Source organism: Thamnophis sirtalis, unplaced genomic scaffold, assembly GCF_051295495.1.
Source record: "Thamnophis sirtalis isolate CommonGarterSnake01/CBP01778 unplaced genomic scaffold, rThaSir2_p1.2 scaffold_8, whole genome shotgun sequence".
Taxonomy (NCBI): Eukaryota; Metazoa; Chordata; class Lepidosauria; order Squamata; family Natricidae; genus Thamnophis; species Thamnophis sirtalis.
In genome coordinates, this window is record NW_028261388.1 from 9,724,171 (window position 1) to 9,791,706 (window position 67,536).

A 67,536-nucleotide genomic window follows, 5' to 3' on the forward strand; every position below is an offset into this window, starting at 1 on the left:
TAAACAAAATACAGAATTCAATAACAAACATAACTCCTCTTTAACAGCCAATTAAAACCCTATATTATTTTCTTTTTTATCACTTTATTTTGCACCATGCTGGAGTCTTCCTGGATCTAATTGAGATATAGTGGAACAAGAGCCTCTATGGGGTTGAAACGCCATTATCTTTTGTGTATGCATTGAACATGTAACATCCCATGGTTGCTTAAGTTGCATACACAATGCATGCAAAAAGAGGTGGGGCTTCAATTGGATGATCACAGCTGCCATCTTGACTTTTTTCCCCAGCCCAACCTGAGAGGGGACCTGTTCTATATGTGCCAGTTAAATACGGGATTTTACTGACCCTGGAAGGATGGAAAGCTGAGTCAACTTGGAGCCCCATCAGGATCGAACTCCAGGCTGTGGGAAGAGTATGCTTGCAATACTGCACTTCAACCATTGTACCATCAGGGAATATACACCATAGTGTACATTAAACACAGCATTCTGTTGACTACCTCAACAGTGCTCTGATAAGCATGCATTTAAGGGTCAATGTGTTCTATGAAGAATTGAAATACAAGGCCAGGAACGTATCTAGGAAATGTATGTGGAATCAACACCAATTTGATGGCACAAGTCAATCCATCCATCCATCAACAAAAAGTGTTCCATGATCACAGCTTCCTTGGAAATTCAACAGGAAGGTAGAGAGAAAGACCCAGCCCGCACATCATAACTCAAAAATTAAAAGAACTGATGAAGAAGAAGCCAACTTGATTTGACCTTCCCTCCCCCCAAGGATGCCTTTCTTAATGGCATTCATTCTAGTTAAGCTTCATTTATTGCGATTTTAAATAACTTTCAGGTATTATGAAAAAATTGCTCTCATTCATTCATTCATTCATTCATTCATTCATTCGTTGGTTGGTTTGTTGATTGATTCATTGATTGATTCATTCAATGTTTATAGATACCCATCTGTTCTGACCACCTCCTCCGTCCACTAATGAATGCCGTGACAAGCTTAACTGGAATGTCCTTTAATAGCAAGACACCAAAACCTCGGTGGCCGAAAGCCAAGCAAAACAAACAAATAAGGACCTTGGCAGCAACTCAGGGAAACTCAGGCAGCAATAAACACAGATAAGGCTTGGCAGCAATCCAGCCTGCTAAACTCCCAGTACTGTTCTCCGACATTCAATCCTGCGTTGACCTCTGCAAAGAGGGCCGTGTGCACAAGTAGCTTTTTATAGTCTGGCGAGGAGACTAATGACCACCAGCTGAGTACAATCACTTCCTGTAATTGCGTAATTGTTCCTGACGCCTAGTAGCTCTTCGAAGGCGTGCATCCAGGAACAACTCACTACTGGCCTCCGGCTCACTCTCCCTTGTCTCCTCCCCACTGATCCAAGGCTCAGATGCTTCCTGGTGGCCAACCAGCCTCTCTGTGCCCTGCTCGGAGTCGGAACCCTGTCCAGGGTCCTCCACATCCTCCAGAGCCGACTCAGAGGGCCCCTCGCTGTCAGAGTCTGGTGGCAGCTCCAACGGCACCTGCTGGGCCACAACACCCATCCCACATTTGTATAACCACATCAGTAGGACGACATTGCAGATTTGCCACCTGCTGAACTTAAAAGCTATTCTGATGAAGAAGAGTGGGTGGAGAATGGAGAATAATAATAGAATCATGGTGCTGAAAGAGACCTTGGATGTCTTCTAATCCAACCCCCTGCCCAAGGGAGAAGACCTTACCAGACAAATGACCGTCCAATCTTTTCTTGAATATCTCCAGCAGAGGTGGGTTCCTACCAGTTCGGCCAAGTAAGTAGTAACTCAGCCTGCCACGCCCCCGAACCGGTTCTATCGGCGGCGGCTTCTTCTTGATTTTCTGTTCTGTGCATGCAAGCCCAGTTGCCCAAAATTTTAACTAATGCCGACAGCAACCCACCCCTGATCTCCAGCAATAGAGCACCTCACAATTCTAGCAGAAAATTCCCTTTTGAATGATTATAACCTGTACATATCTGCATTTGACTCCACCCCAAACAGCTGGCTGAGAATGGAGAACAGAAGAATCAGGGAGAAGACAGACTTCTCAGCGGGGCCATGCCGCTGGGTGACGCTTGTGAATGGCCCAGCGCCCCTGAGTTTCCCCTCCCTCTGTGTCAGTTTGCCGCGCAGCGTGCACCGCACCATCCCCCCTCCTCACGTTCTAATGTAATGCAGGGCTATCTTACGATTCCCCTTCCTCCCCCTCCTGCCGCTCTGCAATGATGTCCCACCTCCTCCTTGTTATGGCAAGCAGCCACATAGCGATGTCCCACCTCCTCTGGTACAGTGATCCAATGGTAGGAATCACTGTGCCGTGTGTCATAGGAGGCGGGACATCATCATCACAGCGGGACATCAGCATCATGAGGTGAGTGAAGTATTTCATTGAATACACCGGTATTGTGTGATAATAATTTGTTATGCAGAGCAAATTTTTACAATGGCTACTGCATATTTAATGGGCACAGGCAGGCTGTATATGTTATTCAATGGGCAATGGCATTATTGGTATCTATTTTTATTTTTGAAATTTATCGGTAGCTGCTGCATTTCCCACCCTAGGCTTATACTCGAGTCAATAACTTTTCCAGTTTTTTGTGGTAAAATTAGGTGCCTCGGCTTATATTCGGGTCGTCCTATACTCGAGTATATACGGTAACTGCCCCGCCCTTCAACTCTGCCTTAGCTTGAGACACCTTATTGCTTCACGCTGAGAAGAGAGCCGGTTCTTCCAGCTGTAATATCAGTTGGGAAGAAAGGAAGACAGGATTCACACATGTCAGATATTGTCTACCTAGTTGTGGCTGAAGGAGCTATTTAGATCAGGGGTGTCAAACTCAATTTCATTGAGAGCTGCATCAAGGTTGTGTTTGACGAGAATGGGCATGGCCAGAGTGGGCGTGGCCAGCTCAACGTCACTTGTGTCGGGGGGGGGGGGCACCTGCGGTGGCTTGAGTGCTCTGCCAACTAAAATGGGCTCCCGAGTTCTGATTTCGGCTGCGATGGCCTCCTGCAACCCTCTGCCAGCAAAAATGGAGCTTGGGAGGCCGAATGCAGCCCAGTGATGCGTTCCTACCAGTTCAGACTGGTTCAGCTGAACCGGTAGTGGCTTGGTGGCCTGCGTCGCTGGAACGGGAAACGACTCAGGCCTGCCACGCCCCCGAACTGGTTCTCCGGGCGGCGCTATAGGCGCCATCTTGTTTTTCGCTTCTACACATGTGCAGAACAATTTTTTTGCAATTTGTTTTTATTTTTAAACATGGAAAAAAAACATAAAACACATGTCTGGACTACTACAATGCACTTGACACGGGGCTGCCTTTGAAGACTGTATGTTGGTGAATGTTTGCCAGCACCCTCTCAGTCAGAATGAGGATTAAGTATTCTAGATTCACAGCTTCCTCTTGGGAAGGTCTTTGCAGAAAGAAAGAAAGGAAGGAAGGAAGGAAGGAAGGAAGGAAGGAAGGAAGGAAGGAAGAAATGTATATATACAGACCCCTCCCCAGATGAGTAAATAGATCTAAAAGATGGAGGGGTCCATGGCTAACTAAGTGACCACTCAGATAAGGCTTTCTCACTCTCATCCAAATGCACAGCTCATCAGGAATCAAGAATTAGTTTTTCCCCCCGTTAATGAAATATTAACTGGTCCTCATTAGATTGCTAAGCAATAATCTAATCAAGGAGATAGAGCACCAACTGTAATCGTAAACAGCCTTGTAAAACAAATCCTTGAGCTTCTAGGTAAGGATAATGGTTCTGGATGTTTTGGAACAGCAGGGAGAATATTTACAAGGTCCAGAGAGCAAAGGTCATTGTTCCTTCTCTGCCGGGAAAATGAACTCATGAGGTGGGGTAAGCAGTTTCTCTGTGGTTTTTATAAAGAAATTCTTGGAATCCAGAGTTTGGGTTATATCCATCTTGACTCAAGGATTAAAACTGTTCTGACCTCTCCTTCATTGGAATAACAAGATAGCAGAGTTGGAAGGGACCTTGGGGGGGTCTTCGAGTCCAAACTCTATACTATATTTGGCAAATGGCTGTCCAATCTCTTCTTTAAAACTTCCAGTGTTGGGGCATTCCCAACTTCTGGAGTGAAGTTGTTTCACTGATTAATTGTTTTAACTGTTAGGAAATACCTCCTTACTTCTTAGTTCTCAACCAATTTCGCTGTATTTAAGTACAATGACAATAAAGATTATACTTAGTTGCTTCTCTCCTTGATTAGTTCCCACCCATTGCTTCTTGTCCTGCCCTCAGGTGCCTTGGAGAATAGCTTGACTCCCACTTCTTTGTGGCAACCCCTGAGATATTGGAAGACTGCTATTATGTCACCATTGTCCCATTCTTATATATCATTTGTTTTATTTAAAAAATCCTGCTTCTGGCTGGGGAATTTTAGAAGAAGAAATCCACACTTCTCCACGCTGCTGAGGTTATAACAAACACTGTTCTAATCTAAACTAGAGGGTCATCTGAGGGCGGTACCTTCAAAAATGGTAGAGAGAACTATTTTTGCTGCTTCTACTGGTTGATTAGTGAATTGCAACACAGGTAAGGCAGCTTCTTTCCAAAGTCCATCTTTTCGTGCAGGTAATCCTTGACCTCCGGAAAAGGCCACTGTCTCTGCGTAGGAATCAGTTGCACGTGTTTAGCTGCAATAAAGTAAAATAAAATGAAATAAAATAATAAATAAAATAGTAAAATAAAAGTAAAAATAAAATGAAATAAAATGAAATAATAAAATAAATAAAATAAATAAAATAAATAAAATAAATAAAATAAATAAAATAAATAAAATAAATAAAATAAATAAAATAAATAAAATAAATAAAATAAATAAAATAAATAAAATAAATAAAATAAATAAAATAAATAAAATAATAAATAAAATAAATAAAATAAATAAAATAAAAAAATAAAAATAAATAAATAAAATAAATAAAATAATAAAATAAAATAAAATAGTAAAGTAAAAGTAAAAATAAAATGAAATAAAATGAAATAATAAAATAAATAAAATAATAAATAAAATAAATAAAATAAAATAAAATAAATAAAATAAATAAAATAAATAAAATAAAAAATAAAAATAAATAAATAAAATAAATAAAATAAAAAAATAAAATAAAATAGTAAAGTAAAAGTAAACTAAAATAAAATAAAATAAATAAACCAATAAAGTAAAAGTAAAGTAAAAAAGTAAAGTAAACTAAAATAAATAAAATAGTAAAATAAAAGTAAAGTAAAAAGTAAACTAAATAAACTAAATTAAATAAACTAAATTAAATAAACTAAATAAACTAAATAAACTAAATAAACTAAATAAACCAAATATAAATAAACTAAATAAACTAAATAAAATAGTAAAGTAAAAGTAAAGCAAAATAAAATAAAATAAATAAAACAGTAAAATAAAAGTTAAAGTAAAGTAAAGTAAAAAGTAAAGTAAAAAGTAAAGTAAACTAAAATAAATAAAATAGTAAAGTTAAAGTAAAGTAAAAAGTTAAGTAAAATAAAGTAAAATAAAATAAATAAAATTTCGATTAGCATTAACCTTAATTCTTGGACACGGTGCTTCCTGGATGTTGATTTGCCATGGGGCAAAACCAAAACAGGGAACCCTTCAAAGACTTCAGGGTGCAAAATGAACACAATCTTGACATGATAGCCGTGTTCCAATATCTCAGGGGCTGCCACAAAGAAGAGGGAGTCAAGCTATTCTCCAAGGCACCCCAGGGCAGGACAAGAAGCAATGGGTGGAAACTAACCAAGGAGAGAAGCCACCTAGACTTAAAGGAGAAATTGCCTGACAGTCAGAACAATCCACCAATTCAATTTATTGCAGCCCTAGACCAAAGACGCTGACAGTCAGAACAGATTCATCAGTGGAACGGCTTGCCTCCAGAACTTGTGCAAACTCCAACAGTGGGACGCTTTTAAGAAGAGATCGTACAGCCATTGGCCTGGAATGGCATAGCGTTTCCTGCCTGAGCAGGGGGTTGGACTAGAACAGTGTTTCTCAACCTTGGCTACTTGAAGATGTCTGGACTTCAACTCCCAGAATTCCCCAGCCAGCATTCGCTGGCTGGGGAATTCTGGGAGTTGAAGTCCAAACATCTTCAAGTCGCCAAGGTTGAGAAACACTGGACTAGAAGACCTCCAAAGTTACTTTCCAACTCTTCCGTCCTTTTGTCACACCGCGTGGTGTTTCCTCCTTTCCAACTTCCCGACACTATTCCGATAGGGGGCAGTGTGTTGTGTTGTGTTGTACTTATGCGTGTTTTAGAGGGAGCTGGAAGTAGGTGTCCTATCTCCCGCAATCCCAGTTCACCGTCCCAGCTGGCTTTCGGAGTGTGCGCGGGGGGGAGAGATGTCCCAGTGGGCGGGGAGATGGGTGTGGGCTCCCCAGCCGGGACGGGAACCTTCCCCGTCCCTCGTCCCGCGCCAGCCGTCTGGAAAGCCGACATGGGCAGGTGGAAAGTGGTGCTTTGCAGCTGGCTGGGCGTCGCGGCGCTCCTGGCGCTGTTCCTGCTGGGTTTCTTAGTGGGTAAGAAACGCGGGGCTTTAATTCCACCGGGCGCTTATGGGGGGAAGCGGGAGGCGAGGACCGGGGCGGAGGGGGGGGGTCTGGATCGGAGCGCAGCTGCGCCGATCCAGGACGCGTCGCGCGCCGTACAGGACCTCCGACTTCGGCGTTGGCGCGCCAGCCTTCTTAGGTTTGCCCGAGCTGGATTTCCACCGGCCTTTTGCCCGGCTGCTGACCCCCAAAAGGGGTGTCCAGCTTGGGGAAAGAATAGGATCGGGGTGTGATGGGTGTGTGTTTGCGTTGGTGTTTCTTGCAGAGACGCAGGTTTTTACACTTTTTACAGATTAACAGAGTTGGAAGGGACCGTGGAGGTCATCTAGTCCAACCCCCTGCCCAAGCAGTGGGCCATACACCTTTTTCTGACAAATGACAGTCCGGTCTCTTCTTGAAAGCCTCCGGAATGAAGCTCCCACAACTTTTGCGACCTTCTGACAAGCAGAGTCAATGGGGAAGCCAGATGCACAGATAGATTAAAAGGGTTGGAAGGGATCTTGTAGGTCATCTAGTCCAACCCCCTGCTTCGCCCAAACAGGAGACCCTACACCATTTATGACAGAGGGCAGTCCAGTCTCTTCTTGAAAGCTTCCAGGGATGAAGCTCCCACAACTTCTGAAAGTAACTTCTGTTCCATTGGTTGGTTGCTCTCACTGTCAGAAAATTTCTCCTTATTTCTAAATTGAATCTCTCCTTGGTCAGTTTCCATCCATTATTCCTTGTCTGGCCTTCGGGTGCCTCGGAAAATAGCTTGACTCCTTCTTCTTTGTGGCAGCCCCTCAAATATTGGAAGACTGCTATCATGTCTCCCCTGGTCCTTCTCTTCACTAGACTAGCCATGCCCAGTTCCTGCAACCGTTCTTCGTATGTTTTAGGTTCAAAGTCCCCACTCAGCCAGAATAACTAGTTGCTTTTCTTCAGCCTAATTTATGCTCCAGTAATCAACCATCACCAGTGTTGGTGCTGAAGGATTTTAAGAAGAAATTGGACAAACAATGGAATTGGACAACTAAATAGTGTAGGAGTCTCCTGCTTGAGCAGGGGGTTGGACTAGAAGACCTCTAAGGTCTCTTCCAACTGCTATTCTGTTATCTCCCACAGCCACTGCTCTTAAATGTCCTTACAGGCAGGGCGACAGCACAATTTAAGCCTCCAAGTTTAAAGCAGGAAGTCCATAGGCTCAGAGGCCCTTTGCACATGCTCACTTGCGCTCTTTCCCTAAGGCTCAGGCCTTGCTTGATTCTGGGCCTTGCTTCAACTTCAGGCAGATGCTACATAGTCTTTAAATCAGTGGTGGGATTCATTTTTTTTAAACTACTGGTTCTGTGGGCGTGGCTTAGTGGGTGTGGTATGGCTTGATGGGCGTGGCTTCATGGGCGTGGCAGGGGAAGGATACTGCAAAATCCCCATTCCCTCCGATCAGCTGGGACTCGGGAGGCAGAGAATAAATGGGTCAGAGATGGTATTTACCGGTTCTCCGAACTACTCAAAATTTCCGCTACAGGTTCTCCACAACTGGTCAGAACCTGCTGAATACCACCTCTGCTTTAAAGGCAATTCCATATATCCCAGAATTTTACAGTCATTCCCCCCACCCCCACCCAAATCTCCCCCCCCCCACTTCATGAATTTATGGATTCAGCATCGATGAGTTTCATATGAAAAATTCTGGGCAAAGTTGTTGAACAGTGTGTAACCAGATTGTTTCAATGATTGTTCATTGTTTTATGCTCCCCCAGTTTCCTGTAATGTAATGCTAATGGTTTTTATCCCATGATCAGCTCTTAAACTTAGTTCCCGGATAATAATCAAATCCAGATTGCTTCTTGTAATCCACACCCGTGGCTTGGTTCTGAGGTTTTGCGCCTGAATGTTTTTTTTTTTAAGACTTGGTTACCATGAAGAAAATTCAAAGAGCTGTTGTTGGTGGTTTTGTGTGTGTGTGTGTGTGTATATATATATATAAAGGATGGCTTTCACTGACGACCATGGTTTTTTTTTAAAGACTTGGTTACCATGAAGAAAATTCAAAGAGCTGTTGTTGGTGGTTTTTTTTTTTTTTTTGTGTGTGTATATATATATATATATATATATATATAGGATGGCTTTCACTGACGACCAAAAGGTTTAAGTGTAATTTATTTGTTATCTGAATTTCTTCCTAGAACAATAACAATTAATGTTTAAATGCAAGCAGAACGTTTTATTCTGATTTGATATGTTTCTTTCCCAGCTGTCATTGCACAAACAAGTCAGGTGTGCAAATCCTAACGTCCCCCTAGCTTAACCAAATTTAAAATTTCCTAAACTTGCCATTGTTGAGGACAAGATAACCCCTGACGAACCAAGTTGTTCCTTTCCTCATCCTTTCCCCATTTCCCCATGGGGAGGGATGTGGAAAGATATAGCAGGGACTTCCAAACTTTGCTTCGGCCGAATGTTATGTAATCCTTCTGGGGCACCCAAAACACAAATGCATTTCAAAGCACAAAGAAAGCTTGCAAAGGGTGCACACAGAGGCAATAAAAGATGGCAACTTTGAGTCCTTAGCCAGTGGGACAGAGACATCATGTTATGCCAGTTCTCAGAGTCAATCATCCTTATTTTTTGTTTCGTTTTTTTTTTTTCCAGGCACAATTTAAATTGCTTTGGCTGTGTTTCAAGGTTTTGTGTAACTCTCCATTCACCGCATAACAGTGCTGTGGAGTGGCTGTCCCAAGGAGTTGGGTCAGCTTCGGGGACTAGAGGTGCTGTACAAATTGGGGTGGGGAGACCCGAGTAAGCAGGATGAACCGCTGGGGGGCACAGTGGTTAGAGTCCAGAACTGCAGGCTGCTTCTGCTGATCACCAGCTCCCTGCAGTTTGGCAGATCGAATCTCACCAGGCTCTGCGTTGAGTCAGCCTTCCATCCTTCCGAGGTGGGTAAAATGAGGACTCCAAATTGTTGGGGGCAAAAGGCTGACTCTGTAAACCGCTTAGAGAGGGCTGTAAAAAGCACTGCGAAGTGGTATAGAAGTCTTAAGTGCTATTGCTACGTCCTAATACCGCCTGCGTCTGATGAGCTATCCGTGTAACTGAACTCATATCCCCTATTTGCAGGACAAATTTACGACCAACACACTTAGGTAAGAAAGTTAGCACTCACCCCTCTCCTAGAAGAATGAAATATTTTGAGAAAATATTAAAAAGGCAGAATATTATACTTCTCTGGATGGGAAATGGAGAAACATCCGCTTGGAAAGCAGCCCCCACTTTCCTTAATAGCCCTCAGCAAATTTCAGCACTTGAGAGACAAGCAGGGAGGTGGACTAGAAGACCTCCAAGGCCCCTTCCAACTCTGTTATTCTGTAATAACATCTCCAGTCCAGGTTCTAGGCACTGTCCACCTTGGCTAATGTCACCTGGTCGGCAGTATAGGTTTCCTAGTTTTCCAGAGCTGTCTGGACAAATGATGCCTGACTAGCATTTTTTTTTAAAACAACCAGCAATAATCCAATATTTGTAATTTGTGCATCAAAATGCCAAATTTATCGTATGCAGGTAGTCCTCGCTTAACCATTGTCTTATTTAGTGACCATTACAACTTGAGGTTGTAGAATAAATGAAGCTACAATGGTGCTGAAAAAGTAACTTTGCAATCAGTCCTCGCCTTTATGTCCTCTGCAGTCCCCACCCCACCCCACCCCTGGTGACATGTTTGAGATTTAGACACTTTGCAACCAGTAGAGCATCCCATAATTCTGTGATTACTATTTGCATACGTCACAGCCAGGTTCTGACAGGGTCAATGAAGAGCCTGCCAGTGAAATCACAAGTCACAGCCAGAGGATATCTCACTGAACGATTGTGAGGTGATTTGCTTAATGGCTGTGGGAGAAGTGAGGCCACAAGTTAATACAATAATACAATAGCAGAGTTGGAAGGGACCTTGGAGGTCTTCTAGTCCAACCCCCTGCCTAGGCAGGAAACCCTATACCGTTCCAGACAAATGGCTATCCAACATCTTCTTAAAGACTTCCAGTGTTGGGGCCTTCACAACTTCTGAAGGCAAGCTGTTCCACTGATTAATTGTTCTATCAGGAAGTTTTCCTCAGTTCTAAGTTGCTTCTCTCCTTGATTAGTTTCCACCCATTGCTTCTTGTTCTACCCTCAGGTGCCTTGGAGAACAGTTTGACTCCCCCCTCTTTGTGGCAACCCTTGAGATATTGGAACACTGCTATCATGTCTCCCCTAGTCCTTCTTTTCATTAAACTAGACATACCCAGTTCCTGCAACCGTTTCTCATATGTTTTAGTCTCCAGTCCCCTAATCATCTTGGTTGCTCTTCTCTGCACTCTTTCTAGAGTTTCCACGTCTTTTCTACATCGTGGCAACCATGCCAAGTCCATTGCAATCATTTTTGTGTTGCATAGCAAGAAGTTGCTGGTCCTAACTATAAGCAAGGACTACCTACATGGACTGATTTTCATATATATATTCATACACACACAAACACACACACAGAGACATGTATGTATGTATGTATGTATGTATGTATGTATGTATGTATGTATGTATTTTTTATTCAACATTTTCCAAACATTAAAATCACAAATAGCATTTTCTGAGGGGCTTGTTCTGCAGTTATTATCAAAAAAAGCAAAATTGGAGAGGAGGAAGGAAGGAAGTAGAGAAGGGAGGGAGGGAGAAAAGAAAGGGAAAACAAGGTGATGTTACAAAAGGAGAGAGGGATGGTAAATAAAGCCACGCAAACTCTATATTATAACCTATTAAATGAAATAATAAATATATAAGAATGATAAATGTAAAGAAGAATAACAATTACGTGAACGTAGTATACTTAAAATGGTATGTAAGAGAATAAAAAAATCTTTGAAATCGAAAAAGCCAAATTGGCAGTCATAACAATGGAATCAAAGCAACTTTTTTTTCCATGCACAAATTATCAACATAATCAATTCCATTTTCAATATCGCATTGGGGGGTGGGGTTCTTATGATATGCTGAATAATAAACTAACCAAATCAGTCAGACTCTGCACAATGCAAGCTAAAAAAGTATGTTGGTCTGATTAGACATGGCACCACCATATATACTTTTTAAACCAATGCTTTTCAAACTTGGCAACTTTAAGACATGTGGATTTTGGCTCCCAGGATTCCCCAGCCGGCATTCTGGGAGTTGAAGTCCAGACATTTTAAAGTTGCTAAGTTTGAAAACACTGGTCTGGACAGTGGAACTCACTGCCTCAGGAACATCTGATCCCACTCTTTCCTCTTTTAGTAAGGGTTTACGTCTCCTCATAATGTGACCACTGGAATTATTTTTTTATAGGCCAATTATTATTGACCAAAGTATTTTAAATGTTTTCTTCTTAAAGAAAAAAAAAAGAAAAAAAATGATCTTGTTTCTGAGGCCATGTTAAACATTATTTTCTAATGGAAAAACATAGGCAAAACGAATACTAAATACAAGGATCAACTTATATGACTGTATTTTCACTGGCCCGTCACATTTGTGAGTCAGGATGTTCGTAACACGGGTCACCCACGAGATTGCCCCAATGTTATGACCTTTCTTATGGTGGTTATTAAGCAAATGCTGTGGTTGTTAAGCAAACACCACGGTCATTAAGTGAACCAATCACATGACTGTGGATAACCTCAAACGGCCATAAATGTGGTCACATGACCACGGGGTGGGGGTTGGGGGGGCGGCCTACAACCATCAGAACTGCAGACACGGGTTGTAAATATCCCGGAAGAGGTCCACATGATTTTGAATAGTCACTGAGCAAACCGTCATAAATGGAGGATTAGCTATATTAAAGTTTTGATCCTTTTTTCTCGAAAAGATTCAGGCAGGGACTTTCCCAGCCCCATCTAAAGGGGTCAGGAATCTCCTTTACATAAAGTGGGGCCTTTTTTAATTTTTTGGCAGGCCTGTATCGCTTCCTTGAGGCATAAACAAGGAAAGGAGAGAAAGAGCTGTCAACAAATCAATCTGCTTGAGTTTCATTTATTAAATTAAATTTAAAGTTAGAGCTGAGATGAGCAAATGTGTGCAGTTTCTCCAGAGAGTTTGCAAAGGGTTTCTTTCCTGCCAGTGTAAACTTTTTTTTCAAAGAATTTTTTATGTTTTTGTTCTCTTACTTATCATTTTAAGTATACTACATTCACATAATTGTTATTCTTCTTTACATTTATCATTCTTATAAATTTATTATTTCATTTAATAGGTTATAATATACAGTTTGAGTTGCTTTGTTTACCATCCCTTCCTCGTAACACTATCTTGTTTTCCCTTTCTTTTCTCTCTCTCCCTCCCTTCTCTACTTTCTTCCTTCCTCCTCTCCTTCCCCTTCCTTCTTCCCTTCCCTTTCTCCTCCTCCTACTCTTCCCCTTCCTACCCTTTCTCCTTCTCTTCCTCTCCCTTCCATCCTCCTCTCCTCTCCTCCTCCTTCTCCCCCCCCATCTTCCTTTCATTCTTGCCTCTTCTCTGCTAGTATAAACTTTTGTTGCCGTTTTTTAATCCCCACTAAGCTCTCTGACCGAAATAAAACCAGCAGATTAAGTCTTCCCTCCTGCAATAATTCTTGGAGGTGCCACTTCCTTGTCCTTCTTCCGTCCAAAATAAATTCTCCAGATGTTGCAATCTAATCAAGAGAAACCTGACTCCTTCATTAAGAAACCTGCCCTACAATGCTGTTATTCACTTCGCCCCGGCCAGACTCCAGTAGCAAAACAAAGGAGCAGGCTAGGCAATGATTTCTTTGATGCAATTTTATCCAGGCAGGCACGTGGATGGGATAACATCTTGGGCAATCCTGATGGCAGAAATGGAAAAGATCTGTTGCCATCCTGTTGTGACTCGGCAGAAGTTTGCTGTGAGTTGAGTCGGGATGCAGGAATAACAATGCAGCTGGGGCTTGTTAGTGTCGTCTGCTGGAGATAAAAGGACTGATGGTGACACGCCCTGGTTGCAGAAGTCAACGTTCATCGTTCGTTCGTGGGTCGTCGTTCGTGTATGGAGAATTCAGTTCCGTTCCTGTTTGAGTTTGTGAGACACTTGGATAAGTGATTTTGCTTCTTGAAAACTTGGTGCTGTAAGAGTTTTGTTTCTGCATTCTGCTGTGTAACCCTTGTTTGAAAGAGACTTTATCTAGGTTTATTTTGGGCTCGCAGCCAGCGTGAGCCAAGTCTGATAAAGTTATTTCCTTTTAAGTCTGTCTGACTGTCGTCTGTTAACGAGCAAAGAAGGGGGGGGGGTCAGAACACCAACCCATTGATAGAATTGCATTGCAATTTGCATTTGCATGTTGTTTGTTTGTTTGTATCCTGTCTTTATTGTTGTGGCAAATAACACAAGGCATGGGACATATCTAATGCTCCTTCCTCCTCCTATTTTCCTCACAACAACAACAACCCTGGGAGGTGGGTTGGGCTGAGAGAGAGTGACTGGCCCAAAGTCACCCAGCCGGCTTTCATGCCTATGGTAGGGCTAGAACTCACCATCTCCTGGTGATAGGTGTAAAGTCATGCACCTGGCTTTCATTGTTAAGGTAGGACTAGAATTCACCCTCTTATTCTAGCCTGATGCTTCAACCACTAGAACGAAGTGGCTTTCCCCCAAATTCTCTGTTAAAAGCACATACTAATCTTATGACCGTCACTGATGACAGTTGCATCATATGGTTTATACTGATTGTATTTTGGGAGTATGATCATCACATCAACTTGTTGCTTGCATGGATGCTGAGAGCTTATGCACCGGAAATAAATTCCTTGTGTGTCCAGTCACACTTGGCCAATAAAGAATTCTACTCTGCTCTGCTATGCTATGCTATGCTCTACTCTGCCCTACCCTATTCCAAGGAAGAGACTGCATTCACACTCCTGGGCTGCATCAACAGGAATAGTATTAAGATGTTCAGTGGTGTTTATTATTACTACTATTCTGTACTGGAGACAAATTCCTTGTGTGTCCAATCACACTTGGCTAATAAAGAATTCTATTCTATTCTATTCTATTCTATTCTATTCTATTCTATTCTATTCCACCCCACCCCACCCCACCCCACCCCACCCCACTCTACATTGAAGCTCCAGTCATCAAATATCCCTCTTACCGTTTCTAGACAGCAAATATTTTCTCATTTTAGTCTAAAGTAGCAGCTTTTTGCAGGATTGCCAAGAATTGCACCATGTCTCTCTAAATTTCGGAGCGCACTAACTCTAGCATGTTCTAAGGGTCTCCCCACAGCAGTCCTGTAGCGCTGATATAAAAAAAGTCCCAGGCGAGCTGAGATTGTGCCCGCTGTGGGCCATGGACCATTGAAACGACAGCCCATGTCCTGTTATATTATATCCTCCGTAATTATTCACAGACTCATTTTATAACTCACTACCTGCTATAATATCTGAGAATTTCTGATTTCTTTTATGTATAGCTGTTACTATGGGCTCAATATGATACAGTTTCTCTGAATGGAGGTAAATTCCTCTGTACTGTCTCAAAATTCAGCTGCTCATCTATGATCTCATCACTAGCAGTATAGACTACTACTACATCCTGTTCTGATTTATTCTGTCCATCCATCCATCCATCCATCCATCCATCCATCCATCCATCCATCCATCTATCTATCTATCTATCTATCTATCTATCATCTTATTTATCACATCTCTCTCTCTCTCTCTCCCTCTCTCTCTCTCTCTCGCTATCTATCTATCTATCTATCTATCTATCTATCTATCTATCTATCTATCTATCTATCTATCTATCTAATCTCTAATTTATCTGTCTATCATCTATCATCTTATTTATCACATCTATCTATCTATCTATCTATCTATCTATCTATCTATCTATCTATCTATCTATCTATCTATCTATCTATCATCTATCTATCTATCTATCTATCTATCTATCTATCTATCTATCTATCTATCATCTATCTAACTATCTATCTATCTATCTATCTATCTATCTATATATCATCTATCTATCTATCTATCTATCTATCTATCTATCAATCAATCTATCTATCATCTATCTATCTATCTATCTATCTATCATCTATCTATCTATCTATATATCTATCTATATATCATCTATCTATCTATCTATCTATCTATCTATCTATCTATCTATCTATCTATCTATATATCATCTATCTATCTATCTATCTATCTATCTATCTATCTATCAATCTATCTATCATCTATCTATCTATCTATCATCTATCTATCTATCTATCTATCTATCTATCTATCTATCTATATATCATCTATCTATCTATCTATCTATCTATCTATCTATCATCTATCTATCTATCTATCTATCTATCTATCTATCTATCATCTTATTTATCACATCTCTCTCTCTCTCCCTCTCTCTCGCTATCTATATCTATCTATCATCTATCTATCTATCTATCTATCTATCTATCTATCTATCTATCTATCTATCTATCTAATCTCTAATTTATCTGTCTATCATCTATCATCTTATTTATCACATCTATCTATCTATCTATCTATCTATCTATCTATCTATCTATCTATCTATCTATCTATCATCTATCTATCTATCATTTATCTATCTATCTATCTATCTATCTATCTATCTATCTATCTATCTATCTATCTATATATCATCTATCTATCTATCTATCTATCTATCTATCTATCATCTTATTTATCACATCTATCTATCTATCTATCTATCTATCTATCTATCTATCTATCTATCTATCTATCTATCTATCTATCATCTATCTATCTATCTATCATCTATATATCTATCTATCTATCTATATATCATCTATCTATCTATCTATCTATCTATCTATCATCTATCTATCTATCTATCTATCTATCTATCTATCTATCTATCTATCTATCTATCTATCATCTTATTTATCACATCTCTCTCTCTCCCTCTCTCTCTCTCTCGCTATCTATCTATCTATCTATCTATCTATCTATCTATCTATCTATCTAATCTCTAATTTATCTGTCTATCATCTATCATCTTATTTATCACATCTATCTATCTATCTATCTATCTATCTATCTATCTATCTATCTATCTATCTATCTATCTATCTATCTATCTATCTATCATCTATCTATCTATCTATCATCTATATATCTATCTATCTATCTATATATCATCTATCTATCTATCTATCTATCTATCTATCTATCATCTATCTATCTATCTATCTATCTATCTATCTATCTATCTATCTATCTATCTATCTATCATCTTATTTATCACATCTCTCTCTCTCCCTCTCTCTCTCTCTCGCTATCTATCTATCTATCTATCTATCTATCTATCTATCTATCTATCTATCTATCTATCTAATCTCTAATTTATCTGTCTATCATCTATCATCTTATTTATCACATCTATCTATCTATCTATCTATCTATCTATCTATCTATCTATCTATCTATCTATCATCTATCTATCTATCATCTATCTATCTATCTATCTATCTATCTATCTATCTATCTATCATCTATCTATCTATCTATCTATCTATCTATCTATCTATCTATCTATCTATCTATCTATCTATCTATCTATCTATCTATCTATCATCTTATTTATCACATCTATCTATCTATCTATCTATCTATCTATCTATCTATCTATCTATCTATCTATCTATCTATCTATCTATCTATCTATCTATCATCTATCTATCTATCTATCTATCTATCTATCTATCTATTATCTATCATCTATCATCTACCTACCTACCTACCTACCTACCTACCTACCTACCTACCTACCTACCTACCTACCTACCTATATCTAATCTATCTATCTTTTAATTTTTAATTCTGGTCTGTGACCGTAACAAAAGCTTGATTGATTGATTGCGTCACCTCCTGCCCACAGGTCACTTTTAGTTGACATGATTGATTTTCGGTTATAAGAGGGATATTTTTGCTTATTTCATTATTCAATTTTCTCCTGCTGATTTCTGCATCTTAGCTTGTTACTGAATGGTCAAGGCAAGCCCTTGCTTTTGGACAGCTGTATTCGTACTTGACTTCCATCAGGCATGGCTCAAAGTTGAGACCACAATCCATCTCAGATGACGAGCCTCCAAATGTCAATCGTTAGGTTTCTGAAATGGCATGGGGGTCTTTTGCTTGAGCAGGGGGTTGGACTAGGAGACCTCCAAGGTCCCTTCTGAGTCAGTTATTGTGTTAATTATTGGGGAGGAATAAATGAACTATCATATTGTTGTTCTTTTGACCCTGCAGGTTGGTTGGTGAAATCCTTCAACGAGCCGCATGGCACCAGCGAGGCTTTTCCAAATGTAAGAAAACAACTTTATTCGGAAATGAAGGCAGAAAATATCCAGGACTTCCTACGGTAAGTCTGCTGTTATGGCCACCTACTGCTGGGTTTCTTTTATTCTGTAGGTTTTGGAAAACAATCTGGGGTGGGCTGATCATACACACACACACACTCACACTTTGCCTGATATATGTGTGTGTGTGTGTGTGTGTGTGTGTGTGTGTAAGTGCATGTATATGTATGTGTATGCACACAGCAGTGGTGGGTTGCCAATGTTTTTACTACCGGTTCGGGCGCATTCCTGTGTGCTGCTTTGCATCTGGGCTGGTGGGCCGCCGGTGGCCGGTGGGCAGAGCCTCCTGCCACTGCTACTACCGGTTCGCCCAATCCGGCCTGAACCAGGAGCAACCCACCTCAGGTACACACATACACACACACACACACACACACACACACACACACACACACACATTATATTAACATCTATGTGAAGGACTGTCGTAAAATGGGGCAAATCTCACTTAACTACTTCGCTTAACAACAGAAAGTTTGAACTCAGTTGTAATCATAAGTCAAGGACTGTGTGTGTGTGTGTGTGTGTACATACACATACATATATGTACACATACACACGTAGTCCTCGACTTATTTTCAGGGAAATAGTGTGTGTGTGTGTGTTTGTAGATTTTCACAGATGTAGGTATGCTGGTGTTGTTGTATTCGGGTCTTTTCCCATATATGTAAGTGTTATGTCAAAGCACCCGGTGTGCCCAAATATGGGAGGGAGCATACTGCTTCCCTTTGGCCTTTCAACTCCACCCTAGGAGCCTTCCAGGCAGGAAACCATTTTTGTGTTGCATTTGTGCTGATAAATAAATAAAGGGAGACTAGTATAGATCTTTTCAAGCTATTTAGCTCTCATCAGCTAGCCATAACCTTACTGCGATTCAAACCTGGGCTGTTTTTGAATCATTTCCTTGGCTCAGCTGATAAAAAAGGAGGAGAACTTGTGGCTTAGAGGCTAATACAACTGCCTAACATGTAAAAACAGCCCAGGTTCGAATCCCAGTAAGGGTATGGCTAGCTGATGAGAGCTAAATAGCTTGAAATAGATCTATACTAGTCTCCCTTTATTTATTTATCAGCACAAATGCAGTGTGTGTGTGTGTGTGTTTGCGTGTATGTATGTACATACATACATACATACATACATACATACATACATACACACACACACACACTCACACACACACTCACACATACACACATAATTTTCTGATGCCTTATTTAAACCAGGATTTGTGTTCGTATGTATAACATCTTTTTATCAGTGTTATATACCAGTGATTGCATGACCTCTTTAGATGCTAAGTATACTAAATAAATGAAAGAAAAAACAGAAACCACCCCATTTCTGGGCTCAGCTCGGCTTCCGTCCTGAGGTGCTCTGCTTTATCTAGCTCCTTCACCAGCTTCCCACACGTGGCCGGAACAGAGCAGAACCTTCGCTTGGCCAAGCAGATCCAGAGCCAGTGGAAGGATTTTGGCTTGGATACGGCAGAACTGGTCCATTATGACGTCCTCCTTTCTTACCCAAATCAAAGCTCTCCCAACTATGTCTCCATTACCGACGAGGGCGGAAAAGAGGTATGGAAAGCAGGATGTTCCTTCTTCTGTGGGGGAGACCCCTCGGGGGGGGGGGAACGGGGGAAGATTGTCTGGGGAAAACCCACAGCAAAACCAAGGATTCCTCTAGACCAGGGGTGTCAAACTTCATTTCATTGAGGACTGCATCAGGGTTGTGTTTGATCTCCAAGGGGGTGGGGGTTGGAATGGGCATGGCCGGGGTGGCCGTGGCCAGCTTGACATCACTGAAGTGGTGGGTTGCAGGCGATTTTGCAGTAACCTTCCCCAGGAGTGGGGAGGGAATGGAGATTTTACAGTATCCTTCCCCTGCCATGCCCACCAAGCCACACCCACCAAGCCACACCCATGGAACAGGTAGTAAAATGTTTTGAATCCCACCACTGATACTTCAGCAAAAAAGGATACCAAATTTGTATATGGCAGTTATATAACCACTTGGAAATGTGATTGAATTGCAGAAGCACCTTCTGACTTCATCACTTCAGATCAGATCTCCATAATCTACATCCACAAGTTCTACGTTTCTAAGTGAAATTTGAGAATCAAAATGGGAATCTTAAAAAGAATCGTAATTTTAGGAGCCTGCCAAATCTTTAACCTAATCAGGCTGTCATTTCAGCTTTCTAATGAAACTTCTGTCTTTTCTTCTGAGTAGATTTTCAACTCATCGTTGTTTGAACCCGCTCCTGAAGGTTATGCAAATACTTCTGGAGTGCTACCTCCGTATAATGCTTTCTCAGCGCAGGGTGAGCCACAGGTAAGGACTTGAACAATTTGGCTTGTGTGAAATTGATTACAGTGGTACCTTGGCACTCCACTCCTTTGAAATTCATTAAATTTTGTCCTCAACATAGTTTGATGTGAAAGTTTTCTCCTGGTACTTGTTGTTTGTTTAGTATTTGAGGCATAAGCTGCTTTGTAATTCACTACACCAGGGGTGTCAAACTCAATTTCGTTGAGAGCCGCATCAGGGCTGTGATTGACTTTGGGGGAGTGGGGTTGGGCAAGCATGGTCAACTGGGCAGGTATAGCCAGCTTGACGCCACTCACTTGGTGTGACTGATTGGGTGGGCATGGCCAGCTTGATGCTACTCCCCAAACTGCTTGCATGTTTCCTCTTCGCATTGGTTAGACTGGGGCGAAGCCACGCTGACCCGATGTTTCCCCTTTGCATTGGGTAGACTGGGCTGAAGTGATGCAGGCCAGCCCCTTACATTTTCCAGGACAGCCCCATGGGCCTGATCCGACCACTTCACAGGCCAGATACAGCCCGCGGGCCTTGTATTTGACACCCCTGTGCAGAGGTGGGTTCCTACCAGTTCGCGCCTATTCGGTAGAATTGTCAAATCTACCAAACCAGTTAGAAGAGGTTCCACCAGTGGACCTGGAAAGCAGGCCACATCTACAGAAGGAGTTCCAAATTTTTTTTAAACCCACTACTGGTCCTTGGATATGATTATTCTACACTATCATGCTCCTATTTATAAAACTCAGTGCCTCTGCGAAAGGTAAGGAGGACTACTGCGTTTGTGGTGCAATCAGAACATTGCGTGTGTGGAAGTTGTTTTAACGCAAACCAAAGATGCCTTTTAAAAAACAAGTTTACATCATATTCTTGTGCGTGCCAGTGCTGTGTGTGAGGTAATTTAAGGTGGTTCTGACAAGTGTCGTCGGCATCTTCACATCTGGTCACATGGGCGGCAAGCCACTCCCATCCGGTCACATGGGTGGCAAGCCACTCCCACAAAGGAGACCACACCCACAGAATAGGTTCGAACAATTTTTGAAACCCACCACTGCCCCTGCACTACATTATTCCTTATGGGAAAAATTGTTTGGTACTCGCTGTTTTTGGTACTAATCGTACCTCCCGGAACCAATTAATGCTGAGTACCGAAGTATCACTGTACCTTGAGATGTGATGCCAGTTTTCAAAATGGCAACTGGTCTTTCTTTACTTTTCTTGAAGACCTTTCAGTTCTCATCTAAGAAGCTTCTTCAGTTCTAGCTCACTGCTGTGTAATAGAAAGGACTTACAGTATTTGTAGCCAGACAATCATTAGCATTCTGAAGGTCACTGAAACCATCTGGGGTTAATAAAGATAAGTCATCATCTTTCTCTGAAGATGAGTCATCTCAGGAAACCACAATACTCAACACTCCATTGTTACGTTCTAAGTATCCTGTTTTCCTAACCGGAAAATAGGATGATTTTTCAGGATGCTCGTAATATAAGACTTACCCTCAAAATAATCTCCAGTTAAGATTGTCAGCCAGATGGATACGTTTACTACCGTATTTCCCCGAAAATGAGACGTAACCAGAACATAAGCCCTAACGCATCTTTTGGAGCTAAAAAAATAATATAAGACCCAGTCTTATTTTCAGGGAAACACGGTATGTCTATGGCAGAGGTCAGCAACCTTAAATACTAAGGTCCTAACCGGAAGCCCCCTGGTCAATTCTGGAGACAACCAGAAGTCTGGTTTCTCCACCATAGAGTCTCCTCCTAGCGCGGTATCCTTTTTCCTCTCCCTACCCTAACTGAAAGCTCTATCAATTGTGGAACTGATCAGAAAACCCTTGCCATAGAGTCTCCTTTTGGCGCTCCCTGATTCCCCCTCCTCCAAACCAGAAGCTCCTCTCAAAATTGTGGTGCCAACTGGCAACAGGGAGCTACAGCAGAGGGTTGAAAGAGCCACATGCAGCTCCAGAGCCGCAGTTTGCTGAGCCCTGGTCTATGGGGCCAGCGCTTAAATTTCCTGCAAATAAAGCCGTTTGTAATATTGCCAACTTTCAATAAACCATTTCAGTTAAAAAAAAAACAAGATGGGCCTGAAGGAGGAAGCAAATGTGGGTTTATGGGGATGTTTGCAGTTGTGGGCATCGTGCTGGAGATCCTGAACATAGATAGATGTTCAGGAAACAGTTCTCGGCATAAGTGAAACAGATTCCATGTGTAGTAGTAAATTGAATAAAATTAACAGTACCAGACCAAAAAAATCTGTTTTTGTTTCCATCCTGAAAAGGCCAATCTGGTGTATGTCAATTATGGCCGCACGGAAGATTTTTTCAAGTTGGAGAGAGAAATGGGAATAAACTGTACAGGAAAGATTCTTATTGCCCGATATGGAAAAATATTCAGAGGAAACAAAGTAAGTTATCAACAGCTTTATTTTCATTCTTTCAGACCTGCTGTCTTATGGTTTCTCGGTGGCAATCAATCCTACCAAAAGAAATATTTTTAATGTCTGTGTTAGGGCTTTCTTTAAATACTGCACATATGTTTCTTTAAAAGCAACAATTAATTAATTGGATGCAGGATTTTTCAAAACTTGGGCGGTAGAAACCTCAAATACAATTCAGTCATTTGTGGTGGAATGTTTGGTGAGAGTCCAGTTGGTGTTTTGCAAACTGTGGGAGCCAAGCCTTTATGTTAAGGTTGCGAGGAGCAAATTGTTCTCGGAACCTTGGTTTAGCACAGTGTTTCTCAACCTTGGTGACTTTAAATCTGACTGGGGGACTTTAAAGCTGGCTGGGGGATTCTGGGAGTTGAAGTCCACAGGACTTAAAGTCACCAAGGTTGAGAAACACTGGTTTAGCATGTCGCCCAGAATAATGTTGTTTTGATTACCAGCTGATAATTGGGCTCCCTTTATGAATCCACCCAACCTAATCTTAATTTCTTATTTGTGGACTTCTAGTCAGCATTCCTGTCTACCAGATTTTCTTGCTACACATGCACACAAACATATAGAAGGAGAGAGAGGTAGGAAAAGAGAGGAGAGGGGAGAAGGAGAGGGGAGAAGGAGAGGGGTAGAGGGAGGGAGAAGGACAGGGACAGGGAGGGAGATGCCGAGGGAGAGACAGGGAAGGGGGGAGGGAGAAAGGAAGAGTTGAAAGTTATTGGATTTTCTATTTAATCTTTTTTAACTTTTGTCATATGTGTTTTTATGTTGTACGCCGCCCTGAGTCCTTTGGGAGAAGGGCGGCATATAAGTTCAATAAAACCAAACCAAACCAAGAGGGAGGGAGAGCTGAAGAGGGATAGGGATAGGGAGAGAGGGGTGGGAGTGAGTGAGAGAGAGTGATAGACAGACAGAGAGAAACAGAGAGAGAGACAGGTAGAAAGAGAGAGAGAGATAGAGAGTGTGAGAGAGAGAAAAACAGAGAGAGAGAGAGGTAGAAAGAGAGAGAGAAAGAGAGAGAGAGAGAAGTAGAAAGAGAGAGAGAAAGAGAGACAGAAAGAGACAGAAAGAGAAACAGAGACAGAGAGAAAGAGAGACAGAGACAGAGATTCACAGAGAGAGACAGGTAGAAAGAGAGAGAGAGAAAGAGAGAACAAGAGAGAGAGAGAGAGAGAGAAACAGAGAGAGAGGTAGAAAGAGAGAGACAGAGAAAGAGAGAATGAGAGAGAAAGAGAGAGAGAGAGAGGAACACACACAGACAGACAGACAGACAGAAAGAGAGACAGAGAGAAAGAGAGACAAAGAGAAACAGACAGAGAGAGAGACAGAGACAGAGAGACAGGTAGAAAGAGAGACAGACAGAGAAAGAGAACAAGAGAGAGAGAGACAGAGAGAGAGAGAGAAACAGAGAGAGAGAGGTAGAAAGAGATAGAGAGGTAGAAAGAGAGAGACAGAGAAAGAGAGACAGAGAAAGAGAGACAGAAAGAGAGAGACAGAGAGACACACAGAAAGAGATTGCTCTGGCCTAAGAGACCAACTATATTTAATCTCTCCTCTTAATTTTCTCTTACACCACAAGTTGGCCATTTGTGGTCCTGTTGAGCGCATTGCACTAATCCAGATTAGAAGAATGGGTACAATTAGGAAACAAAATGGATCTGCGCAAAGACCTTCCCAAGAGGAAGCTGTGAATCTAGGATACTTAATCCTCATTCTGACTGAGGGGGTGCTGGCAAACATTCACCAACATACAGTCTTCAAAGGCAGCCCCGTGTCGAGTGCATTGTAGTAGTCCAGACATGTAACCATGAAGGCAGGACTTATTTTGTTGGAGTAAATATGGGAAGGCCTCTGATACCTACCCTGTTTCCCGGATAATAAGCCCTCCCCAAAAATATTGCAACACAGCAGCAGCCATGAGGTGACCATGCTCGCCGTCCCCTGCACCTTAAAAATAATAATACCTCCCTGAAAATGAGGCCAAATGCTTATTTTGGGAGTCAAAAGAAAATAAGACCCTATCTTATTTTCGGGGAAACACAGTATATATCCAGTAACCCTTGGAGTCCATCTTAATACAATACAATAGCAGAGTTGGAAGGGACCTTGGAGGTCTTCTAGTCCAACCCGCTGCCTAGGCAGGAAACCTTATACCATTTCAGACAAATGGCTATCCAACATCTTCTTAAAGACTTCCAGTGTTGGGGCTTTCACAACTTCTGGAGGCAAGCGGTTCCACTGATTAATTGTTCTAACTGTCAGGCAATTTCTAAGTTGCTTCTCTCTTTGATACGTTTCCACCCATTGCTTCTTGTCCTGCCCTCAGATGCCTTGGAGAATAGCTTGACTCCCTCTTCTTTGTGGCAGCCCCTGAGATATTGGAACACTGCTATCATGTCTCCCCTACTCCTTCTTCCCATTAAAGTAGACATACCCAGTTCCTGCAACCGTTCTTCATATGCTTTAGTCTCCAGTCCCCTCATCATCTTTGTTGCTCTAATCTTGCTCTTAATCTTATTCCCATTAATGCTACCTCAGAAACTCAAGAGGACACAGGACTGTTTTGCTCCTTAACAGTTGATTTTTCTGCAGGTTAAAAATGCCATGTTGGCAGGAGCGAAAGGAATTATCCTTTACTCTGATCCTGCAGATTATTGTGCACCTGGGATCAAACCCTACCCAGATGGCTGGAATCTTCCTGGACAGGGGGTTCAGCGTGGAAATGTGTTAAATCTCAACGGGGCAGGAGATCCTCTCACTCCAGGCTATCCAGCCACAGGTCAGTGTCCACAAGCCCAAGACTGACCCCCTTTGGGTAGGAGAAAACATCACTTTTTGATATAATGTTTGCTTTTCATATATATTTTTTGGAGTATAAGACGCACCCTTTTCCCTCAAAAAAGAGGGTGAAAATCTGGGTGCGTCTTATACACTGAAACCCCGCACCCTTTGAAAAAAAATGCTCCTGGGGGCGACAAAAATGAGCAAAAAACAGAGCGTTTTTGCTCATTTGTGCCCCCCGCAGCCCCCAGAAGCACTCTACAAGCCTCTCAAAGCCTCTGCATGGCCCCCTTTTATTTTTTGCAAAAAACGGCCCGTTTTTGTGAAAAATTGGCTGTTTTTTGCTCATTTTTGCCCCTCCCCAGCTCCTAGGAGCATTTTGCAGGCCTCTCAAACTCTCTGCATGCCCTGTTTTTCACAAAAATAATGAGGCATGCAGAAGGTTTGGGAGGCCTGCAGTGTGCAAAACCTTTTTTAAAAAAATTACCTCTTCAAAATCATGATGCATCTTATACTCCAGTGTGTCTTATAGTCCGAAAAATATGGTAGATAGTCCTCAATTTATGATGCAATTGAGCCTAACATTTCTGTTGTTAAGTGAGACAGCAGTTAAGTGACTTTTACCATAATTTTATGATAATTCTCGCCCCAGTTGTTGAGTGAATCGTTGCCGTTGTTAAGTAACTCAGTTGTTAAGTGAATCTGGGTTCCCCATTGGCTCTGCTTGTCAGAAGGTCGCAAAAGGGGATGACATGACCCCGGGACACTGTAACCGTCATAAATATGAACCAGTTGCCATGCATCTGAATTTGACCATGTGACCATGGAGAGACTACAATGGTTGTAAGTGTGAAAAATGGCCATAAGTCACTTTTTCCAGTGGTGGTATAACTTCAAATAGTCACTAAATGAACTGTTGTAAGTTAAGGACTACCTGTAATAGCTGTCATTTACAAGTTTTGGACATTTCAGATGAAATTGGAAAATATTTACTCTAAGCTCCTCAAAAAAATATGGATACACTCTTTTTGTACAGATAAGTATATTGGGGGATGCTACCAAGGGTTGAAAAAAAACTGCAACACCAGTATGCAAATATTAATAGGCATTTTTCAGTGGCAAATTAATGTGAAGCCACAGAGCTGCAAATCAATGTTTTTACTGTTGGAAGTTTAGCAACACAATCTAAACACCTCTGCAGATCACAAAATAGACCAGAGCAGAGCAGAGCAGCAGAGCATGGAATGGAATGGAATATAGAACGTAGAATATAAAATGGAATAGATTATACACTATATTGCCAAAAGTATTCGCTCACCTGCCTTTACTCGCATATGAACTTACTGTAAGCAACATCCCATTCCTAATCCATAGGGTTCAATATGACGTCGGTCCACCCTTTGCAGCTATCACAGCTTCAACTCTTCTGGGAAGGCTGTCCACAAGGTTCAGGAGTGTGTTTATGGGGATTTTTGACCATTCTGCCAGAAGCTCATTTGTGAGGTCACACACTGATGTTGGATGAGTTTACGTGGCCTCCCACTTCGTGGCTGAGTTGCTGTCATTCCCAAACACTTCCACGTTCTTATAATACAGCTGACAGTTGACTGTGGAATATTTAGGAGTGAGGAAATTTCACGACTGGATTTGTTGCACAGGTGGTATCCTATCACAGTTCCACGCTGGAATTTACTGAGCTCCTGAGAGCGACCCATTCTTTCCCAAATGTTTGTAAAAACAGTCTGCATGCCTTGGTACTTGATTTTATACACCTGTGGCCATGGAAGTGATTGGAACACCTGATTCTGATTATTTGGATGTGTGAGCGAATACGTTTGGCAATATAGTGTAGAATATAGAATACAGAATACAGAATAAATACAGAATACAGAATAAATACAGAATATAGAATGCAGAATACAGAATGAATACAGAATACAGAATGAATGCAGAATACAGAATAAATACAGAATACAGAATAAATACAGAATACAGAATAAATACAAAATACAGAATACACAATAAATACAGAATAAATACAGAATACAGAATAAATACAGAATACAGAATAAATACAGAATACAGAATAAATACAGAATACAGAATAAATACAGAATACAGAATAAATACAGAATACAGAATAAATACAGAATATAGAATGCAGAATACAGAATGAATACAGAATACAGAATGAATGCAGAATACAGAATGAATGTAGAATACAGAATAAATACAGAATACACAATACACAATAAATACAGAATAAATACAGAATGCAGAATAAATACAGAATACAGAATACAGAATAAATACAGAATACAAAACGGAACGGAACAGAACACAACAGAATTCTTTACTGGCCATGTGTAAATGAAAACTGTACAGATAGTCCTTGACTTAAGAACCACAACTGAGACCAGAATTTCTGTTGCTAAGCAAGGCAGTTGTTATGTGAGTTACGCCTGATTTTGTGACCTTTTCTACCACGGTTGTTCAACTGAATCACTGCCGTTAAGTGAATCACATAGTGGACAAGAGAATCCAGCTTCCCCCCCACCAACTTTGCTCATCAGAATCCAGCTGGGAAGTGGATCACCTGACCCTGAACGTTGCAACCAGCTGCCAAAGCCCTGAATTTTGATCACGCGACCACGGAGATGCTGCAGCAAATTGTACATACAAGGACAGGTTCATAAGTCACTTTTTTCCCCCCAGTGCCTTTGAAACTTCGCATGGTTGTCAACGAACGGTTGCAAATCATAGAGTACGTAGTGCTAACCCTGATTCCATGTGTTCATATCCTCCTCGTCTCAGAGTTTCTTTCGTTCTTTTCAGACTACATGTTCAGACTTGAAGTTAGTGACGGAGTGGGAATCCCCACCATTCCAGTGCACCCTATTAGTTACCACGATGCTGAAGTTTTATTAAGGTATGCAGATAAATTACGTTTGGTACTTACAAGAACTGAAAAAGGGTTGCTGGTTTTTAAAAAAATCCATGCCTATTTCTTGACCGGGCTCAACTTAAAGGACTGACACCCGTCTTGAAAGCTTCCGCAACCAAGAAGTGGGTTTGGTGTAATGGTAAATGGTGCTGGACAAAGAAACCAGGAGACTGTGAGTTCTAGTCTTCCCTAAAGCGCGGAAGTGACTTTGGAAGAGTCACTCATTCTCAACAGGTTATCCTTGATTTACGACAATAATTGAGCCCCAAATTTCGATTGCTAAGTGAGACAGTTCACAGGGTTGCTTTTGTGATATAAACGATTGATTGATTGATTGATTGATTGATGGTATTGGACCTGGGTACTTGAGAGACCACCTCCTGCCAGTTACCTCCCAAAGACCCATTAGATCACACAGACTAGGCCTCCTCCGGATTCCATCTGCCGGCCAATGTCGGCTGGCGACTCCTCGGGGGAGGGCCTTCTCTGTGGCTGCTCCGGCCCTCTGGAACGATCTCCCCGTGGAGATCCGGACCCTTACTACCCTTCCGGCCTTCCGCAAAGCAGTTAAGACCTGGCTGTTCCGGCAGGCCTGGGGCTGTTGAACTATCCAGCCCCATTCGAGGTTATGGCTGTTGTAGAATTTTAAATTGTTGTTTTTATTTTATTTATTTTTTTGTATCCCCTCCCTTTTTTATTGTGAGCCGCCCTTGTCTCTCGGGAATAGGGCGGCATACAAACTCAATAAAACTGAAACTGAAACTGATTGATTGATTAGCTTTAGGAGTCACCAGACTCCAGAAAAACTCTGGGCAGCATATATTTAAAACAGAGCCAGTTTGTTCCAGGGGTTAAGGTACTAAACTAGAAAGTGGGAGACTGTGAGTTCTAGTCCAGGGCTTGTTCAAAACTGGGGCAAGGGAGAGATGGGCATCCATGCATGCATGAAGCTCCACTCATGTGAGAGGTGGAGAAGCGAGTAGAGAGTGCTTGAGTGGGGGGGGGGAGTGCAAACCTCCACGCATGCAAGTGGAGGGTGCTCTCCCTCGCACAAAGGGAGCAGTGTGTGTATGCGTGTGCCCTGCTAAGTCGCAAGCCCCCTCCTACACTGGTCCGGGCCACCAAGCTGGAAAGACTGGGGATCCCTGTTGTAGTTCCACCTTAGCTATGAAAGCCAGTAGGGTAACTACTTGGTCTCAACCTAACTCACCTCCCTTCATAAGGTGGTTGTTGTGGAGAAAATAGGAGAAGGAAGTAGTGTGGGATATGTTAATTGCCTTGTGTTGTTTGTAAAAATAATAAAGGCCATGCAGAGGTGGATTTCGCATACTTTTACCACCGGTTCTCCACACGGCTTGCATGCATGCAAGTGACTTAGAAAACATGGCTAAATAGGACGGCAGAGAGCCGGAGCGGGTGGGCAGGGGGTTGCATAAGATCGCCACTTCCGGTTCGCCCGAATCGGTCCAAACCGGCTGAATGCCACCACTGAAGGTGGGATGTCGAGAGTAAATGTTTCCCTTGTCCAGTTGTGCGTGACCCAACATAGCCCAAAGATGCTTCCCGTGATCATGTGGCCAGCATAACTATATCCCCAGAATGGTGTTACTTTCCCATGGAAGTGGTACCTATTTACTCCAGTGGTGAAATTCAAATTATTTACTACCAGTTCTGTGGGTGTGGTTTGGTAGGCGTGGTGTGGCTTGGTGGGTGTGGCAGGGGAAGGATACTGCAAAATCTCCATTCCCACCCCACTCTGGAGCCAGCCAGAAGTGGCATTTGCCGGTTCTCTGAACCACTCAAAATTTCCGCTACCGATTCTATGAACCACTCAAAATCTCCGCTACCGGTTCTCCAGAATCTGTCAGAACCTGCTGGATTTCACCCCCTGATCTACTCGCATTTGCATGCTTTTGAACTGCTCCATGGGCAGGAGCTAGAGCAAGGAACGGGAGCTCACTCTGTTGCGCGATGCTCGGGTTTCAAACTTGAGCTATCAGCTTTTTTTTTTTCAAATAGAATTTATTTTTATTTTCAAAACAAACACAACACATAAAATCTTCCTTCTTTACATACTGTAGAAAGTGTATCAGTTGGTTACAAAAAGTTTTCGTGCATCTCTTCCACAGTTATCAAGCATAATTCATATTAACTCAAGTATTTTAACTCAAATATTTATACATGTTACCCTTATACCTCCATTTTTATTTGACTATAATTATTTAAACGTCCTTCATCATAAAATATACCGAGATTTAATACATAACCACATACTGGCATTTCATTTAATATTTCTAAAATCCTCCAATAACACTGAATCCTTATGTCCCTATTCTAGCTAAACATCCATAATATTTAATAACAGACTTTTCTAATCCTCCCTTTCCAAATTGCTGTTGGCAATTTTCATCTAGTTTCCTTATATTATACTCATACATATATATAGGTTGTCATCATTATCCCTCCTTTATTTGACTATATCCTATATCATAACATTTTTCCCCTAATAATCAAAACTTAACTGTATCTAACTTAATTCTTTTTTTATTAACTTTTGAATATAATCCAAAAGAATTTCTAATCTTCCTTTCATGGGTACCATTCAATATTCATATCCAATTATTACTTATCATAACACTACACATTGTATACATTATTATCATTATCGATTATTTATTTAATTATATCTATTATTACTAAATTTCACTAAGTTTAACTAGTTTTAAGTTATGAGCTGTCATCTTTCTGTCTGACAAGCTCAGCATCTCTAACCACTGAGCCACTGCACACTCTTGAAGGCAGGTTAAAAATAAATAAATAAAAAGCAATTGAAAGAATCTTAAGTGTCTGAACAAACTGCTCCCAGCTAGTTTTTTTTTAAAGAACATTATGAGGATGGGAGGTAAAAAGTTCTCCAAAAATGTGACAAAAGAGAAAGAAGGTTTCTTTGTTTTTTTTTCAGATTCATGGGTGGTTCTGCAGCTCCAGACAAGACTTGGAAAGGAAACCTCAACGTATCCTATAATGTCGGGCCTGGATTTTTAGATCAATACTCCACAAGGTTAGTTCTAACATTTTTTTTAAAAAATCATTTTGCTTCAATTCCCATCCAAACTGCGTGAATCCACTTAAAGCTGTTTTCATTTTCTGAAAAACCATTGTCTGTCTTAGGGGCTGGATGAATACAAGCAGTCCTCAACTTACGACCAGAATGGAGCCCAAACGTTCATAAGAGCAATAGCACTTAGACTGCTTTTACAGCCCTCTCTAAGCGGTTTACAGAGTCAGCCTCTGGCCCCCAACAATCGGGGTCCTCATTTCACCCACCTCGGAAGGATGGAAGGCTGAGTCAACCTTGCGCCTGTTGAGATTCGAAAAGTGCCGAACTGCAGCTGCAGTCAGCTGAAGTAGCCTGCAGTACTGCACTCTAACCACTGCGCCACCATGGCTACATACAGAAAGTACCAGGACCAGTTGCAAGTCACTTCAAAAAGTTACTAAACATACGGTTGTAAGCAGTGGTGGGATCTAAATAATCCCTATTTAAATAATCTAGCAACCGGTTCTCTGCCCTAATGACCAGCTCGGTGGTCATGTGACGGGTGGGCGTGGCCAACTCCACTCACATCAATGGGCGCTTCGCCTTAGCTGTCACAATGGAATAAGGGTTAACCGGAGAGGCGGTTTCTGTAAGCAGGGCAATAAAGATGAGGCTAGAAACAATGCCAGAATGTTTCCTTCCTGCCTTCCTTACAGGATTAGCCCTGTAAAGTGGGGAAAAAGCAAAAGGAGATTTCTTCCAACAACCGGTTCTCCCAACTGCTTAGAAAGTTAACAACCGGTTCTCCCAAATAGGTGCAAACCGGCTGAATCCCACCACTGGTTGTATGTTAAGAATGACCAGTACTTATTGAACTTTGCTACACAAGGTTTACACGTTGCTATCAACTAGGTAGCTAAATTGGTGGCTCTAGAACATTTGCTATGCATGCAGGTCTCAGGAAATCCGCATACTTTCCAAAAGAGATAACAACTGCAGAAATTAGAGCTGGCAGGATTAAATTACCTGTATTGGTGCCAGTAATTGAGGGTTCATAGGTGAAAACGATTTGAGGTTGTTTCGTTGCTTGGATAGTCAGTTTTGATTTGAGAACTAACCACTTGAATTCTGGACAAGCACTACTTTGGAGTTACGTGAGCTACATGTTAGCTTCTAATGCCAATTGTGAATTCAGAATAAGAAGATATTGTTGTAGTGCTGAAGTGATATCTTTAGCATGCTGGTACATTGGTGCTGCTGCCAGACACGTTGCTATGTTAATAAAGATTGTGGGAACTTATATATCACCTCCATCTTTTATTGCAAGAAGGTTGATTATGCAATGTCCATTGTTCTAGCTTGTCCAATTAAGAAGGAAGCTCTTTCGTTTACTTTTTTTTAAAGCACTTCTTTTTTAAAGCTCATTTTTTCTGTTCTTTCCCTTCCTATAGTTTGCAAACCCAGAAACAACTCCTCCTCCTCCTTCTATAGCAGAATTAGAAGAGACCTTGGAGGTCTCCTAGTCCAACCCCTGCTCAGGCAGGAAACCCTATGCCATTTCAGACAAATGGCTATCCAGCATCTTCTTAAAGACTCCCAGTGTTGGGGGCATTTACAACCTCTGGAGGCATGCTGTCACTTGGTTAATTGTTCTCACTGCCAGGAAATTTCTCCTTAGTTCTAGGTTTCTCCTTCTTCTCTCTCTTCCTTCTCTTCTCTCCTCCTCTCCTCCTCTCCTCCTCCTCCTCCTCTCCTCCTCCTCCTCCTCCTCCTCCTCCTCCTCTATTTCTTCATCTCCTCCTCCTTCCACCATGATTGGTCAAACTTTCTTCCTTCCTCTTCCTCTCCTCCTCCTCCTCCTCCCTCCTCCTCCTCCCCTCTCTTCTCCTCCTCCCTCCTTCCTCTCCTCCTCCTCCTCCTCCTCCTCCTCCTCCTTCCTCTCCTCCTCCTCCTCCTCCTCCTCCTCCTCCTCCTCCTCCTCCTCCTCCTCCTCCTCCTCCTTCTACTCCTCCTCCCCCCTTCCCCTCCTTCTTCTCACCCTCTTCCTCATCCCCGCTCTTCCTCCTTTGTTACTACAATACATTTGCAACCTTCTGACAAGCAAAGTCAACGGGGAAGCCAGATTCATTTAACCAATCATGTTACAAAGCTAACAATTTCAGTGATTCACTTAACAAGGCTGCGGGTTGCATAAAATGGGGCAGAATTCCCTTAATAAATGTTTCACTTACAAAACAAAACATTGATCTCAATTGTGGTCATAAGTCAAGGAACTGCCTATATTGAAGCTTTTGAACTTTGATGCTGGAGAAGACTCTAGAGAATTGCATGGACAGCCAACCAACAAACCGATGGATTAGAGCCGAGGTGGCGCAGTGGTTAGGGTGCAGTACTGCAGGCCACTTCAGCTGACTGTTATTTGCAGTTCAGCGGTTCTAATCTCACCGGCTCAAGGTTGACTCAGCCTTCCATCCTTCCGAGGTGGGTGAAATGAGGACCCAGACTGTGGGGGTGATATGCTGACTCTGTAAACCGCTTAGAGACGGCTGAAAGCCCTATGAAGCAGTATATAAGTCTAACTGCTAACTGCTGCTATTATCCAACAAATCAGAACCAAGGCTTTTGACTTGAGGCACAAATGACCAAACTCAAATTATCCTACTTTGGTTATACTATGGAAAGAACTAACACTCTGGAAAAGGCTCTGCGAACCGGTAGTTTAAAAAAAGCTTCCAAAAATCACGCGGCTCACAGCTGATCTACGCAATCGTCGGAAGTTTTTCCTCCCCCCTTTTTAAAGCATTTTTTTCCTGCCAGTTTGGGCAAATAGGCAGGAAAAAAAATGCTTTAAAAAGTTTTTTAAAAAAGCTTCTAATGATCGTATAGATCAGCTGTGAGCCACGTGATTTTTGGAAGCTTTTTTCTTTTTTGCTTTTTAAAGGATTTTATTTCTGCCTATTTGCCCGAACCGGCAGGAAAAAAAATAATTTAAAAAGGGAAGAAAAAAATGTTCCATGACAATCAGATGTGCATGTGATCGTGGGAACGTTTCCCCCCCCCCCCCCAAGCCACTTTTTAAAGAATTTTTTTACTATTTATTCGCCTGAACCGGTAGTAGAAAAATGTTTTAAAAAGTGGGGAAAAAGATTAAGATTAAGATTTAATTTATTTGTATGCCGCCCTTCTCCGGGAGGGACTCAGGGCGGCGAACAACTCAGAAGGGGAAAAGGGGATACAAACACAATACACGTAATTAAAATACACAAGAGTCATACAGCCATACAGGTCGAGAGGGGAGGGGAACTCATCAAGCCCAGGCCTGCCGGCACAGGCAGGTTTTGACGGCTTTCCGGAAGGCCTGGAGAGGGGTGAAGTCCGAATCTCCGCGGGGAGTTCATTCCAAAGGGCCGGAGCTGCCACAGAGAAGGCCCTCCCCCGGGTAGTAGCCAGATGGCATTGGCTGGTAGACGGAACCCGGAGGAGGCCGACCCTGTGCGATCTAACGGGTCTGTGGGAGGTAATTGGTTCCCACAATCACACATCACAGCTGAACCTTATTTTTTACTGCTTAAAGCATTTTTTACTACCGCTTCGGGCGAATAGGTAGTAAAAATGCTTTAGAAATTAAAAAAAGTTGGCCATGCCCACCCAGTCACATGACATCCCCCCTCCCCCTCACCAAGCCACTCCCAGAGAACCGGTGGCAATTTTTTTTTTACATTTCACCACTGCACACAGTCAGTAACAATCCCTCAGTTACAAGGGGAAGCATAGAAATAAATGGCCTTTGCACAAGAGACAAGTACATATATACTGATTATTTTACAACGTAGCCTAGAGTAGAAATCAACCCAATGATGACTTAAATTGAAATAAATGTGGCCATAACTGTGTGGAAGAAACATAGGCTCACATATTTATTACCTATTCACACAATTTGTCCTTGCTGCAAAAAGCTGAATTCTCGAGTGGGCACAGCAACATATAGTAATACAATAAAACATGCTTAAGGATCAAAGCAGTTCCAACCCCTCTCCCCAAAATACATTAAGATACAAATCATTCACGATATTTTACCAGTTTCTCTGTTTCCTTAGGCTCTTGGGAGCAACTCAATCTTTTAACAATTGTGAAAAAGCTATAAAATGAGGATGTCAGGGTGTCTAAAATGAAGAAATATTGGAGGTACTCCAAAGCAATTTTCTTTATTGTTCCTCATTTGTAGGGGTTCTTCACCTACAGACAGAAATCTTGCCAAACTAAAACACTTGTATCAATAAAATATATACTCTAAGAACTATTAGGGAAGAGCTGTCTTCACTCTCTTAGATATCACGGGCCATCTGTCAGAGTTTATTGCAGAAAAAATCAAACCTAGAAAGCACACACAGATAACTGGATTCATTAACTTCTTTATTTACATACTAACAGATGAATAAATGTACAATACAGGGACGCAGTGGCTCAGTGGCTAAGACGCTGAGCTTGTCAATCAGTTCGGCAGTTCGAATCTCTAGCGCCGCGTAATGGAGTGAGCTCCCGTTACTTGTCCCGGCTTCTGCCAAACTAGCAGTTCGAAAGCATGTAAAAATGCAAGTAGAAAAATAGGAACCATCTTTGGTGGGAAGGTAACAGCATTCCGGGCACCTTCGGTGTTTAGTCATGCTGGCCACATGACCATGGAGACATCTTTGGATAGTGCTGGCTCTTCGGCTTTGAAACGGAGATGAGCACCGCCCCCTAGAGTCGTGAATGTCTAGCGAGGGGAACCTTTACCTTTACTTTAAATGTACAAAACCAATAGTAGATTCTTTCAACGTGGTAGAGGTTACAAGAAGAACACAAACAGGAGAACAGTTTCATTTCAGAGTTCAGAGCAGGCAGAGTCTCAAGTGTCTGTTTCAATTCTTTGCACAGACTCAGAAGGTTGCAGGCTAAACCACGCCCTGGCCCCTAGCTGTTTCAGCTCCCATTGGCTGACCTTGTTGCTATGCCTATTCATTGGATGACCTTGTTACCATGTCTCTCCCAGTCATAAATATTCTAACACTATCAAATCTCCTTTCCTTCCAAGATGCAGCAGAAATTATCCTTAGATGTTCTGAGAGATAGATCCACTTTCATTCCAGAATTTATGCATAAAACTCCCTCAACCCCCAAAGGACAGGCAGTCCTTGCCTTACGACCACAATTGCCTCTTTTAATATCCCCGAAAATATTCCAATCTAGGGGGGGGAGGGGAGGGCTTCACACAGAATCTTGGTGATTTCGTGTATGTATCCTGGCAGCAAAATTCCAATTCCTCATTGCCTTTGCCGACTTCTAAACTTGCTGTCTCTCTCTCTCCTTTGGAATGCAGCCCCTCCCTAATGGGAATCCAGAGTACATTCCACTACAGTGGGCCACCTTAGTATCAGCCATTTGTTCAACAGGATGGGCATAGTCATACATACACACACACCCAAACACAATAATGTACTGTATTTCAGTTTCCCAAACTTCTCATTGAGATCTTCTGGAATCTCTAGTCATTTTTCTGAACAAATATGTTGATTCCAGCTAGGATTTGGTTATGACCAAGATTAGATATTTGTTTCCAGAAGCGGATCATTGAGTGAAGACAGAAATAACCGAAGATTTGATCCAGGGATCCATTTGAACATACAGATACAGATTAACAGAGTTGGAAGGGACCTTGTAGGCCATCTAGTCCAACCCCCTCCCCCCTGCCAAGCAGGAGACCCTACACCATTTCTGGCAAATGGAAGTCCAGTCTCTTCTTGAAAGCCTCCAGTCCCACAACTTCTGAAGGCAACTTCTGTTCCATTTGTAAATTGTTCTCAGTATCAGAAAATTTCTCCTTATTTCCAGGTTGAATCTCTCCTTGGTCAGTTTCCATCCATTATTCCTTGTCTGGCCTTCAGGTGCTTTGGAAAATAGCTTGACCCTCTCCTCTCTGTGGCTGCCCCTCAAATATTGGAAGACTGCTATCATGTCTCCTCTGGTCCTTCTCTTCACTAGACTAGCCATGCCCAGTCCCTGCAACCGTTCATCGTATGTTTTAGTCTCCAGTCCCCTAATCATCCTGGTTGCTCTTCTCTACATGCTCCTGCCTAGCCACAAGCAAATGATTGACTTTGATACACCTGTAGCAGAATTGAGTCCTTTTGCAAAACATACAAGTTGGGAATGCTTTGAGGTACTCCTGGCAGGGTTGACCTTACTAGTGTGTCACCAAATCTTTTCTTCTTCTTCTTCTTCTTCTTCTTTCTTCTCTGGCAGAAAAGTTAAGATGCACGTTTATAGCACCAGTCAGATTACCCGGATATATAATGTGATCGGAAGCATCAAAGGAGCAGTGGAGCCTGGTGAGTTTTGAATGCCGATTGCTTTATTTAAAACAGGGAATGGGCAGGTTTTGGGTAGCTGGAAACCAAGTTAAGCATGTTTTTAAGGAAGGGAAGAATTACAATGGATGGCTTAAGAAGGACGTACCCTTGTTTGTTTGTTTTGGGGGAAGGTATTGGAATTAATAGGGACGCAGTAGCTCAGTGGCTAAGATGCTGAACTTGTCGGTCAGAAAGGTCAGCAGTTTGGCGGTTCGAATCCCTAGGGCCGCGTAACGGAGTGAACTCCTGTTACTTGTCCCAGCTTCTGCCAAGCTAGCAGTTCTAAAGCACGTAAAAATGCTTCGGAAGCTGGAAATGGGGCCATGCGTGCAGAACAATTCATATTGAACTGTGCATGCATGTGCAATGTGCGTCTGGCACGAAGCACACACACGGGTACATTGTGCGTGGGTTGCGAACTGACAGTAACGCCAGCAGCAACCCACCCCTACGTATAGGGTTTCCTGCTTAAGCAGGAGGTTGGCCTAGAAGACCTCTAATGCCCCTTCCAACTCTGTTATTCTATATTCCATACTAGCTGATAACCTGGTGTTATCAGGTACCTGGTGTATTTATTTATAGGGGGAAAATGTCCGGACCAAACATAATTTCTAATGTTGGATTTTCCCCCTTACCAGAAGAAGCCCCCTTGTGGGGAACTATGAAGCTGTTACCATGGCAACTCCACTGCACTGTACAGTAGAATCCTTTTTACAGCAGTACAGTAGAAGCCATTTTAAGGCACAACAGGCTGTATCTTAACAGAACACCCCCCCCCCCCAAGGGGTATTAGGGGTGTCTTACCCCCACAGTATTTGTTTCTAAAGTCATCTGTGTACCAAGTTTGGTTGAAATTGCTCGAGCTGTTCCTGATTTATGCTGGAGCACACACATACACACAGACACACACAGCCATTTTTAATATTATATAGATTCTATTTCTGAAATAGAAAAATCTAGCAAGTTCGTACTGAATGTTAAGAAAGTGCATTGTTCTAATGCTTCCTTTTCTTAGATAGGTATGTAATTTTTGGAGGCCACCGAGATTCTTGGGTCTTTGGGGGAATTGACCCCACCACAGGAGCTGCTGTCCTTCAAGAGGTTGCTCGCAGCTTTGGCAAGATGATGAAGAAGGGTAAGACTAATAGACGGAAAAATTGGGAACCCAAAGCAGAGATGGAATGTGCTGGGATTTAAATGTCAACATGTGTTTGAAGTAGATTCTAAGCTACCTTGATCCTTTGCTCAATAGATGTAGCAGGTAAGTAAAAGTAACAAACAAATCAAACTCCTCTTCCAAAGATAAAGGTGTCGTGGCCTGCCAGCAACCAGCAGAGCTGGTAGCAGAGTCGGACAGTGAGGAGGTTGAGGAGGAACCTGGGCCAGTCCTGGGGGTTGAGGAAAGCTCAGATGAGGGCTCTGTGTCGGAGGCAGAGAGGGAGTTAGACAGCAGTGAGGCAGAAGAACAGCTGGAGCCTATTCCCAGTGTGCGCCTGCGCAGACCTGCCAGAAGAACAACTAAAAAGCAGGGTCGCCTTGGGAGTAAAGCCACTCCTTGGAGGTGATTGGCCCCTCCCATAGGAAACAAAAGAGGAGCTAATGGGGAGGGGGCTTTTGCAGGAAACAATTCATTCATTCGGTCATGTCAAGAGTGGAAAGTTCTGTTTGTAACTATAAGAGAGACTCTGCCATGTTTTGCCTTGCCCTGCATTTGGAAACTAGTTATCTGGCAGCTCTCCAAACGAGATAAGGTTCGTGTTGATAAATATTCCTCTGAAAGACTGTTTGCTAAGCCTGCTGACTGTGAATGAAAGGAGTTCACAGTCATGTAAATAAAAGGGGTTTTGCCAGGAGTAAGACTCTGCTTCTTGATTTTTAAGGAAGCCTGGATCGGAACAAAAGGAAAGCACAAAATATATTTCATATTGAGCAGCTTAAACCTCCTTTGTCATGCTAAATATTATTCATTTGCTTCCTTTTTAAACTCACTCAAGCTGATTTATCCATAGACATTGATAGGTTTGCATCTTCAGCCATCGACGGGGTAAAGAATCAAGTTTTTCCTGTGATCTTAATTTCATTTTGTGTAGGTTGGAGACCAAGAAGAACAATCATTTTTGCCAGCTGGGATGCAGAAGAATTTGGATTATTGGGCTCCACAGAGTGGGCAGAGGTGAGTGAAGGACTCTGTAAAATTGTATTATTTACCCACAGGTTGTCCTCGACTTATGACCACTGAAAAAAGTGGGTTATGGCTGGTACTCACAGAATAGAATAGAGGAGAGTGGAGTGGAGTGGCATGGAATGGAATGGGGTAGGGGAGGGGAGGATAGGGGAGGGGAGAAGGGAAGGGAAGAGAAGACAGAGTAGAGTATAGTTGAGTTGTGTTGAGTTTATTTGGCCAAGAGAGATTAGAAACCCAAGCAATTTATCTCTGATGCATAAGCTCTCTGTATATGCAAAGCAACGGAATAATGGCAATCATAATAATATTGATGTCAATAAGAGAGGGGAGTAAGAAGGATAATAAGAAGGATAAATAGTAAGGCTACAGCCATACTGTAGTGCAGTGGTTAGAATGCAGTACTGCAGGATACTTCTGCTGATTGCTGGCTGCCAGCAATTGGGCAGTTCGATTCTCACTGGCAGAAGGCAGCCTTCCATCCTCCGAGCTCAGTAAAATGAGGACCCAGATTGCTGGCAGCAATATCTAAACCACTTAGAGAAGACTGTAAAGCACTATGAAGCAGTATATAACTCTAAGTGCTATTGCTATATGCTGCTTCACAGTGCTTTACAGCATTCTTTTAAGCAGTTTACAGAGTCAGCTTATTGCCCCCAACTCTCTGGGTCCTCATTTTACTGACCTTGGAAGGATGGAAGGCTAAGTCAACCTTGAGCACATCGGGATCGAACTCTGGACTGTGGGCAGAGTTAGCCTGCAATGCTGCATTCTAACCAGTGTGCCACCAAGGGCACAGCATCATTGGTACATCAGGGCTGAAGAGTGTTTGACCACACAGAAAATGCTGAATTTTAATTCCCGGCTTCCATTGGCGGTGGCAACGGGAGCTTCTGGGAATTATAGTTCAGCCACTTTTGGAAAGTTGCCAGTTTCCCACTTTTCATTTAGATGCTATTCATGATCGATCATAATGGGCATAATGGGGTCTTCCGGGTGGTGACGTCACTGTGCCTAGAGTGGGGTAAGGGAGCTCCTCTAACCCCTAGCTCTAATTTCTTCGTTTGGGCTCATTTTTGGAGCACTGCTGATCCCGAAGAGACCAGCAGATCAAAGGGGATATTCTGCAGACGCCGGGGTGGTAAGGCAAATCCCCCGGCAGATAGGAGAAACCCCCCTAAGCGGACGAAGAAATATCCTACCATCTGGTTAGGACTGAGCAATGGCGGCCGCATAGAAGGAAGAAACAGAAATAGAAGCAGACGAATTCATTTATTTTTTTATTTTTATGTTTTTGCAATTGCAGGAGAACAGCAAACTTCTTCAGACACGGGCTGTGGCTTACATCAACACCGATTCTTCCATTGAAGGTGAATATCTGGTAGACTAGAACTGATGACGTTATCTAGGGAGGGTAATGAAATGTCTGCAAGAAAACAATCAAACTCAGAGGGCACCAAGGATCCCTCACAGTTGTGAATATCCCTTACAGAGGTGGGTTGCTACCGGTTCGTTCCGGTTTGGGCGAACCAGTAGTGGAAATTGCAACTGGGTCGCTGAACCGGTAAGGATGGCAGGCTGGCCACGCCCTGTACAGGTTACCTGGTTTGGTCGCTGCAGCATGCTTTTTTTGGGACATTTTTAATGTTCTTTGCATGCTCAGACCTATTTACAGTCAACTGTGCATGTGCGCGGAGTGTGCACGCAAATCGCGCAAATGCTGAACCAGCGATAACACCGGCAATAACCCACAGACAGATTGACAACATCCAGACCTCAGCCCCCCACACCTTATAAGTAAGATAATAAGAACCTTGTCCTGATCTTAAATCTGAAATTTATTTATTTTTTTGACTGAAATGCCCCTCTTTTTTGGGAAGAAGGAATGCTATTGGAATCATTTCTCTTCCAGCAAAATGAGGGTTAGCAAATGTAAAACAGATTTTAAAAAATGGGCAATTCATTTTTAGCACTGTCTTGGAACAACATCCTAGCAACAGATGCTCGTTTTAAAAATAGGTTATTATTATCCATTCGAGTACAGTCTCCTTCAAGTTGAGCCCAATGTTTGGTGATTTGGTAGACTCTATCCATGCAGTTTTCTTGGCATTAGTGGGGAAAGCTATGCCTTCTTTCTCGATTTTCTAAAAAAACCTTTCTATCTATCCTCAAGTCCTTGGATTTCCTGGTAGTTTTCCATCCAGATCCCAACCAAGTGAGGCAGTGGTGGGATTCAAATTTTTTTACTACCGGGTCCATGGGTGTGGCTTGATGGGTGTGGCATGATTTGGTGAGCGTGGCTTGGTGGGCATGGCAGGGGAAGGATGCTGCAAAATCCCCATTCCCTCCCGATCAGCTGGGACTCAGGAGGCAGAGAATTGATGGGGGCGGGGCCAGTCAGAGGTGGTATTTACCGGTTCTCTGGACTACTCAAAATTTCTGCTACTGGTTCTCCACAACTGGTCAGAACCTGTTGAATACCACCTCTGAAGTGAGGTCTGACTTAACTTCTGAACTCCAACAAGATTGATTAAGTGCTGCAAGTTTCTTAAGACACTGATGTTAACAGAATGACAGAGTTGGAAGGGACCTTGGAGGTCTTCTAGTCCAACCCCTCACCCAAGCAAGAGACCCTGTATCATTTCAGACAAGTGGCTGTCCAGTTTCTTCTTAAAAACCTCCAGTGTTGGAGCATCCACAATTTCTGAAGGCAAACCCTCCACTGGTTAATTTTTCTAACTGTCAGGAAATTTGTCCTTAGTTCTAGGTTGCTTCTCTCCTTGATTAGTGTTATAATTATTATTGTTTAATGATGGTGGTATTACAAACTTAAATAGGATCATGTTTACTGTATACATCGGGGGTGTCAAACTTGATTTCATTGAGGGCCACATCAAGGTTGTGTTTGTCCTCGGTGGGGGCGGAGGGTAGCCAGGATGGGTGTGGCCAGCTCAACAGCACTCATGGGGGGGGGGCACTTCTGGTGGTCAAGTCCTAAGGCAGGATTTCCCTCAGACTCTCCTTCTCTCTCCTTATAACCTACCTTCTTTTCTTCCTTCCTCCCTCGCTCCCTTCCCTCCCTCCCTCCCTTGCTCCCTTCCTTTCTTCCCTCCCTTTCTCCCTCCTTCCCTTCCCTCCCTCCCTCCCTCCCTCCCTCCCTTCCTTCCTTCCAGTGGTGGGTTTCAAAAATTATTCAAACCTACTCTGTGGGTGTGGCCTCCTTTGTGGGAGTGGCTTGCTGCCCATGTGACCGGATGGGAGTGGCTTGCCGCCCATGTGACCGGATATGAAGATGCCGACGACACTTGTCAGAACCACCTTAAATTACCTCACACACAGCACTGGCATGCATAAGAATATGATGTAAACTTGTTTTTTAAAAGGCATCTTTGGTTTGCGTTAAAACAACTTCAACACACGCAATGTTCTGATTGCACCACAAACGCAGTAGTCATCCTTACCTTTCACAGAGGAACTGAGTTTTATAAATAGGAGCATGATAGTGTAGAATAATCATATCGAAGGACCAGTGGTGGGTTTCAAAAATTTTTGGAACCTCTTCTGTAGGTGTGGCCTGCTTTCCGGGTCCACTGGTGGAACCTCTTCTAACCGGTTCGGTAGATTTGACGAACCGGTTCTACCGAATAGGTGCGAACTGGTAGGAACCCACCTCTGCTACCATCCCTTCCCTTCCCTTCCCTCCCTCCCTCCTTCCCGAGCTCTGTTTTCACTGGCAGAGGCATCGCAACCCAGTCCTTTGCTATTTCCAGGGTGGCCTCATGGGCCAGATCTAAACACCCCATGGTCCCAATTCAGTCTGTGGGCCTTGAGTTTGACACCCCTGGTGTAGGTAGTCCTTGATTTACAACTGCTCACTTAGGAAACCTTTCAAACGTTCGACAGATCCTCTTGGGGGGTGGGTACTAACAACTTGGATTCGAAGTTCTGACAATCAGACTTCTGCACAGTCACATGACCGCACTTCAGGTGCTCAGCAACTGAGCTGCATGCATGGCCGTTTGTAGTCTCCCACAGTTACATGCTAGCAATATTGGGCCCAAACTGAACCATTGATTCACTGAACGACTGAGGAATATGCTTAGCCACCACAGCAAAAAAGTCACAAAATTACGAACTTCGTGACTTAGAACTCTAATGGGCAGGCTCCATTATAGTCATAACTCAAGGACTACCTGTACTGAAATCTTTGAAAAGATGCCTAATAATTCAATCCATAGGGTTAAAAAAAGGGGAAAAAAGTTTCCCTGTCAGTCATGCTGAATTCTAGGGCATGAGGCTCATCTCTGAGGGAGCCGGCATTGTTTGATAAGCAATTTCCATGGTCACGTGGCCAGCATGGTTATATGCCAGAGGCACGCAGAATGCTGTTTACCTTCCCACCAAAGTGGTACCTATTTATCTACTCGCATTTGCATGCTTTAAAAAAAAGTCTTTCATTGGGCACAATGAGAATCGATCTGCTGAAGAAAGCTCCACCTTGGCGACAAGAAAGGCATCCGGCCATTATAACATTCTGCTAGCTCCATTCAGTTGGCCAGACTCCACCCCTCAAGGGATTAAAAGAGCCGAGGTGGCGCAGTGGTTAAATGCAGCACTGCAGGCTACTTTAGCTGACTGCAGTTCTGCAGTTCGGCTGTTCAAATCTCACCGGCTCAAGGTTGACTCAGCCTTCCATCCTTCCGAGGTGGGTGAAATGAGGACCCAGACTGTGAGGGCGATATGCTGACTCTGTACACCGCTTAGAGAGGGCTGAAAGCCCTATGAAGCGGTATATAAGTCTGCTATTGCTATTCAAAGGAGATGATGATGATGATGATGATGATGATGATGATGATGATGATGATGATATGATTTGCATACTTTCAAACTACTAGGTGGGCAGGAGCCTGAGCAAGGAACGGGAGCTCAACCATTTAAGCGGCACTTGGGTCCTGAACCTGGCCTGTTAGCTCTTCAGCTTACAAGCTCAGGGTCTTTAACCACTGAGCCATCACACACACACCCTCTGTTGGAGCGCCTTCCCTCTGGAATGAGCTGCCCCCGGAGCTTCGTATAATTCCCGATCTCCGGTCCTTCCGACACGCCCTAAAAAGTTGGCTTTTCCAGCAAGCCAGCCTGGCCTGAACAAAACAAAACAAATTATTGATCATTGTTAATTTTAATTCAATTTTTTTTAAAAAAATGTTATTGTTAATTCTAATTGGGATTGTTTGGGATATTCTATTTAATTTTTTAAAAAAACTTTTGTATTATGTGTTTCTTTTAATGTTGTACGCCGCCCTGAGTCCTTGGGAGAAGGGCGGCATATAAATCTAATAAACCTAAACCTAAACCCTCAATCCGTAAGGAATCATTTTTATTTAGACATCTCAATGAATTTTAGAGCATATTCCAGAACTGCGTCTGTGTGAAAACTACGTTCCGGTTATCCAAGAGCAGAAATAATGTTATGGGTTGGTTTAGAAGAGAAGAGATGTTGGTATTTTCTCTTTGTGTGTGTTTGTGTGTGTCAAGGGATGTCAATTACACAGTCTCCCAGGAGTTGTTTTATGGTTGTGCATGATATGTACAGTATGTAAGTATCTTTCTGTTTACATGTAAGCTGTCAGAAGTTGTATGCCTTGACTCATCTCAAGAGGAGGGAAAATTCCCCGGAGTGCACGAAAGGAGAAAGTTTGCGCCTGTAGATAAATTCAGCTTGAAGTAGAGGAGGCTATGCTTTAATTTTTTTTTTTTAAAAAAAGGGGTGTTTTTGAGAGGGAGCTGTGAACGTTGATTCAAAACAATTTCTGTGTTTGCGTTGCAGGCAACTACACTTTGAGGGTTGATTGTACTCCTCTTCTGAACCAGTTGGTGTATAATTTGACAAAAGAGGTATAGTTGGACAATGCACAGCATGGGGAAAACATTTGGCTTTGAGCCAGGAAGGAAAGCGCCAGCAATTACAGTTCTTCTTCTATCAAATAGCCATGATTCAGCAGAACCAACATCCATAGAATTAGGTTATTCTGGCATGCAGTGGAAATCAAACTCAGGCAGGGCAAGTACAGGAAGGCCAGTTCACATTTCTGCCCTCCTCCTCCTCCCCCCTCTTCCTTCTCCTTCTCTTCTTCCTCCTCCTCTTCCTTCTCCCCTCCTCCCCCTCTTCCTCCTCCTCCAGACGTGGTATTCAGCAGGTTCTGACCAGTTCTGGAGAACTGGTAGTGGAACTTTTGAGTAATTTGGAGAACTGGTAAATACCACCTCTGGCTGGCCCCGCCCCCATCTATTTTCTGCCTCCCGAGTCCCAGCTGATCGGGAGGAAATGGGGATTTTGTAGTAACTTACCCCTGGAGTAGGGAGGGAATGGAGATTTTACAGGTTCCTTGCCCTGGAGTGGGGAGGGAATGGAGATTATATAGTATCCTTCCCCTGCCACACACACCAAGCCATGCCCATCAAGCCATCCCCACAGAACCAGTAGTAAATTTTTATGAATCTCACCACTGCTTGTTTTATCAACTTATAGTTCAGTTTGTATCTCAGAAGAATGTCTTGATTTTGCTGGGTCAGCATTCAAACCAAGTAACGAATCAACCAACTTGGATCTAGAGCCAAGAGCCAAGGTGGCGCAGTGGTTAAATGCAGCACTGCAGGCTACTGCTAGATCAGCAGTTCAGCGGTTCAAATCTCACCGGCTCAGGGTTGACTCAGCCTTCCATCCTTCCGAGGTGGGTAAAATGAGGACCCAGATTGTTGGGGGCAATATGCTGACTCTCTGTAAACCGCTTAGAGAGGGCTGAAAGCCCTATGAAGCGGTATATAAGTCTACTGCTATTGCTATTGCTATCTAGAGCATTCAAAATGCTTAAAGAAGCAGCAATATGGGTGATAGATCACATTTCCTTTCCTACACAGGTCTCAAGTCCTGATGAAGGCTATGAAGGAAAATCTCTCTATGAGAGTTGGCTTGAGAAGGATCCTTCCAGTGAAACCAACCAGCGACCCAGGTTAGATATGTTCTAATCTACATTTTATTAGCATGCCTGCCCTTTGCACACATGGTAGAACTGCTATAGCATGGGTCCTCAAATTACGGCCTGGGGGCTCGATGCGGCCAGAGAGTGATGTTCTTGATGATGATAATGATAACATGTGTGCATAGTCCTCAACTTACAATCATTCATTTAGTGACCATTTGAAGTTACAACAGCACTAAAAAAAAAGTTACTGCTTGACCAGTCCTCACACTTACAATTGTCACAGCATAGTTACATGACCAAAATTTGAGCGCTTGGAAACTGGCATGTGTTTACAATGGTTGTAGCGATCGCAACAGACTTATACAGGCTAATCCTTAAAATGTGACCACGACTGAGCCCCAAATTTCTCTTGCCAAGTGCCAAATGTTTGTGGGAATAAAACCTAGAACTGAGGAGAACTTTTGCCGAAAAGTTATGGAGGCGTAATCGCACATTCCCCTCAGAATTTTGAATTATTGTGATGCAATTTTGATCTGAAACTGTATCTTGTAAACTGGAGCCAATTAATACTGAGGACTTAATTTTCCTTTATCAGTGACCCAATTCTGGTAAAATTAAGCCTCTTTCATTTCAAAGGCTTTCTCCTTGTAGACCACTGGCTTCTGACGTTTCTTCTGACTCTGGTTATTTCTTGATATTGCTTTAAATTCATGCCACTTCCCCGGAATTCAGGTGTCCACATTTTGAAGTGGAAACCAACAACATAAAAAAAGTACTAAATGTTGCAAGAAGATTGAATCTTGAATTCTCCCCTTCCTTCTCCTATCTGGCCAGGATCAACAAGCTTGGATCGGGCAGTGATTTTGAAGCTTTCTTTCAAAGATTAGGGATTGCGTCTGGGAGAGTCCGCTACACTAAGAACTGGGTAAGATGAACTGTTCACCAACCAGCTTTTGGAAAGAGCAATCCATATATTAATTTTATTCCGTGAATCTATTTCTTAGCTGCCCGAATCACCGAAGCCACTCTAAGTGATATTCAGGGAGTAGAGATTGAAAACAGAAATGTAGTAACATAAAGCAGCAAGTGTGTCAAAAGACATTGGGGAAGAAGGATTCCATAAAACCGTAAGAACTGAGGAGAAATTTCCTGACAGAACAACTACTGTATTTTTCGGAGTGTAAGATGCACTTTTTTCCTCCTAAAATTTGGGTGCGGCTTATACTCCAAATGTAGCTTTTTCGAAACTTTTTTTCCAGCCCTAATGAGGCGCTAACAAGTGAAGCGATCTTCCATGCTTTGCCTGCTGTTCCCTCCGATGATCAGCTGTGCTTTAGAAGCTGTTTTTCAGTCCTGACGAGGCGCTAATGAGTGAAGCGATCTTCCATGCTTTGCCTGCTTTTCTCATTCCTTCTCCTCCAATGATCAGCTGTGCTTTAGAAGCTGTTTTTCAGTCCTAACGAGGCGCTAACCAGTGAAGCAATCTTCCATGCTTTGCCTGCTTTTCTCCATTCCTTCTCCCTCCAATGATCAGCTGTGCTTTAGAAGCTGTTTTTCAGTCCTGACGAGGCGCTAATGAGTGAAGCGATCTTCCATGCTTTGCCTGTTTTTCTCATTCCTTCTCCTCCGATGATCAGCTGTGCTTTAGAAGCTGTTTTTCAGTCCTGACGAGGCGCTAATGAGTGAAGCGATCTTCCATGCTTTGCCTGCTTTTCTCATTCCTTCTCCTCCAATGATCAGCTGTGCTTTAGAAGCTGTTTTTCAGTCCTAACGAGGCGCTAACCAGTGAAGCAATCTTCCATGCTTTGCCTGCTTTTCTCCATTCCTTCTCCCTCCAATGATCAGCTGTGCTTTAGAAGCTGTTTTTCAGTCCTGACGAGGCGCTAATGAGTGAAGCGATCTTCCATGCTTTGCCTGTTTTTCTCATTCCTTCTCCTCCAATGATCAGCTGTGCTTTAGAAGGTGTTTTTCAGTCCTGACGAGGCGCTAATGAGTGAAGCGATCTTCCATGCTTTGCCTGCTTTTCTCATTCCTTCTCCTCCAATGATCAGCTGTGCTTTAGAAGCTGTTTTTCAGTCCTAATGCGGCGCTAACGAGTGAAGCGATCTTCTATGCTTTGCCTGCTTTTCTCATTGCTTCTCTCTCTGACGATCAGTTGTGCTTTAGAAGCTGTTTTTTATCTCCAACCAGGGGATAAAAAGCGTGCACACGCTCAAAACCAGCAAACTTATGTGCTGAAGCTGACCAGACTAAGGACACTAGTCAGATGAATACCTTGTAGGCAGAATCCCCCCACCCCCCTAATTTCCTCCCGAAATACTAATGTGCTTCTTATACTCTGGTGCATCTTATACTCTGAAAAATACAGTAATCAGTGGAACAGCTTGCCTTCAGAAGATACTCTATCCCTGGAGTTTTTCAAGAGGAGATTGGACAGCCATTTAACAGGAATGGTATAGGGCAGGGGTGTCAAACTCAATGCCCGTGGGCCAGATTTCGCCCGCAGTGTACCTAGATCTGGCCTCAGGACAACCCTGGAAACAGTGAAGGACCAGTCTGCAGTGCTACGGAGCTCACACATGGCCCTACCAGGCTCCATTTTCACTGGCAGAGTACTGCAGGATGTCAAGCTGGCCATGCCCACCCTAGCCACGCCTATTCAGCACCCCCCTCCAAGGTTGAACAGCGTCCTGACGCGGCCCTCAATGAAATCGAGTTTGATACCCCTGGTATAGGGTTTCCTGCTTGAAGAGGGGGTTGGACTAGAAGATCTCTAAGGTCCCTTCCAACTCTGTTGTACGACAGTCACCAAAAAGGGGTTTATCAATCACCCTGACTCAGAGCTTGGCAGAACAGCCAGGCTACTTTGGTAGGAAGGTAACAGCGTTCCGTGCACCTTCGGCATTTAATCACATGACCACGGAGACATCTTCGGACAGCGCTGGCTCTTCGGCTTTGAAATGGAGCTGAGCACCACCCCCTAGAGCCGGAAATGACTAGCACACATGCCAGGGAACCTTTACCTTTTCTTACCTGGATGGAAATTTGAAACTTTGCTGACTCATTTATTTATTTTCTTTTTGACAGAAAGTGGACAAATACAGTAATTATCCTGTGTACCACACCACCTACGAGACGTTTGAACTGGTCAAGCGGTTTTACGATCCCTCTTTCCAGAAACAGCTCACTGTGGCTCAGATACGTGCAGGCTTGGTCTATGAGCTTTCAGATTCCCCAGTTCTGCCTCTCCGCTGTCAGGATTATGCAGAAGCTTTGAGACTCTACGCCAATGAAATCTATGACCAGGCCAAGAAACACCAAGGAGAACTTGATATGTACAAAGTTTCATTTGGTAAGGTTTCTCTTGAAGGTGACTCGGAATCCATACATTTATGATTGAGCTTTCCACTCACCATCATCCGGCCCCCCAAAGACAGAATCATAGATTTCTTTTCACATATTTACTTTATCAACAAAGATGGAATACAGAACAAAAAAACAGACAGAAAGACGAACATCCAACACGAACATCCAAAAGAAAAAAAAGTTGTGTACAAAATAAGGAAAAAGATTTTTTAAAAAAACAATCCCAAAATGTCAAATAAGTCTAACGTTAAAACATAAAAAATCCACCCCAGCCGGATGTTGAAAAATAAATTAAAAATGGATAGGATAGGATGGGATGGGATAGGATAACAGAGTTGGAAGGGACCTTGGAGGTCTTCTAGTCCAACCTCCTGCTTAGGCAGGAAACCCTATTATCATAGATTTTCTTTTCTTTATGTGAAGGGTCTACAAATAGTTATATACTTTCCCATCCATAATGATTAAAAAATACTATATAAAATAAACAAATATTCCAGATGTGGGAATCTAATAAGCAAATTGACCCAACATCTAATTATATTATATACAGTATATAAAAAAATAAAGAAAACAATAGGTTAACCCAAACATTACTCTAATCTTAAAAGCCCTCTGTTAACCATCTGTTTGTCAGGCCTGCAATTATATTCCTTTTAGAATTTTGGCCTGCCACACTTTCTCTTATTTCATTATGCTGTTTTTTTTTTAGTATAGTCTATGGGAGGGGGGGAATAGAAGGAGTAGGATTGTGGAATGTATTATTTTCATTCTTTACTAGAAGCCAAGTTCATCCTTTGTCTCCACACTTTCACACCTGACCGGAAGCAGCTGGGTGGAGACGCCAGCGTGGAAGAAGAAGATTGGACCATGTGATGGACTGTGGGTGTGGGGACAAGATCATGAACTTTTAACTGGGTGGGATTCTGATGTAACTTCCAGAGTTGGAATCCCACAGCACGATGCCAACATGCCTGCCTTGTTAAATTGGAACTTTAAGCATAGTTTTGCCTTCGACTCTGATTTAATTCTGCATGGTATTTGGAACGCTGACACTGTTATTGTACTTAACACATATAAAAAGTCCACAGAATCGTAGAATCTGAAGGATTTTAAAATCCCATTTAATTCATTCCTATGTTTGGCAAAGGAAATGTGATGCAAAGGTTGCTGAGTGGGGTGAAACTCCAGAAAAATATCCCCCACTCCCATGCACGCCTATAAGAGAGGATGTAGGGCAGGGACTCAATCCATTGGCAACTCCTCCATCCTAAGCCCCCTCCCTCTTCCTTCTGGGTCATGTGACCCAGAACAGAGCTAGTTTGATGGTGTTAAAATGAGAATTCCAGAAGCTGTGCAGGGCCATTTTCTCTCTCTTGTTTAAACTAAAAAAAATCACAAAGCTTGAACCTCATTGTGAAATTTTTCTGTTCGCAGATGCCCTCTTTTCTGCCGTGAATCATTTTGCATCTGTAGCAACAGTTTTTCACCACAGGCTTTCACAACTTGACATGAATAAGTAAGTTTAATATTTCTGCAAAAGTTAATGTAACTTTATTGGCGTTATTGATCATCATTCATCTGTTCATCTTTAGGAGAAAGTTTTGCTTAGAATAGAATAGAATAACAGAGTTGGAAAGGACCTTGGAGGTGGTCTAGTCCAACCCCCTGCTTAGGCATGAAACCCTACAACAATTCAGACAAATGGTTATCCAACATCTTAAAGACTTCCAGTGTTGGGGCATTCACAACTTCTGGAGGCAAGTTGTTCCATTGATTAATTGTTCTAACTGTCAGGAAATTTCTCCTCAGTTCTAAGTTGCTTCTCTCTTGAGGATCGGAGGGAGGGTGAGATGGAAGGGAGGGAGTGTATTGGGAGAGAGGAGTGATAGAGGGGGAAGGAAAGTAGGTTAGAGGGGAATGTTGGAGGGGAGAAAGGAAAGTTGGAGGGGGGGTGAAAGAAAGGGTGTATGGAGGGTTGAAGTGGTATATTGGGTTTGTATTTTGGGGAGTATTGTTGATAAGGATGGCTGTGTTTATTGCTCAATGTTATATGGCCCCGGTTATGCACAGTATATATGTGACCGTATGAAATGAAAATGAAAATGAAATAAAACATATTTACACTAAGTTGCTTCTCTCTTGATTAGTTTCCACCCATTGCTTCTTGTTCTACACTCAGGTGCCTTGGAGAAGAGTTTGACTCCCTCTTCTTTGTGGCAACCCCTGAGATATTGGAACACAGCTATGTCACCACTGGTCCTTCTTTTCATTAAACTAGACATACCCAGTTCCTGCAACCATTCTTCATATGTTTTAGCCTCCAGGCCCCTAATCATCTTTGTTGCTCTTACTTACAACACAGTTCTTCTGCACTGCCTAACAGACTTCGACTCTCACAATTCATGCATGACTGGGGAATTCTGGGAGTTGAAGTCCACCCATCTTAAAAGTTGTCAAGGTTGAGAAACACTATCCTGAATAGTACAAGGGTGTTTGATACATTCCTCGGTCTTCTCTCTTTTACAGTCCCATTGCTGTACGGAGCATGAATGATCAGCTGATGTTTCTCGAGAGAGCTTTCATTGATCCCCTTGGCTTGCCAGGCCGACCATTCTACAGGTAAAGCATCAGAGTGCAATGAGACTTTTTGACAAATATGACTTAGTAACACTTGACTTTTTTGCACTGTCACAAGTAGTCCTCAACTTACAACTGAGTGTTTTTATTGGTAAGCAAGGTGGTGATTAAGTGAGCTACACCCCATTTTGCAATCATTTTTGCCGTGGTTGTTTAGTGAATTATGAGGTCATTAAGCGAATCCAGTTTCTCCATTGACTCTCAATCTGGGGGTCCTCATTTTACTGATCTTCGAAAGCTGATTCAACCTTGAACCGGTCAGGATCGAACTCCAGGCTGTGCGCAGAGTTAGCTTGCAATACTGCATTCGTACCACTGTACCACCGCAGCTCAAACAGCGATCACACCACTAACCAAATGCCCAAATTTTAATCGGATGATTGCAGGGAAACTGCAGTGGTCATAATGTGAGAACGGGTCATAAGTCACCCTTTTTTCAGGTGGGTTTGTAATTTCAAACAGTTGTTCATTGAATAGTTGTAAGTTGAGGACTACCTATAGTAGACTGGAGAGGTTGGGAGATGAATGAAAAAAATGCGGTTAAAGAGTTCAGCTGCTCAGGTCGTCAGTATTCAAAAGTCAACCTGCCCACAACATTTCTGCTTCAAAGAAAATGGATTTTATTGGCAGAAGAATCAGTAGTAAAACAAAAATGATTTTCCACATTCAGTTGGCAAAACATTAGTAATAGCAATAGCATTTAGACTCATATATAAAGCTTCACAGCCCTTTCTAAGTGGTTTACAGAGTCCGCATATTGCCCTCAATGATTTAGGTCCTCATTTGACTGACCTCGGAAGGATGGGAGGCTGAGTCAACCTTGAGCTGGTCAGAATTGAACTCCTGGCAGTGGGCAGTTAGCCTGAAATATGCATTCTAACCACTGGGCCACCACAGCTTCAGTAAAATATAGTCCTGTGATGGCAAACTTATGGCGCATGTGCCACAGGTGGCACGCGGAGCCATCTCTGAGGGCACGTGAGGCATTGCCCTATGTCAGCTCCCAGTACACCAACTGATTTTTGGCGTTCCAGAGGGCGCGGGGAGGCCGTTTTTGCCCTATCCAGGCTTCAGGAAAGCCTCCGGAGCCTGGGGAAGGTGGAAAATGGCCCAACGGGCCTACTGGAAGTCCAGAGGCTTCATTGAGGTTTGCATGTATATGCAGGGGAGAGCATGGGAGGGGGGGGTACATGCATGCGCGAGGCGAGGCCACTGCATTATGTGTGGGCATGTACACACACACGCTATCATGCACGCGCGCACTTCACATCCAAGAAAGCTTCTTCAGTTCTGCCAAGTTTGCACAACTTTGCTAATTATTATTTTTTGCCTCTGTCTCCTTGCTCTGCAGACACGTCGTTTTTGCTCCAAGCAGCCGCAACAAATATGCAGGCATGTCATTCCCAGGGATCTACGATGCTCTGTTTGACATAGGCAGCAGGACAGATCCACACAAAGCATGGAAGGAAGTCAAGAGACAGATCTCTATCGCAGCCTTCACTGTGCAGGCTGCTGCAGGGATTCTGGAAGAGGTTTTTTAAGACGAATGCTGTAGACCAGAAGCAGCCTATTTGATGTGCGTGGCCGAAAAATTTATATTTTGCGTGCAATTTGGCAATCCCAGCACGTCATGGTTATACTGCTTCCAATTCTGGCGATTCGAACACTGATAAAGCGGGCTTGGCAGCGGTTTCCTCTCCAAGCTAGTTTCAATTTAGTTTCTGAACATCTTGTTACCAGACTAGGTAACATCATCAGGGTTTTCTTGTCCTATTCCTCTGATTCAAGTGGGAATAAAAATTTGAAATCCTCTTTTACTCCAATACGGGTAGTTCTTAGAACGACAAGGTAGCCCTTGACTGATGACTGCTATTGGGACCAGAATTTTTGCTGCAAAATGGTTCTTGAGTATGTCATGTCCAATTTTATATTTTTGGCCAGGGTTGTTAAGCAAATCATTGCAATTTCTAAGTGAATCAAAGGATAGTTAAACAAATATGGCTCCCTGCACTGCCTTGTTTGTCAGAAACTGGCTGGGAAGGCCACAAATGATTGATTGATTTAGTTTATTTGTATGCCACCCTTCTCCAGGAGGGACTCAGGGCGGCGAACAACTCAAGGGGGGGGGAAGGGGACATAAAACACAATACACGTAATTAATATACACGAGAATCACACAGCCATACAAGTCGAGAGGGGAGGGGAACTCATCGACCCCAGGCCTGCCGGCACAGCCAGGTTTTGACGGCTTTCTGGAAGGCCTGGAGAGAGGTGAGGGTGCGAATCTCCGCAGGGAGTTCATTTCAAAGGGCCGGAGCTGCTACAGAGAAGGCCCTCCCCCGGGTGGTAGCCAGGTGGCATTGGCTGGTGGACGGAACCCGGAGGAGGCCGACCCTGTGTGATCTAACGGGTCTGTGGGAGGTAATTGGCAGCAGGCGGTCTCTCAAGTACCCAGGTCCAATACCATGAAGGGCTTTATAAGTTACGACTAGCACTTTGAAGCGTATCCGGAGACCAATCGGTAGCCAGTGCAGCTCGCGGAGGATAGGTGTAACGTGGGTGTACCGAGGTGCACCCACAATCGCTCGCGCGGCTGCATTCTGGACGAGTTGAAGTCTCCGAATACTCTTCAAAGGCTGCCCCATGTAGAGCGCATTGCAGTAGTGATGGAGATCAGAGAAACACTGCACACTGTTAATTGTTGTCAATGTGTGCCAACTGCCAAGTGCTCAAATTTGGATCACGTGATTGTGGGGATGCTGCAAAATTCATAAGTGCCAGGACTGACTGCAAATCACTTTTTTGCAGTGTTGCCGACTTTAAAAATTGCTAAATGACGGGTTGTAAGTCAAGGATTATCTGCATTTAATTGCCTAAGGCGGTCCCAAATATCTAGCTTCAACTGATCCAGCCTAGGGATGTCAACATTGCTCCATGAATGAAGTAACTGATTTCACATAGCCCATGGCTCAGTGGCGGGATTCAATTTTCTTTGCTACTGATACTGTGGATGTGCGGAAGGTTACTGCAAAATCCCCATTTCCTCCTGATCAGCTGGGACTCGGGAGGCAGACAATAGATGGGGGCGGGGCCAGTCAGAGGTGGTATTTAGGGGTTCTCCAAACTACTCAAAACATTCGCTACTGGTTCTCCAGAACTGGTCAGAACCTGCTGAATACCACCTCTGCCGTGGCTATTTTGGTGTTTTGGATTATGTACAAAATACAACCAAGCTATTTTGTTCATTGCATGAAACAAAATATGGATGTTTTTCTTCTGAACACAAATAGTGACTATAGGAACGGATGGATGGGGGGGGGGGCACACGAAACTATTGGCTGAGTGGAGGATATGGTAACATTAGAAGCAGTAGCACACGTATGGAGGGGGGAGACACTTGGAAGGGAGTGGGACATGCTATGGTGGATCATCAGTGTTGGCAGCTAAAGAGGGAAGGTCTTGGGGAAATTTGGAATGATGGATTATGCACCTCAGGAAGCTCGTGGAGGCGAGGGAAGGTGGCAGTGGCCCAAAGGTGCTTTTTCAAAAGGCAACATCCTTCAGAGTTCCTCCAAATGATACTCCTCAGATGAGTTGAGGCTACACTGCTTGTGTATAACCAGCCTCAAGAGAAAGATTAGGATGGATAGATCCTCTGTGGATGATCTTGTTTTGAGAAATATATACCTAGACTTCGCTTAAAGCAATCGCCCAGCTCTTTTAGGGTAAGTATGATAAAAGCATTCTCCGTGGGCCCTTCTGTGGTGTTCAGTTGCCAAGGGCTTTGATGGAAATAGTCAACAAACTTACACAATATAAGCCACAACACTCAACTGATTTTTTATGGATCTGAGCAAACAGGTCTTTTCACAGGGAACAAACAAACAAACGAAATATTCCCACAATTCTTCCAAAAGGGTAGAAATTAGGCACTAAACTGTTTTATTTCAAAATTTATAAAAAAAATATATCTGAAGGCATGAAATCACAAGCATCCTCCAACACAATTTAAAATGAGCATCCGTGCATGGGGGAAAACACAAACAAACAAACAAAGCATTTGAGAAACCTAGTGTTCCAGACACTCTTCTTCACTTTTCATACGCAACTGAAGTTCTTACGTATGAAAAAAGTTAACAGCCACTGATTTAAAAAATTGTCGTGCTATAATTTAAAGCAAATATTTTTATTACTACACAGGTCTCCCCCACCCCCACGACAAAAAACCCAGAAAACTAAACCGACTGTGGAAATGGTGACTTGGCTGTATAATAACTAATACAGTGATGGCGAACCTTTTCGGCTTCAAGTGACAAAACCGCAATGTGCGTGTGCCAGAGCATTGGAAACCCGAAGACCAGCTGGCCAGCATGCACATGCCTGTTTTTTGGGCGTTTTCCAATTGTTTTTTGGCCCCAAACAGCCTGAAAATGGTCCAAAAATGGTTTGAAAAAGGCTTGAAAATAGCCCAAACCAGGGTGTTTTTAGACCATTTTCCAGGCCATTTCCAGGCTGTTTTTTGGGTCATTTTCAGGCCATTTTTTCAGGCCCAAAATGGCCTGTTTCTGGTTTCCGGAAGAACAGCTGGCAACAGCATGCATGCCCACAGAGAAGGCTCTGCGTGCCCCCTCTGGCACACGTGCCATAGGTTCGCCATCACGGCACTAATATCCTAATTAAAACCTGGGTCCCAATTTAAACATGCTTTGCATTTAAGAGTGCCCATGCGTTTCATTGGAAAAGAAGGGATTCAACTATAAACATGAACACTGTGCTTGAAATGGCACAGAGTCCATTGAGCGGCTGCCCAAATGAAGACCTACAGGAGGCCTTGCAATTTAACACTCCAAACTAAATGACTGACCAGCTTTTTCTCTTGTCCAATAGCGGGGAGGTCCCCAATTGTAGACTTCCAAGTTTCAGAATTTGTAAGATTTGCAGACTTCAAGTTCTAGAATTTCCCAGGCAGCATAGCTGGCTGGCTGAGGTATTCTGAGAGTTTGAAGTCCCAACAAGCCTTAAAAGTTGCTAAAATTGAGGATCCCTGCAATAGAAGACTACAAAAATGGCAGACAAAGAACGTTGTCAAATATACAAGAATACAGTGCTGGGAAGGATTCTGTACAGTGAATCGATCCCTAAACAGGCCTCAACCACAGAAGCCTGGCGAAGCTGTTCACTGCCCCTCAAGTGCCAACAAGCTTATTTCAAGGGCAGCAAAAAGAAAAGAAAAAAGCCAGGAAAGTTACACTATTGTTAACTTCTGTGGTTAAAAACCAGACTTCCTCAAGGCAAGTGAATGAACACGCAACTAACAACCCGGGGAGTGAAAAACTGTTCTCCGAAGACGCCTGCAGCTATTGGTTTCAAGTCTTGCTGGCCGCTGTTGGCTTTGAACAAACTGACATGCAATATGAACTGCATCCAAGTGTCAGGCTAATGAAACATGACGATGCTGGGAAGTAAAATTACAATTGTTGACAAAGAGCAACCGTTTGATATTCTGAGACCAAATTGACCTCTCGTTGGAAGATAACTCCCCAGAAACTTGTAAGAAGACAATTAAGAACATCTTGGATTTGTTGCACGTTCTCCAATTTTTACATGTTATATTAAACCATGGCTTTGTTCTTGAAGAACAATTCTTTTTCCTGCTTTCAAATATCAGAAGTGTTTGTATTCACCATGCTCTACTTTGCTTGCAATTAAAATTCTGCTTGACTTGCCTTTATGCAATTTGCCGCCTTGCTCAGAGGTCAAGCCACAGGAGGCATCTATAATCACCAAAAGAATCTGCTGCGCATAACAACAGAAGTTGCCAGCGGGGTCTGTCACTCACCGAACGGCTTCTCCAGACCCCTGAATGCAGGATACTTGCATTCAAGGGTGATTGGGGTACAGTGTGGTGGCTTTTAGGCAGAAATTCAAAGAAACAGACCACCCAGATCTGAAAAGCAGATGCTACAGAGCTAATTGGAGCCCGAAGGAGAGAAGAAACAGATTCTGAAGATGTATGGTTTTATTAAGGTCTGTCTTTTAGAATAGCGTCCCCAACATTTCCTGCTGTGAGGACTGGCGGTGGCGAGGGGATAGTTTTGTCTGTGCGCATGCCAGTTGCACTAACGCAGCTTCGCCTGCTGCTTGTGGGACCAGTTTCCAACAGACCATGGCCCAGCACTGGGCTGCAGACTGGGGGATTTGGCCGTTTTCTAGTTATCTTAGAAAATTCCGTTTAAACTGTCTGAAATGCTTATTAAGAATTACAACCATGAAAGGCTGCTTCATTTTCCTCCTATAACTGCCAGATTAAAATCTTTTTTAAAAAATATATAGAAATATTATAAATACAAGGGCTTTTTTTTAAAAAAAGGCCCCCCTTTCTGCGTGCAATCCCTTATGACTTGAGTGACGCCAACGAGTCATTTTGCACCTATAGTAGTTTTGCCATCTTCAAGTATATAAAAAGTTCTGTAATTTGTTATGCGACACAATTCGCCATTTACACAAAGATCCTAGTTTTGCTTAAAGCTGAACTATTTTGTACTTCTTGTGTATATTTCAGCCTTCCCAACTTTTAACTCCCATTAAAAGTCAGACTTCTGGCAAAAAGGTGGCAAACTGAATATCTCGGTATAAACCTGAGTTGCCTTACTTGCTTTACCACAAAGGAGATGGAAAAACTGATCAGAAAAGCAGAGTCACTAAAATCAGGAGTGCAAATATGGACATTTTGTCTATTTCCTCTTTGGATGAGGGCAAGGCTTAAGAAAAGCAAATGAAATGGACCCAAAATTTCCAGTGCCTGCTCTTTGGAAAACCTTGGCTTTCTGAATAAGTACCCAGAGGTAGCTTAGCAGCTCACTGACAATATATTTCCTGAATTCCAGGGAATTTAAAAAAGAGAAGAATTACCAGCTTCTTTGAGCAGGCAAGTCTAAAACCCCCAGATTTTTCTCTACCTTTCTGCATTTAAAAACATTAAACGATGATATAGAAATACAGCAATCGCCATTTGTGCTCCTTGCTATAGAAACAAATCTTGCAAGCATCCAACTATCTAATGAAAATTTAACTTGGAGTTTCAATTTATAAATTGATATAAATTATACATTCCTGGAAGATGCTAGAGACGACTAGCTTCTAGACGATATTTCGTTTGGGCTAATGAGAACATGCGCTCTCCCTTTATAATACGATGGCAGAGAGAATTCGGAGGTTTGCAAGGTTTCCAGAAGCATCAGTCGAAATTGGGGAAATTGAGGAGTCGGTACAACAAAACCAGTGGTTTGCCCTGCTGCTTAAAAGCCATGCACTACACTCGAGCCGGAATGAATTCTTTTTTCTTTTCTTTTTTTTAAAGTGGGTTGCCTATAAAATCAATTTGTGTTAAAATACCAAGTCACCATTTTGCCAGGCACAAGGAACCGGAAAGCTTCCCAGATTTCAAGCTTGTTCTACAATGTTTTGAGGCTCTTTTTGTTGCAATTTGGATGCTGGGAGTTCCAAGCCTGCCCATAACATGGGCTCCGCTTTCCTCATGGTGAGCTCGATCTTTGTGGCCGTCATATTGACGAAGCTCCTTTGCACATCAATCACCTGGAAGAGGGAAAATAGTGGTTTCAGTCCAAGCCATGGAACCAGAGAGGGCTTATAAGCATCTTTAAAGTCAAAGCGTTCAGTTGGCTGTTATACAGGTAGTCCTCGGCTTTCAACAGTTCATTTACTGACTGACTGAAGTTACAATGGCACTGAAAAAAGTGACTTAGCATTTTTCACACTTGCGACCGCTGCGGCCGCTGGTCACATGACTTACATTAGGATGTTTGACAACTGGCTCATGTTTATGATGGTTGCGATGCCCCAGGGTCATGTGACCATCTTTTGCAACCTTCTGTTAATCAAAGTCAATGGGGAAGCCAGATTCATTGAACAACCGTGTTACTAACTGAACAACTGCAGTGTCACAAGTGTGGCGAGAAAACTTGTAAAATGGGGCCAAACCCACTAAACAAGAGCCAAGGTGGCGCAGTGGTTAAAATGCAGCACTGCAGGCTACTGCTAGATCAGCAGGTCAGCGGTTCAAATCTCACCGGCTCAGGGTTGACTCAGCCTTCCATCCTTCCGAGGTGGGTAAAATGAGGACCCAGATTGTTGGGGGCGATATGCTGACTCTCTGTAAACCGCTTAGAGAGGCCTGAAAGGCCTATGAAGCGGTATATAAGTCTACTGCTATTGCTATTGCTATTTCTCATTTAGCAACATAAATTTTGATCTCAATTGTGGTCATAGGTTGAGGACTACCTGCAGTATCGGCTCACGACAGTCTATTGATTACAGAGAAATCAGTAAGCATTGTTATAACTTTGGAAAGAGGCTAAAAGTGCAAGTCCCTGAACTCTAGGGGGAAAAAATCCACCTCGTACATATGACCTTGTATAGATTACCTATGAGAGAATTGTGCATAAAATGAATACAGGTAGTCCTCAACTTACAACAATTCATTTGTCAAATGGATAGCCATTTGTCTGAAATGGTATAGGGTTTCCTGCCTAGGCAGGGGGTTGGACTAGAAGACCTCCAAGGTCCCTTTGAACACTGCTATTGTATTATTGTATTTAGTGACAGCTCTGAGTTACAATGTTACTGAAAAAAGTGACATGATCGTTTTTCACACTTTGTGGCATGATCTTAGTGGCATCCCCATGGTCACATGATCAAAATCCAGACTCTTGTCAATTGACTCATATTTATGACCGTTAACAGTGTCCTAGGGTCACACACCTTTTGAGACCTTCTGACAAGGAAAAGTCAACGGGGAAGCGAGATTCATTTAACAACTGTAGCAAGAAAGGTTGTAAGTTGGGGCGAAATTGACTTAACTGTGTCACTTAGCAACATAAATGTTGGGCTCAGTTGTGGTCATACATCGAGGACTATCTGCAGTTGGCAAATGAATAAAGGAAATTGGAAATTTTGCTCCCAAAGTATGAAAATAGAAGGAGACTAGTAACAATAGTTTTGAAGGCTTATCTAGATTTCTGAGATCAATAAGCAATTATACAATCCTCCCTAAACATCCCACTTTTATATCAGGAGAAACAAAGGACACAACAGTTAAGTTTTTAACTTGTTTCCTAACAGCCTGTGATTGTGATGAATGAAAAACTGATTTACTGATGCCATATGGATTTTTGCAAAACACACATTTAGTAGTGACTTAAGTGCACAGAATCCATTCAACAACCACTTCCACAACTGTCAACTAGACTTTGGCATTTGCATATTTCTTAAAACACAATCACACCACATTAGAAAAGTCTGACAACAGAATCCATAAAAAAACTTTTTAGAGAAAATTTGTAGCATAAGATTTGAAGCAGAATTATGTACTTACACCCCATAAATTCAGATTCTGATTGAACACCTTATCACCTTCAAACACAATATGGATATTTAGCTGCAAAAAAAGAAAGGAAGAAAGGCATATCCAATGAAAGAGAAATGCAAGTTTACTCACATTTATTCAAACAGGTCTATTATTATTTGGAAGTAACTCTTCTCTTTAAATGTATGTTTCAGCAATGTTTCCCAAACTTGGCCAGTTGAAGATGGGTGGACTTCAACTCACGGATTTCCCCAGCCGGTTGGGGAATTCTGTGAGTTGGAAGTCCACCCATCTTCAACTGGTCAAAGTTGAGGAACACTGTACGAAAGAAAAACAGATTTTCCAATTCTTTCAACCACTCTTTACAAAATTCCATTTCTAGATTATCTTACTGCCATTTTCTGAACTTCTTCCGATTTCTCTGATTCCTTCTTAAAGCATGGTGACCCAAACTTGATACCACCCGAGATACCCAAACAAAACATAGGAAAGCAGAATGATTAATCCCACAACTGGGAAATTGTGTGCCTACACTGATGCTGTGTAAAATTGTATCTGCCTTTTTTTGCCAACGCATCATACTGCTAGCTCAGATCCAATTTGCAAACCGGCCCTTACCCCAAGCTCTTTTTCACAACTGCTGTTATTCATCCCAGTATTTGCCACCTCGTTTCCATGTGCTAAATTTCTAAGGGAAGAACCCTGTATTTGCTTCTATTAAATTGCATTGCTATTTTCAGCCCATCTTTTTAACCTGATTTTTTTTAAAAAATTGTCCTCCAAAGTATTAACTACACCACCCAATGTTGTGGCCTCTACAAAGTTGGTAAGTGATCTCTTTATGTTCTCATCCAATAAAAATGTTGAAAATTACAAGCTCCATTTCTGAACTGTGCCTCACTTCACTTAAAACCTCTCTACAATTTGATGAAGAGCTGCTGGTGATTACTCTTTGGATGCGATTATTGAACCAATTATATATTCATGACATTGTCATGCCCTCCCTCCAACAGATAATTAGTTTTTTAATCAGCCTCACATAAAAAGGAGTTACAAAGAACTAAGAACACCTCTATATGTTTATCTCTGTGTGCATATACTTTATTGCAACTAATTTAATAGAGATAGTTTATTGTCATGTCGCTCTGTAGAAGATGTCTCACATACTTCGCATTCTAATGCAGTACAATCTCCTCTGGTGGTACAGACCAGTGGTGGGTTGCAGGCGGTACGCCCCAGTATGGGCGTACCGGAGCCTGCCTGCCTGGAGCACCGGATACCGTTCCGGTACGGTGCTCTGGAGGGCTCACCTGAGCTCCTTACCAGTCTTTTAAGTCTTCGGCGCTTCCGCGCACGGCGCATACAGCACCTGCACGATGCTCTGCTGAGCAGCTGTCGTGGAGGCTAGTGGAGGCACTAAGATGCATGCACGCGCGCTGTGCGCGCCCATGGGAATTCCGCCAGGCCCGTTCCAACTGTACCGGTTGGAACGGCATCCGGAACCCACCACTGGTACAGACTTAACTCCGTGTGAAAAGTTTAAATGCTAGGAAAGGTGGAAGGAAGAAGATGAGGATGATCAGCAGTGAGATGGATGCACTCTGTTACAGTGGCCACTAAGCACATCATTGGAAGATCTGAAGTACCAGCTATGGGGAAGACCACCATAGGGAAATTCTCTGTAGGCTGATTCAACACTGAAGGTCTGTAGGGATTCTCAGTCATCCAGGTCATGGTTGTCCCAAAGGTGCTTTTTCAGGAGGCAATTTGTTTTTTTGTTTTTTTAAAGATGTTTCACTTCTCATCCAAGAAGCTTCTTCAGCTCTGGCAGGATAGTGGGGAATGGAAGGATTTATATTCCTTGCATACAGCTTGGTAATATGCATCCTTTTAGAGGGTTGATGAAGCACTTGGAGGTTTATTTGTGTCCTCAAGGTCACCTGAGTAGTGTTCCTGGTTCCTTTAGTCTGCAATTTTTGCTTCTGGAAATAAATCCTTCCATTCCCCACTATCCTGTCAGAGCTGAAGAAGCTTCTTGGATGAGAATCAAAATGTCTTCAAAAGAAAAAAACAAAGTTCAGTTGCGTCCTGAAAAAGCACCTCTGGGACACAGTCAACACTGAGTTGATGGCATGCAATCAATCAATCAATCATTTATGCATGTATATCAGCCCCATCAAAGGAAAAAAGTAACTTACTAATGTACTGTTTGCCTCTACCTGGCAAAGTTCAGGAATGGAATTTTTCGCATAGATTGATATTGTCACTTCACGCCCAGTTTGATGCCAGTCGTGCCTGCATGGCACCACCTTCTTCCCCTTAAAGTTGAGCAGACAAACATGATTAATTTTTCATTTAAAAAAACTTGCTATCTATTTTTTTTATTGGAGTGAAGATTGCTCAATGTAATCTCCAATGTAATCAATGTAGCTAAACAGCGTAGCTGCAACTTACGGCATCCTTCTTAATCCACAGGTGTGTTCCCGTTGTGCAGCCCTCTTGAGCCAAAAAAGTATTAAAGTCTGATGTTTTCCTCTTACAGCAACTCCAGTACTTCATCCTATATATTGCAAAAGGGGGGGGGGGGTTAAATCTTACATAGAATCACGTAGCACTATTGCTAGTCATCCAAATATGCTGCTCGTCTATAAAGAATTTTAAGAATGAATTTAGCCACATGATACCCACCCTTCGTGGAATATAGGCACACCAGCATGATAGATACACGCGTCCTCTGTGTTGCCTGGTCCTTCAAATGTCTAGGGACACATTAACAGAAAATAGTTCATTAGCCACTGAATTACAGAGGTTACATCCCAGTGCTTGCCAAGCAGGAAAAGTCACGCATGGCCACAGCCATTTTTATTATTTTGCAATTCCCATTGGTCTTCAGCTGAAAGTGTTACACAATGAGCCAAGTTTCTTCCAGCTGTCTGGATGAGAAAGAAGGGGGGGGGGGGGAAGGGAAGGCTTTTCTGTTGCTCTTTTAAGGGACATTGGAAAAATATTTATCTATGCAGATTTGGATCAACATTTGAACTTTAGACTTTGTTTAAAATAATTACTTGTTGTTATGATTTATGTGTACTTAAAAATAAGAAAATGGGTGAAAACTCCCTTGGTTGCGAATGCAAAAAATAATGGACGTTGATATATACGTACTATGTTTTCCCGAAAATAAGACAGGGTCTTATTTTCTTTTTACCCCCATAATGGCCTTATTTTCAGGGAGGTCTTATTATTTTTGAGGTGCAGGAGGTGGCGAGCGTGGTCACCTCATGGCTGCTGCTCTGTTGCAATATTTTAGGGAGGGCTTCTTTTCAGGGGAGGGCTTATTTTGGCACATGCGCTCAAAAGCCCAATTGGGCTTGTTCTCCAGGTAGGTCTTATTTTCAAGGAAACAGGGTATAACTATTCATGGGATATGTTGATGTAACATTGGTTGGCGGGTCTACACTAAAACAACAACAATAAATAAAATAGACGGTCTACTGTGTTGTTTAAATAAGATTTAAAGAGATCTACCTTTGAACAGCCTGCATTTTTGCACGGAGTCCCAATCTTTATCTCATCGCTATCATCTTCTGTAAAATAAAATATTCTCCTTTAGAACATTTCTAAGTTTTCAGGCTTAAAAGAAATTTTTTTGGGGGGGAGGGGGATGATTGGGATGTACTGTATAAGAGATCAGAGAAGCACTCACACTGAGTATTTTGCACACAAGATGTTTGCTTTTCAAACGATAGCACCATGCACACTGCAAAAATGAAGTATAATAATAATGGACACAACACATTCTTTGGTAAAATCACCTTGGAATATTACTAAGCTACGTACCTTTTTTTATTTCGTTTTCCGTTGATAGCTTTAGCTTTTCTAACGCCTGTTTCAAGGACGCTGATACTTTTAACTGCAAGCAGCTCATTGGTTCATCAGAACTAAGGAACCACAGGGGAAAAAATGTTTATTCAGTCTCAACAACTAACCATTTTGCATATTTTAAGGAGGTTAAAAAGAGTTCTTAATATTAATATTCTTGGTAGTTACTCTTATGATTAAGAAGGATTATATCGTATAGATTTACAATTTTATCCAAGATTGGTTTACAAAGGTATTTGGGGTTTCTCTGGGAATAAAGTAAAATAAAACATAGACATTATACTTAGACAGCAGGTAATAAAAAAAAGTTATAACCTATGAAGTTGATTTGGCATTAATGCCAGCCTTAATTGCAGTATTATCGTAGTATTGTTACCTTGGTCTTTGAATGGCTTCTACTGGCCTTGGTGCTTGAATTATGTGCTCTTGAAATTTAGGTTTCAGATCAGCTAATTCTTTTCGTTCAGAGGTAATTTTCACTTCAGGTTTGACCGGCTCAGGGGGTTTCTCACTATTATGGAAGCCCTTGGTGCAACCCTGTTGTAAAAAAACACTATTTAATACAAATTGTTACTCAGTACTATCAATGTACTTGAAAATGTCTCTTTTCTTATTAGCCCCCAGATTTTTTATCATTCTAACGTGTATGCTTGGTTAAGCAGATATAACCCCCCCCCTTTTTTTTTTTTACTAGACTAATCATACGTTTACACCTATACCAACTTCTGTTCTTCACGGTATTGTAAGATGGTAGGCTAGCAGAGTTCATGTTTAAAAAAGCTTAGATAATAAGAGTCCCATTTAAACACAATATGCCAGGTAGTATACTAGCCGGAAATTAAATAAAGCCAGCTAGCTTTTACATATGTCTGCCAATGGAAAAATTAATTGACTGAATTTGGCACTCAAGCATTAATATAATGCAATAGTTAAATAAAAACCTACGTAGCTACTAATACATACCTTAATGCTTAAGAAATCAGAAAAGTCTGTTGTTCTTCTTTTACAGCATGACCAGCCCTGTAAAAATATGGTGGCATTGAAATCTTAGATCTAATGTCAGGTGCAAACAACAGGAGCTATACATGTAGAGCTACCTTATTTTTATCTGCCTATAGTACAGGAGCAATAGCAATAGCAATAGCAATAGCAGTAGACTTATATACCG

General features: G+C 42.4%; 2 protein-coding genes across 2 annotated transcripts in view; one reads left to right on the forward strand and one right to left on the reverse strand.

The window, feature by feature from the left end:
* Positions 1 to 6,446: 6,446 nt before the first annotated feature.
* On the forward strand, positions 6,447 to 54,916 carry LOC106554597 (N-acetylated-alpha-linked acidic dipeptidase 2). Its single transcript, XM_087721075.1, has 19 exons — positions 6,447 to 6,589; positions 17,911 to 18,022; positions 19,408 to 19,594; positions 20,250 to 20,351; positions 22,624 to 22,749; positions 25,375 to 25,561; positions 28,399 to 28,492; positions 31,470 to 31,568; positions 37,830 to 37,915; positions 38,952 to 39,071; positions 40,027 to 40,109; positions 41,425 to 41,488; positions 45,946 to 46,013; positions 47,037 to 47,128; positions 47,936 to 48,026; positions 50,189 to 50,453; positions 51,902 to 51,983; positions 52,994 to 53,086; positions 54,456 to 54,916. Exons 1-19 carry the CDS (start codon positions 6,508 to 6,510, stop codon positions 54,643 to 54,645), a joined length of 2,223 nt encoding a protein of 740 aa, XP_087577201.1. The 5' UTR covers positions 6,447 to 6,507; the 3' UTR covers positions 54,646 to 54,916.
* Positions 54,917 to 60,542: 5,626 nt separating this feature from the next.
* CHORDC1 (cysteine and histidine rich domain containing 1) overlaps positions 60,543 to 67,536 on the reverse strand; it is a 13,171-nt gene continuing 6,177 nt past the window's right edge. The window contains exons 3-11 of the mRNA XM_087721076.1: positions 67,332 to 67,388; positions 66,745 to 66,905; positions 66,327 to 66,427; positions 66,015 to 66,073; positions 65,178 to 65,248; positions 64,944 to 65,049; positions 64,688 to 64,807; positions 62,499 to 62,561; positions 60,543 to 60,700 (exon numbers count right to left, since the gene is read on the reverse strand). Of these exons, the coding sequence (XP_087577202.1) occupies positions 60,548 to 60,700; positions 62,499 to 62,561; positions 64,688 to 64,807; positions 64,944 to 65,049; positions 65,178 to 65,248; positions 66,015 to 66,073; positions 66,327 to 66,427; positions 66,745 to 66,905; positions 67,332 to 67,388 (891 nt within the window). The 3' untranslated portion in view covers positions 60,543 to 60,547. The remainder of the gene's footprint in view (positions 60,701 to 62,498; positions 62,562 to 64,687; positions 64,808 to 64,943; positions 65,050 to 65,177; positions 65,249 to 66,014; positions 66,074 to 66,326; positions 66,428 to 66,744; positions 66,906 to 67,331; positions 67,389 to 67,536) is intronic.

Excerpts from the sequence above, each read along its gene's own strand:
- LOC106554597 (XM_087721075.1), top strand. The coding sequence starts at position 6,508 with ATGGGCAGGTGGAAAGTGGTGCTTTGCAGCTGGCTGGGCGTCGCGGCG. Across the intron at positions 37,916-38,951 it reads CAAAGGAGCAGTGGAGCCTG|ATAGGTATGTAATTTTTGGA; the intron begins GTGAGTTTTGAA and ends TCCTTTTCTTAG. Across the intron at positions 50,454-51,901 it reads TATGTACAAAGTTTCATTTG|ATGCCCTCTTTTCTGCCGTG; the intron begins GTAAGGTTTCTC and ends TTCTGTTCGCAG.